The sequence below is a fragment of the Drosophila hydei genome, unplaced genomic scaffold, assembly GCF_003285905.1.
Source record: "Drosophila hydei strain 15085-1641.00,03,60 unplaced genomic scaffold, DhydRS2 tig00008114-arrow-pilon, whole genome shotgun sequence".
In the NCBI taxonomy this organism is placed as follows: Eukaryota; Metazoa; Arthropoda; class Insecta; order Diptera; family Drosophilidae; genus Drosophila; species Drosophila hydei.
Genome location: NW_022045827.1, coordinates 10,546,567 through 10,618,394, shown reverse-complemented (window position 1 = coordinate 10,618,394; position 71,828 = coordinate 10,546,567). Strand labels below are relative to the sequence as shown.

Here is a 71,828-nt window from a genome sequence, read left to right as displayed (position 1 = left end):
GCTTGCCCCAAGATGTTGCCACAGCCCAGTCACAGCCTTTGCGCCGGCCTCTGCCAAAATCAACGCCGACCCAACTCCAGCATATTCCATCAGCTGTCACAAAATATGTCACTGTCAGCCGGAGATGAGATTTGCGCAGAGAGTTCTTTGGAGCTCTTCTTCTTGCTCATCTTAAAAGAGTTCTCTGACTGCGCTGCACTTTATATTTTTTTTTTCGGGCGCGTTTTCGTTCAGATTGACAAGGGAACGCTGCTAATCCAATTTAATTTGAATGTCAGTTCGTCTGGAAGACAAGAGAAACAACAACAACAACAACAACTAACATAAGTACAACAACCAGCAGTCGGCATTTGAAGTTGAGTTCGTGGATCTCCTCAAGGAATTAAGAACTTCTGATTTGCCTCTTTCACTCTTTCGACTATTTTTGTGTCGGCGTTTCAAATTTGTCGGCAAACGCGATTCCGGCTTCAGCTGCCTTCACTACCCTCTCTCTATGCCACGTAGCAGTTCGACTTAATTTGGTTCAGTGCATTTTTGCGTAATTTTGTTTTCGGCGAGCCCTGAATGCAAAACAAATCATTTGATATACCCAAGAGAAAAAACCGTCGAGCAGTCAACAGAAGCTGAAACTAAATTGTATGAAATTCGATATTATTTGCCCAAATTATATCGCCGATCGATCGCCAGCAGCCACAGAGCCAGCACAGTAGTTTGTTTGGATCGTCCAAGCCCGATTTAAGTTGCTGTGATTTCAGTAGCCAATGCACAAAGTTTAACGGCATCGAAATCGAATTAGGATTTACTCTCAAAGATTAGTGGCTTTTGATCTCATTTGGGAAGAATTTAGAAGAAAGAAATTTTTTGGAATAAATTCATTTTTAAGACTTTAAACTTAAATATTAAATTTATAATTTAACTTTGTTATCAAGTAAATAAATTATGTGATAAAATTAGTCTTGAGCAATCTAGGGATTAGAAAACCTTCTTAGATATTGATAAGGTAAATATATTGGAAAAATAGTTCATAAATATTTTGATATACTTAAAATCTTTGTTCAGAATTTCCACAGTAGTTTGACGAGAATAAGTTAATTAATATTAAAAAATTATACATATTTTTTTGCTTAATTATCTTAATTTTATAATATGTTATATATTTTCTTGCTGCATTTGGTACTCTTTTCAGTTAACAGCTCAAAATTGAATACTGTGATTTTTCTATCGGCATTTCATATTCTATTTGCTGAATGCAGAGACCTAGACCTCGAAAATGAAGCAATTCAGGACTAAGAAAATATTGTTATAGATAAATATATAATTACTAATATTTATAATAATAATATACTAAAATTATATTAATTATCGTAGACTAATTCTAATAATATATTCATGAGTTAAGCTCATCTTCTATACAGATTCGATAATTTCAAGCCTTTTGATCACTGCAGATTCTTTAATAGGCTGCTTTCTGCTAATCACATTGTCACATGGCTGCTGGCCAAACTTCAGCAGCTTCGATGGCTGTGAAACGAACTCATTACGCGAAACTGAGAGCCCCAAAACTCTCAGGCACTCCTGAAAAGTGTCGCGATGCTTATCAGCGCTTCCACCAAACTTTGAGACTGATAAAATATTTAAAAAAAGAAACAAAAACCTGGCTCTACACTCTACTTCACGGTTGCTGCTGACAGGCTCCAACCAGCAAAGGAGGCTTGGAGAGCAGCAAAAAAAAAGTTGATGTTGCTGGCGACGCGTTTATTTAAAAATCGATTGCATCAAAACGTCCAGAAAGGAAGGCAGCAGCAGCTGAAGCAACAGAGAGATGGAGGTAGAGTTTCAGGTACCACAACAATGGGACAGACAGAAGAAGCTGCAACGGCGTAGCCAATGCAGCCGAGTGATAGACAGACACAAAACACAAGCCCAAATTCCAGAGCACAGGCTCCAATAAATTTCGTTAAATGCGCACGCGTGCGAGAAACAATCCCAGTGGATGATGACGCTGAGGCTGGAGCGAGCATCGAGCATCGAGCATCGAGCATCGCGCATCCAGCTGAGGACCGAGCCGAACGAAGCCAAGGCAGTCGCAGCTAACTGGAGAAGCTGCTGCAGCTACTAACTCAGTTAGCGGCAGACAATTGCGATGGACATCTCTCTCGCTGGGTCTCAATCGATGCCCCCGATCGGCCCCGCTCTGGCGACTCCTAACAAGCTGATGAGACATGAACGCGCGCGCTTACCAAATTCCAAGATGTCAACGCAAAATCACATTGTGCGCCATTATTTCCTATACGCTGAAGGCATCTGGAGCAGGCCCAGAGTCCAGAACCCAGAGCTCAGAGTCGGGACTCGAGACTTTCGGTTCTGGTAGCTGCAGCTAATGCTATGCAGTGTCGTCGTGTCTCATATGCCATAAACATAAATAAAGGCACCTACTCCGGTCTCCTTCAGGCTGGCCCAAGAAATGGCTCGCCAAAAATGTCACATCGGCTGCAACAACAACAATAATAATCTGAATGCTGCATCGTTCAATATTGAGGCTACAATGATGGAACAATACGCGCTGCTAGAGCTGCCAATGTTGGGGTATATGAATTGGAAGCAATTGATATATAGATAAATCCGACTGAGCGTCTGATGATGGGAAGTCAGATAAGTTGCATGATATCCTATAGAAGCGAGCGCTAAATTTAATTAAAGATTTTAAAGATATTATAGTTGGATGAGTTCCAGGTCTTCTTTATATATAGGTTGTATATATAGCATTCATATTTAAGCAATTGACAATACAATTACTCAATGAACCTTAGTATTGATTAATCCGAGTTATTTTTCGTCTGTGACGGTTGCAACTGATTCAGTTCTGTTTCATCCAGCTCTGAGCTAACGGGCATATCTACAGCAAACGATACTATTTGATCGCCAGGCACCATGACATTCCCATAGGCAATTGGCTCCACATCGCCAGGCACAAATGTGTCACAATTCGCGATTATGAGATTTTTATCGTGATCCGTGCAGCTGAATATACCCACCAACACCAACTTGTTCCTCAATGTGATCCTCACCATTCGGCCAAGCCATTTCTTCAACTTTTCTCGACCAGCAGAAAGAACTTGATCTTCCGGCTGATCGGGTGCATTAGTGAAAATAATTGGCGTAAATTTTGATATATTTTCAGGTATTGTAGACGATTCCGCGACTTCCGTGGTAGACATGTTATATACATAAATTATTTGAACGATTTTTGTTCTTTAAAACTTGCTTTCTGTAGGTAGACTACATTTTCTAAGGCTAACTTGATATAACTAATGTAAAGCTAATTAAAAATATGGAAATGAAAGTAAAAAGTAACGACCATAATAATGACAATGACAATGACAATGACAATGACAATGACAATGACAATGACAATGACAATGACAATGACAATGACAATGACAATGACAATGACAATGACAATGACAATGACAATGACAATGACAATGACAATGACAATGACAATGACAATGACAATGACAATGACAATGACAATGACAATGACAATGACAATGCAATGACAATGACAATGACAATGACAATGACAATGACAATGACAATGACAATGACAATGACAATGACCATGACAATGACAATGACAAAGACAATGATAATGACAATGACAATGACAATGACAATGACAATGACAATGACAATGACAATGACAATGACAATGACAATGACAATGACAATGACAATGACAATGACAAAGACAATGACAATGACAATGACAATGACAATGACAATGAAAAACTTAATCATAATTGAAATTGGTTCAGGAAATAAAAGTAATAACAATGGTAAGACTAATGATAATGATAATGAAAAAATAATTCATATTAATATTAGGCTAATACCTTTTGAGCGCTTTTCCACGAGTAATTCCAACCAACTTCGCATCTTCATGAGTGGCACCTCTGGCCATTGGTTAGTTTGAGTCTGCTTATATGCTAATTCCGTGGCAAGGCCCTGCAATGGAGACCCTAGTCCGGTCTGGTGTGCTGGCGGATTGAGCGTATCGCAGACGTGGATATCGGGGTCGCAAATCTTCGCATTTGCCCAAAAGCTGCACACAATGCGAGGGGGCAAAAAAAGTGTCGCCATCCTTTCGGGCTTGTAAAAGTCGCTCGATCGGCACATGCAACCGTTGCAGTTGCAGCAATGCAACGTGCGCGTCTTCGACAGCCCCAAACAACAACAACACGAATGCTTATACACGTTGTTAGCGTGTCCGTCCAAGTCTGTCCGTCCTTTGATGACCACAACAAACTGAAAGCCGGCACAAGTTTGCAGTCGTCTGCGCAACAGTTCAAAGTTTTGAGGGCCCGCTGCCAATGCCAATCGGATCGCAGCGAATAAGGTAGCCGAGCCACAGCCAAGTAGCCAAGTGAGTGGAACTTGGCCAGTTGCAATTGCTGCTGCCATCGACGGCAACAGCAGCATCCCAGATCTGTGATCTCGAAAAAGTTGCCAGCTCTGCAGCAGCGGCTGCCACATCGAACAAAAGCATTCGGCACAGATCAAATTGGATTTACATTGCCAATTGCCCCGGGTGGCTGCTACGACTAACATATGCAGCTTGTAACGCCTCTCTATCTCTCTTCTTTAACAGGGCTGTTGGCATAGTTGAGTAATATTACAACCAATTCTCTGTTGCAGTGTCTAAAGGTGTCTATGCAATGCAAGCTGAAAGTAATTATAGTTTGAGAGCATAGAACCCAAGATCTTTTCAGTCCTTAAACTTACAACTCATGCTTGAGTTATTCTTCAGCTTTGACCATCACACAATCAGCACAGATTGTTATACTTAAAGGGTATTTGGGCGTCTGCTTAAAATCGATTTCACGTTTCAATTTCGCGCTGCTGCTGCTGAATAAAAATGAAAACACAACAACAGCTCCCGACATTGGCGATCGATCGCATTTGATATATTTGCTCCTCGAGCTGTGTCTGTGGCTATGGCTGTAGCTGTGGCTGTGGATGTGGATGTGGCTGTGGTGGCGATGGCGATGGCGTCGTCTGAAGCTCAGGCCTCAGCGTGCACTTTTCTCCAGTTGCTTTGTTGTCCATCCGCCGTCGTTCGCTGTTGCTGCTGTTGGTAGCTGCTGCAGTTGCAATTGCCGTTGCCGTTGCTGCAGTTGCTACACCTTCGCAGTCGGCCGCTGCCGATGCCAATCCTTGGGCTTAGGCCGTGGCTGGACGTAGTGTTTATGTCGTTTATGTGAAATATCAGCTGCTCATGTTGAGAATGTTTGCTGCCTTGTTGCGTCTGCCACTTTTTGTTGCAGTTGTTGTTGTTGCGATGTTGCTGTTGCTGTTGCTGCCGTGGTTGTCGTTGGCGTTTGCTGCTTTGGCCTGCAGCTCCAGCGATCGTTTTGTTTATGGCACTGGCAGCCATTGGTCAACGTGGCTGCTGCTTGAATTTCAAATCACATGCCGCATGTTTGTTACCCACACGCCAGTTGCCACTCGCCTGTTGCCACTCGTTGCGCGGCAATAAAGTAAATTATTGCAAAACGCTGGCGTTTATTTCTATGCATAGATTTGCACCACATTTCGGGCTTTTGCACTCAATAAAACTTTAAATAAATATCGCAGCAACGCGCCTATCCGATCACACATCGAATTGATTGTGCTCCTTGTTAGGGTCAATCGTTTGCATCGACTATGTGGGCAACGCATGTTGCCCCAGCACACACACACACTCACACACAAGATGATCTGCAGCACTATTTCTATAACTGAGCAACAGAATAGTAACATGATAGGTAAGGCAACTTTTTAGGGGTATTACTTAGAAAAAAGCTAAGGATGCTACAGTTTTACAGGGTATTAATTAGAGCTTATCATGCATGCAGGTTTAAGATTCGTTCCGTTAGATTGTTTTTTTGTTTCTATTGACTCAATTATCATTACATTATTGATCAGAATGTATGACTGCCTCAAGCTCAGAACCCAAAAGCTTGCCTCAAATAATCAATAACCTTTCTCGTTTTAATAAACTCGAATAAAAACTTGATCAGACTTGAGTGTTTAAATTACTTTTATTTTTAATCATAAATTTCTTAATGCATCAAAATTATTGAATTGAACTTGAGGTGGAGCTTACGTTTCTTCTGATTTGATATAGTCGTCCACTACCGACCAGAGCTTTTTATTTGCTCTACTTATTTTTTCTCAAAGAATATGTTGTTTCTTATTAATATATTTTTTTTTAATTATAAAGGACATTGAATATGTTAAGGAAAAAATAGAATATAATTCTTGCTTGATGGAAAACGTTTCATATTGTAATCATATTGTAATATCAAGTATCTTTAAGGCATGGAAGCATTCAAAGCAGTGCTTCCATGCCTTAAAGATTCTTGATATCGAATCCTTAATTTTCTAGCAAAAAAGTCTCTGTCGTCATACCTTACCAGATGCTCCAAATCCACTTAGAGCAATCTTGAAAGCCTTAAGCATGAATAAAATTTTATGTATTTATATATATATTTTTGTATATTTGATGAATTCTTTTGCCGATTCTATTTTATAACAATTTCGTCTCGATTTATGAGTTGTTTTAATACGAACACAAATTGTGTCGTCGCATTTATTTTTGGCGATTATTTATGAGTGCGCGGTCCAGTCTGTCGACTGTCCCGCAGCGGCAATCGGAGCCATTTAACGATGCTCAACTCAGAGAGAGAGAGGTAGATACTTATAGCTGCTATCAGATACATTTGTATACGTACAGCAGAGTGCGAGATGCATTCGCTGCTGGTTTAGCTAAATGTCTTGGGCGTTTAGACGCTAGGAACCAGCCTGGCCTGCTATGGCCTGCCATGGCCTGGCCTTTTGTTCTAATTTTGTAAGACGTCGCATAATGAAATGTTTTTCGCTCAATTTGAAAATGTTGTTCGCTATAAAACAAATATATGACAGGCACTGGCCATAAATATGCTTAGTTTCAGTTTTCCATTCGCTCGGCCCAACGAGCTGATTCAATGATGAAATTGTCGCCGGGCGACAAAACGTCGCGACCGACTGGCAGCCACAAAAAAGCAACCAAAATAAAATATAGATATAGATATATATATATATAAATAGTGGGTGTTTCTATTTCTTCGATTGGCTTGATTGTGATTTACAGCAATTTTTATATTTATTCAAATTTCTTTATAGATATGTGTTCACACACACACGCGAGACGCTGTCCCAAAGTGCTCAACATTTTGGGGGCAGATGTGTTTATATTCGTTTTATTATGTAAAATGCCTTTCACGGCCCATCAGCCCAACTCATCAGCATTAAATTATGCAGCAATCAAACACTGAATACGGATACCAGAAAAACAGTCGAAACGAGCTACCAAATTCAACAAGGTCTCTTATCTACAGACACTACTAATAGATCTTCCTCAGTCTGCGTTCATCTCCTGCAGAGTCTCGCGCAAATAAAGACATTTAGAATGTTTTTTTTTTACTATTGCAAGCAGCAGTAATTTCAATTCACACAAAAAAACAATATTATGTGTTAACACTTGCACAGTGGTATGAGATGCACAATTATCGAATTAAATCGAAAGTTATTTATTTTAGGCAAATGGGTAAATGAACGCAAAGATTTTTAATTGTAAAATTTTAATTATACACAAATTCATTTTATTTAATTATTTATTTTTTTTATTTATTTTAGTTTAAGAAAGAAAATCTTTCTTCATATCTTTCAGATATATTCAATAAAATAAAAAATGTTTATGTAGAAAAAAAAAGATATTAATGTATTGATTAGAATAGAGGAAAAATACATCAATTAATAAAAACTTATGTAGATCCATATATACATATTGCATTTCATTCACTTTTCTATGGTACTCGTTGCACTGTGATCTATCGCTCAACAAGCATTGAACTTGGATGAATGCGGCGTTGCAGCGACTCTACCACGAAGCGGCATTTGTCTTGACTGCTGCTCGCATTGTTCGGGCCTTCCCCTACCCTGCAGAGAGAAAGAGTGAGTGGGGGATCGATGGGGCGTGGAGCAGTGGCATGTATTTGGGGCAGAGATACACGCAAATGCAGCCATCCGTCAGTTTTTAATATTTTCCATTTGTTTTTCACTTGTTATTTATTGGTTGGCTCTGCCTCTGGCTGTGGCTCTGGCGCTGGCTCAGGCAAAGTGTCAACTGGGCGACGGCTACAGTTCCTTCGGCTGCTGCCTCTAGTTGACATCCACTTGTCATTGACTGCGGCAATTTGCATGTGTTGCCGTTGCACTTGCAGCAGTTGCTGGCAATGATGATGCTGATGATGATGCTGCTGCTGATAATGATGCTGCTGATGGCTTCGCCTGCAACTTTATTTGCTGTGAATGCAAATTTTACGCAAAAATTTGTCGCTTGAATGCAATTAATAAAAAGTTGGCGCTGCCCTCACCCCACTGCTGCTGCTGCTGCTGCATCCTTCTCATGTTGTTAATATTTTGTAAATTAATGTTCGATGCAAGAATGCGGACGTGCAACACACAGTGGCAGCATGTTGCCCCCTCTTTCTCTCTCTCTCTCTCTAAGTGAATGCCACGTCTGTGGCAGGGCCAACAGTTTTTATTGAAGTATAACATTAAATTTGGCATTTCTACTTGCGCCTTGCGCCCGTTCCACACATAAAATATCCATATTTTATTTCCCTTCCCATTTGAGCGTAGTTTTTAGTCTTTTCCCAGTTTTATTCCCTGCTCGGCGTCGTCTGCTCGCTTTTGTCTCGTTCCTCTGACTGAACAAATCAGAGTCAATTACATGAGCTCAATAAATGTGCAGACAGCCTTTTGCCCAAGCACAATTTTTGAGTCACATAAAAGTATTTTCCATTTAGTTAAGAAAATATTTATTATTTTAGCGAAAATTGTCACAGTATATTTAGGATTATTCTAAGTAATTGAAGTTATAGCTGCAAGTGCTTGTGGCAGGCTTAAGTAAGCAACTACGAGTTACTATAAGCATTATAATATAATTGATAGTCACTTGTAATTTAGTTTATCACACAGGTTTGTTTATCTTTAAGTATGCCAGAGTAGATAGTAGGTAATTATGGTAGAAGTATGAGTTCAAACAGCAAATATTTAATTTTCCAGCTTTTTAGTTATCAGATTTGTATATTCTGTATTATAACCATTTTTGAAGTTTCAATTGAAATTTAATTAAAGTACAAACTTAATACACGAACGTTAATAGCGTATGTTTAATTAATAAAAATATTTAAATCATTTAAAAATTTTAGTTTTTTTTAAGAGTTAAGAGACTTATCAACATCATCTATCTTATGCCATCTAGAATTATTAGATATATGTTCCCATATAAAAAATAAATTTATTGACAAGCAAAACAAAAACAGTTCAAAATTCAACTTGTGATCTATTATTAAGTTTGTTGAGCCGTTTAAACAAAGTGCTTGAGTGTTAATCCTGTGGATCAGTGCTTTTATTTTCGCAAGAGATCCGATGAAGACTCGAGACACCCAGTGTGCGCCACATTGGCATGTGTCTATTGAGAGTAAAGCACATGTAAACTATGAGGCTGACTGACAGAGAACATGCCGAGCATTTTCCACATACACATGTTCACGTTCTATTTTCATTTAGAGGAAAAGTCGAGGCGCTATATACACAGATAGTAAATAGTCGTATTGTGCCAATTTAACATAATTTTTTTTTTTTTTATTTCTTTATTTTGTTGCAGCTTATTGTCTTAGACTCTATAGCGCATTTAGCTCTAAACCTTAACTAATGGGAGGGCAGATATGCCAATTATTCTGCACTTGTAGCTACTATCTTAATTAGTTCTAATATTGTCTAGAGGATGCGATCTCTTCAGTCTTCGCCTATTGTTGTTTATAGCCAGGTTGCTTGCGAGATGGTTAGGATGCGCTGCAAGTCTGTCCGCGTATCTTGAACTGTGTCGCCCAATGAGTTCAGCAACTGTGGGAATTGCTAAATCCCTATGTAAGACTGAGTTTCTTACAAACCAGCTGGCTCCAGTCCATCTGCGTAGTGCTTTATTCTGCAGGGTCTGAATTTTGTTCCTTGTAGTCTTCGCCGAGGAGCCCCATAGGGAGATACCATATACGAAGGTTGGGACAACTATTGCCTTGTAGATGGCGGCCTTGCTGCTGTAAGACAACTTGCTTGAAGCTCTCAGCATCCAGTCGAGGGTTTTTAGCTTGCTTTTGCATTTTGAGGTTACTTGACTTATGTGCGCTTTAAAAGTCAGCCTTCTGTCAAGAGTGATACCAAGGTACTTTACTTTTGAGGCTTTGGGAATAGTGGGCCCCAATGCAACGCTTGGGCAATCTCCTCTTCTAGTGGCGAAGGTAGTATGTACAGACTTTTGTGCATTAATGGTGATACACCACCGTTTTGCCCAGCGTCCGAAAGAGTCCAGATATTTTTGTAGTGAGTCTGAAGCTTCTTGCGCAGATACGTGACGTGATAAGACGTTTAAACAAAGTGCTTGAGTGTTAATCCTGTGGATCAGTGCTTTTATTTTCGCAAGAGATCCGATGAAGACTCGAGACACCCAGTGTGCGCCACATTGGCATGTGTCTATTGAGAGTAAAGCACATGTAAACTATGAGGCTGACTGACAGAGAACATGCCGAGCATTTTCCACATACACATGTTCACGTTCTATTTTCATTTAGAGGAAAAGTCGAGGCGCTATATACACAGATAGTAAATAGTCGTATTGTGCCAATTTAACATAATGATTTATTAGTTTATTTATTTTGTCAAATATTTTCTATTTGCTAGGCAAACCAAAGAGATCTTTCACAACGCGATTACGATCAGAATGATGATGATGACGGTGACGATGATGATGATCAAGATCAAGATTATTCCCAGTGAGCCACCCACGCGACACAACAAATCCGCAGTGTCAACAGCGAAATGTCTCCGAACTGTTCGATGGGGTCGTGGAGCCACTGACTGCTGCTGCTGCTGCTGCACATTTGTCCAATTTACGAGTGTGAGGACAGAGTTATTGTTGAACATGAAGGGGAACAAGGGGCGGTCGTCCAGAGCGAACTAAGTGCATTTCTTGTCGCCTGACCAAAATGCGGAAATTCAAATGCGTGGGACGGCAGCGACTGACGGCTCTGGGAATTGGGCAAACAGATTGGCTAAGGGAGGCGGGCAGATGCGCAGATGCGTTGAGAGTTATGTTAATTGTTGGCACGTCAATTTGAATCACGACTTACACTTGTCTGGCCGGCACTCGCATGCGGCGATTATTTACGACTCCTCGGGTGAAAATCGCAATTATCATTTTTTATTATGATTTAATGTGAGCGAACCAAAAAGAAACAAACCGAAACTCGAATATGAAACAGTCCCGAAAATGACGCGAAATGCCTGCGATTCATACAGATATACATATATATATATATATACGTATATTTCTTTTCATGATATACATATTTAATTTTTATTAATTTTCACGTATCATCGGCAAATATTTTATGATGATGGAAGCGTTCTTTTCACTCTCGGTAATTGTTGTCGCTAAGAACAACAAGTTAATTAATTTGGCTAAATGATTTCTCTTAATGGCTACAACATGTTAAATGGGATTTTCGGCGCTTTTGTCAAAGACGAACAGTTCTCATTGAACACACTCACACACAGATAGCCACAATAAATGACTAACAGACTACAGGCTTTTGTTAAAGTAGAGAGACAGAGCAGAAGAGACCCTCAATTTCTTAGTGGCCATATAGATCATATAGAATGTATTTATTTATTAAATGGAATACATATTCCTACTTAAGCTGTGAAGCAGTTGGCATGTTAAGTTGGCTGCAGTAGTTAATGTACTGCTTGTTAAGTTGGCTGCGCAGACGACGAGCTGGTTAAGTTGGCTGTGCCAGGCAGTGCATTTGAACCAGTGCTTTGGTGAGTAGTGCAATGTAAAAATGCACTTGAAATTCCAAAATAATAATCCAAACTAAATATAAACATATTTTAAAACTACTCTTTTAAATTTAATTCATGTTAATAATTAACTTAATTCGTGTTTTTAATTCAGAAATATTTTTTAAATTTTTGAAAATATTTTTTACTTTTTCATAAATATTTTATATATTTTATAAATACTGAAAATTGTTATATATTTCTTAAAAATATTCGTGTGTGTGTTGCTAAGAAAATTCTGATATATAAAGACTTTTATGCTAGATCACTTAGCTTACAAATTGCAAGCAATTCAGATTTTCTCAGTGCAGAACCGACGTGCATCAAGTATTGGCATTTAATTGACTGTCTTTTGTATAGATATGATAATATGAAGTCTGATAATATGGATTGTCAAAATTCTCTCACTCTACTCGATTTTCGAGTCGAGCCATAAAACATATGTCCACAGCAGAACTGTCACAGGCGAGTGGGCTTATTCAAATGGCAAGGGTAGACCCTGGTCGCTGCTGTCTGTTGCGCTCCCTCTCTCTCGCTGCCTTTTTTGCCCTCTCACTCTGTAGTCATAGCTCGTTTTTAGCAATTTTGCGCAAAACTGTCAAAATGACAACTGTCAAATATTTTCAGCTGCGAGCAAATGTTGAAACTCATTAAACAAAAACGGCCAAAAACGACAAACAAACAGCAACAACAACAACAACAACAAATACAACAACAGTGACAAAAGTTGGCTCTAATTAGAAATAAATCGAAAATGTTTTGCAGTCCGTTTATGTCAATGGTCACAATTCAGAAAAAGCTTTTCCTTTTCCATATTTCGTTTTCGTTTTCGATTTCGGCTTTTTCCATTTTTCGCTCAACAATTTTCAAAATATCAACTGTCAAATTTTTACAGCTAACGTAACTCACATTTCTATGACATGTGTGTGTGTGTGGGTTGTGGTCTGTGGGTCTGTTTAACAATTTAGATTCAAATTTGCCGCAAAGCACATCGTGCTGACAATTTTTTGACACAGCTGAAAAATTTGCACAAATTCCGTCTCTTTTTCACTCTCGTCTGCTGCTGTTGTTGCCGTCTTTTGTTTTGAAAATAGCAGCAATTCGGGTTTGTCAACTGTTTGTCTACAGGCAAATCAGTGTGTGAGTGTGTGTGTGGGCGTGGCAGTTGTACATAATTATAGCTGGCACTTCATTCCGCCCATCCAAGGCTACTTATGCCGTTCACACGAGGGTTTGTCTGCCCGCTAACAAGGCAAAAAATAAAAAATAAAAAAAAAAACAAAAGCCCATTTGGAACACATGAGCTTGCAGGATTCTCTCACTCACTCACTCGGTCAGTGTTGACAATTCTGACATTTCATCTGTATTCAAAAATGTCTAAAGTCTTGCCAAAATAACTACAGCTGAAAAGGAAAGGGAGGCGCAGTTGTTAGTGTGGGTGTGTTGCTATGTCTATAATGTAATGAAATGTATATGTATTAAGATGTATGTAATTAACTACATTTACACAATAAATGTCTTTCTTTATATGCCACCATCTTGTCTTATATATTATCATTACTCTGTCTGTTGGTATGGGTAGCTGGTATTATCTGATGTAACAAGTTCAAGCAGTGCTCAATCAATTCCAATTGAAGACTACACAAATGGACATATATTGTCATTTTGTTATTGTCGAATATCTTGGCAAATCAGGCGACAATTTAAGACTAACTTCCTCTGCGTATATAGTTTGTAGCTGGCCGCGTTTGTTTAACGCTAGCCACACACGAATCAAACTGCCAATGCCCCAGAGTTGCATTTCGGATGCGATTCGTAAGCAAAAGTCATAAAAATGAATTCTTAATGCCACGCCGGGACATGGCACAGAGAGCGAGAAGAGAGAGAGGGAGGGATCAAGCGTTGCAGGCGTTGCTGAACGATGGATAGATGGAATCGTGTGGGTAGCCAGGTCGACATGGAGATGGAGATGGAGCTGGAGCTGGAGCTGGTTGGATGGACCAAACATCATTTCAAAATATCGTATCGTAAATTTTCAAGTTAACATCAAAATTGTGAAAATTATGTACGATTCCCAGCAACAGCAGCAACGAGGGCACAGCCGAACATTCATAACCAAATTTATTGCAAATAAGAAAAATGTCCGCCACACAGGACGGACACAGTCAACCCAGAAGACACTACAGAGAGAGAGGGAGAGAGAGAGAGAGTGAGAGATAGATAGGACAACAAATGGTGGCAAGGATAAGGCACAGCGCACAGGACATTGGCGAGCTAAGGACATGGACATGGCGACTGGGAGCAGTCACAGTCGCAGTCAAAGTGGAGTCATGTGTTCCACAACAACAACTACAACAACGAGTATGAGTATTTTGTAGCTGCTGCTTCTGCTTCGTGGTCAGCAAAATTGTTTGGAAAAATAGATGAAAAGCAGAGCATAAAAAACATAAATTGAAGCGAAAAAACACCAACAACAAGAGGAAAGCTGGCTAAAAAAATAAAAAAGCAAATGATGAAAGACAAACATGCGCCACAAGGATATTGGACAAGTGGACGGACACAGCACAGGACGAGCTCCATACTTTTGTGGGTGTCGTCGGCACAAACTTTTGCCCAACTAGCAACTAGCTAGAGCGAGAAAGAGAGAGAGGGAGAGAGAGAGAGAGAGACGGAGCAGTTGATTTCCATCAAAACAAACAACGCAACCAACACTTGACGTACGAGACGAGGGGGCGAGAGGAGACGCAGCTGCCTAGGCAAATGATATTCTGGTTGGTTGTGCCCAGCTCCGATTGTGCGTTGAGGAAAGGGTTCAGCCCAAAACAAATAAAAGGGTGTGACCAAGCCAAATCTTGCATAACTCATGAGGCGATGAGGCTTTCATAGAAATGTCACAGAACTTGATTTAAAACATAAATTTATGAAATTTAATAAATATTTATAAAAAATATTAAATAAAATATTCTGGGTGTAGGATATATATATATATATATATATATATATATTGTGTATGAATAAATATATTATTTTACAAAAGAATTAGTCCAAAAACTAGTTTCACTTTTCTTTATAAAAATACCAAAATATTTAATTAATAATAAAAATATTAAAATAAAAAACTGATTTTGAAAGAATTTCCTGTTTAACAGATAAGATCAGAGATTCATTTGCTGTGCTGTTCAATATTATTAAGCCTTAAATATTTTAGACAAATATATATTGCACTAAGTTTGTAGTTTGATTTGATATGTTTCTTATGCAGAAACAGAATCAAACTAGATTCAAGGTCATCTCAAAAATAATTTAACTGCACTTAATGCCATTTAAGCCTTCCCTTCGGCTTTACTTAAGCCAACAACTGCGACTAGACTAAAATCTAAGATTACTTTCCTCATGGGTCAAGTCCTAGAAGCTCTGAAGATATCCAAACATGTTTGGCTCTTTGTTTATGTAATGCCAACGAAATTGACGAAACGTCCTTGTTTTTTATGTGTTGTTGCTTTTGTTGTTGTTGTAGTTGTATTGGCTGCAGTCAATTTTCTTTGTGTTTTCATTTTTGGCTTTGCTGTAATTTGTGTTATTTGGCCATAAAGTTGATGGCTGGCTCGTTTGTTTGACATTCCGCAGGACATGGCTCGAACCCAAATGGACAGGATATACAAGGACGCAGACGAAGCAGAAGAAGAAGACGAAGCAGCAGTGGCGCAGCAGCAGCGGCGGCGGCTGTGGCATATTTTATTTTTCCTAATGATAGCGCACAAAATGTCTCCAAGGGCCAAAGCGAAGGAATAGCCAAAAGAAGAAGAAGTAGAAGAGGAAGCAGTGGAAAAGGCAACAGAAGTGGAAGCCAAAGTGGAAAAGCGCACATAAAATGTCAAATTTATGTTTGGCTTTCCTTTGTTTTTACTCAAATCGTACATAGATTATACAGAATTATGACGAGCGCGTGTCTATCCATCGAGCAGGACAATGGCCAGGATACGTATCGAGGGGTTGGCCCCAAGTCGCGCCGACTGCCGTTGTCCTTATCGCCGTCCGACGTCCTGTGCAAATAGTTTTCATAAATTAATTTTATTTCGTTTGTGGAGCCATCAGGACCGCCATGTTTTCTGGCTCTAGCTCCAGCTCTACCTCTCCGTCTAGCTCCGGCTTTGGGCTGGGGCTGAGTCTGGGGTTGGGGTTTGGGTTCGTCGACCAATTTTCCCCGAACAGTTTCATATTTCTTTCCTAATTGTGCGATATTTTCGTTCGTCTCTTTGGAAATTGACGTAAATTAGAGCACTTTGCGTCGATTTCCGACGATTTGTTCGACAAAAGCGACTATCGGAAATTCATAAATATTTATGTATACGACCAGATGAGTATATGGTTTATGCGCAGTGCATACATGTGTAAAGTACTGTGGGTATCTGTACATAAGCATAGATATATATGCCACATATAGATATATGCTTAAATGAGAGTACTTGGCCAACTGCGAAATACTCTCGAGTAGATTATCATTAGATTTTTTGTGAGACTTCTGAGCTCAGCAGATACTATTATCGTATTCAATGAATGTTTCTTTGTTGAATTTAATTTCATGCTATATTATTAACGACATGAGCTAAGAAGGTTAAGTTCAAGATGTTAGTTAAACTCAACTATTTTAGTGCCTATAAAAACTAACTAAGACAGGGAGTGTTCGACTATAAGATACCCCGACTCCGCACACTTCCACTCTAAATGGAGAGACAATTGCAATTGCCGTGGGTACCACAGAAAAGATACTTAACTTTCTGTAAAGCTATACCCAATGGAAGCATGCTATTAAAACTGACTTAAATCCATGCCAATCTTTTACGGAAATAGTTCAAAATATTGTCTTTTTTCAATTTTCTGTAATTTTTTATACTGTTTTGTATTAAATTATTTCTTAAATTGATTGCAGAGTAAACAGTTTTTTGAGTCTGGCATGCAGGTTGATACCTTGGCTACTCGTGCTGATATGGTAGAGCGGAAAGATACATATGGACTTGATTTATAGAAAAAGACAAATACCTTACCAAAAATGTCTTTACCAGGTAGATATTGATTACTGCCAGTCGATATCTAATGAATAGGGAGTTAGCTTTTGTGGAATGGTCTAAATGTTGTTAAAGAAACTTAAGATTTAGATATAAATTTTGAGTTTTGCTTTCTAAAAATACTCAAACACGCTAAATAACTAAAATATTTATTGAGAAATCATAAAAAATATATTGTGAATTGATTAATTTTTACCAATACTCCAAGTGCTGAGTTTTGTAAGGATTACTTTTTGGCTTGAGTTGGGCATGAGTCGATTCGGCAGTTCCGCATTGGCAACTGTTGCTGTCAGTCTTGATTTGGAGGCAGACGGCAGTGGCAGGCTGGCTGGCTGAGAGGCGTCTACTCGTATGTAGCTCACCCCACCTTGAGGGCAATTGCGCCTTCCTGCAAGTATCCAAAAATATCAGGGCTCTGCACCAATTATGAATAGAACAATTAATCTCTAATTATGGCTGAACATCTGTCATGCGAATTATTAGCGCAAATGAAATGAAATGAAATGCAAATCAACATGAAACGCCATGAAATGCCATGAAATGCCATGAAATGCCTCAGCCCCAACCCAACCCCATCCCTACCCTACCATACCTACGCTCTCTTTGGATGAGAATCGTGCTGACGACCTCACAGATCAGCTGTATGCGCCCCAAGCAGTTGCCAGCTCACGCTGATCGGATTATGACAAGCAGCGACAGCTCCTCCCGATCTGTGCGCATTTGCAGACAATGTTGACGACGCCAACAGATGCAAATAGTGGGGAGATGGGAGATGGGAGATGGGAAGATGGGCGACTGGCGACTGGCGACTAGAGAGTGGCGACTGCCGAGACTCGCTGATTGCCGTCTGATCGTCGCTTGATTTGGATTAAGTGAAAATTCATTAGATCATTTGAGTGGTCGCTCTGTGAGGCGCACAACCGCAGTGTGCACAGCGGCGACTGCTTACCATGGCTAAGTATGCCAATTAGTTTATATTAGCGCCACGTTTCGATTCAGCCAGCAACTCGTCGAGCGCTTAACGTCAGGAAGTCCTCGTCTAATGTGCTTTCCGCTTCCCGTTTCCCTCTTCCAGCCATTCAAATGAAGATCTCATTGTAAGCTCATTAGCCAGTTGACAAGTACATGACAAAAATAATGAGATATGCAGCAATATAACAACATATCCGCATTATCATGAATCGCTATGCCTTTTGGCATTGCAATGGGTCGTTAAGAGCGGGTTCGCTTACTCGTTGCCTATATAATTTTATGAATGAAAATCTTGGCATTGCGATGAATCTGTAAGAGTATTAAAGACGTAATCTAAATTTTATTATGAATTCAGATTCGTTTTGGCATTGCGTTGCATCAGTATGAGCGATAAGTAAACAGCTGTGTTCATAAAAATAGTAGTGCGACTGAGCACTAAATGTTGGAATAATTTAAATAGAATATTAAGATTAACATATTCTGTTATTAATTTAAATGTTTTTAAAGCACTTATAATTTACTATTGTCATTTATTTTTTGCAATTCTATTTCACTACTATTTCTATGAACAACCGACTTGCATCGACAATCGTAAAGTAAAATATTACATAATTATTTAAGACATTAAGTTGCTTTATATTAAAATTAAAAACAGAATTAAGTTTGAATTTAAATCAAAATTTCAATTCAAATTACAGCATCAAGGAACTTTGATGCATTGGCAGTAGAAGAATTTCAACTAAATTGAGCTAAGCAAACTCTGAACAGATAAATCGTTAGCTGGGCAAATGGACATGCAAATGACTCAATGTAAATGCAAGTGTGGATGTCCATGAATGGAAAAAAGCAACTTCTGTGGAAGAGATGAAGAGACGGACTGTGGCAACTGCCAACACGTAGACAAACAAAAGTGCAGAGCCTGGCTGAGCGCTGCTGGCGAGTGATCAAAGCGGACAAGTGAAGTCCTTTAAAACACTAACGTCACGTCAAGGACCAAATGATGAATGTGCCTAAGGCGAAGTGAAAATTCAGCGCCAACTGCAGGCGCAAATCAACCGAAAAAGGAGACAAAGTGGAGCTGACTGATGGAGCTGCTGCTGCTGCTGCTGCTGCTGCTGTGTGTGTCCTGCGATAACTGAGTTGTGCAACGCGGCGTATGTGTAACGTGCTGTAGATGGGTCTGAATACCAATCAGAGAAACAATTGCAAGAGGAGCGAGCGGCGGCAGCAGGATGTGCTGGCAATTTAAGTCAGACAGTCACTCACATGAGCTGCTGCTGGTGCTGGATAAACAGTTTTGCCTGCTGGGCGTGTCAAACGCCTCCAAACGACACTGGCCAATTGCCCTGGACGTGGTGCAAGTGGTGCACGGAAGTGCGACCTCTGCAGCGCTCATGAAGTCATTCACTCAATTTATCGTTTGATGAATGTTCTGGCAGATAGCCGTGCTCATGCATTGGCCAGCAACCACAGCTGGCTGCCTACAGGGTGTTGATGCCATCGCACACACACACACACACACGCACAACACATTTAATGGCCATTTGAGCAGTTGATAAACGTTTCGCTCGTTTGCGTTGATGAAATGTTGTCGTTGTCGTTGTCGTTGTCGTTGTCCTGTTGTCTCCTCTCTCTCTCCCTCGTTGGTCTGTGCTGTCCTTGTTGCATTGCTTATTTATGCCACATGAAGCATATGGAGCACAGTGCCAGTGGCATCCTCTTTTTTGGTCATGCGTTTAGTTTTTGCCGCTTATTTCTAATTGTTTTTGTTTAGCTTTTTGATTTATGACTGCAAATGCCTTGTCCTCCATCTCTCTCTCGCTCTCTGCTTCTGTTGCTGTCTCTGTCTCTTACTCTCTTGATGACAATGACACTATTATGATGTCAGACACTGACAGACGACATAGTCCGTTCCACAGCTCTTGGCTGACATTCGCATTGATGCACTCCCTCGACTCGGTTTGCCCGACTTGATGAATGGGCCAAAGCGCGAATGAAGACAGAAGAATTGCGGACACGAGTTTGTGCCCAAATAGAACTTTGACAGATTGTATAAGGACCTTATTGCAGGTACTATTGATTTTGAAAAATAATAATTATTATAATAAATAATATTTGCTGAGAAATCTTGAATATAAAAAAATATTACTGATTATTTTATACATAAGGATTAATTAATATTATAAAAAGTAAATATATTTTAATATAAAATAATATAATATAAAATATTTTGAGTTTAGTTTAGGAAATTGTTTGATTTTCTAAAAATATTAAATATTGGAAGTTTACTTTTTAATATATATTAATAACATAATAAAATATATTAAATGATTAAACTTTTTTTGCAAAAAATGTTTTTGACTATATTTTTATTTGACTAATTTTTTATTCATGAATGAAAATACATATAGATATAGATAAATAGGTTACTGCAAATATTCATAGAGAGAGCTACATATATATATATATTTATATCTACACGTGAATCTTCGTAACCAACAACAAATGGCATTTCAGGTAAGTGCCAATTAATCAAAGCGCAAAGGCAAAATTTCACAAAAATGGAAAAGCTCCAAAAAAAATTGTAAAACATATAAAAAATATTTTAAAAAAATATAAAAATTGTACAAGTATATATCTTTTTACAACCAACAAATCATAAAATTACGGCAACAAAAACTAAAGTAAACAAATTACAATAAAAATGTAAAACTAAAAAAATTTTGCTGGAAAATTGCATCGCGCTGAAGCAGAGTTAATACACTGCCAGAAAGATAGATATACATTTATAAATATATATAAATATAATTATATAATACATATTAATAAATCAGTGAGATATATATGCAATGAAAAAATATATAATATATATCCAACAAAGTGTAATCAGATCGAGCGAAAAAACTTTCATCTATAAAATATATTTATTATAAAGAAATTCCAACCAGGCGATATCAATTTATATATATTCATATACAGCAACTTCTTATACACGTTTTAGCCTGTCCATACCTCTTATCTGCCGAGTTACAAATTAGTTGACAATTCCATAATACCCTATAAAACAGAGCAGCAGCAAACATATGTGCCGAATAGAGTCGTCTGAAATGCTTTTGGCTTTTTGAATTTGTATTACAAATGCATTTGCAATAAACTAATAAAAGTAAATGGACTACACGAAAATTACACAGTTTGGAGAGCTTTCTGAATACAAATAAAAAATGCAGCTAAATATAAGACAGAGACGGGGAGAGGGAGGGAGAGAGAGAGAGAGAGAGAGAGAGCACAACAATAAGAACTCAACACTAATAATTCGCTTTTATTGAGTGTTTCTGATGCAATAAAAAAACATTTCTCTTTGGTGGGTCATAAAGGAAATACCCTACAAACATAGACTGTTTGAAATGGGGTATATTAACTTAACGAATAAAACGATGGGCATTGAATACATCTAGACAAGGGTTGAGCTTGAGAAGAAACTTGCTTTTGTGAACTGATTGAATGACTGATCGATTGATTGATTGATTGATTGTCAAAGCATATCCCAGAGACTACTGTAGCTGACTAAATGTATATTCCGAGATATACTGCACATACAATTACTTTCATTTGATTAGCAATACTTTTCCAGGGTATATTCAAGTCGAGCATTGAGCTGCTTCCTCGCTTTTTACTCATTTCATTGAGCAGTGCAGTCAGGAAGTTAGAGTTGAGCTTCAGAAGAAAAGAAATGCAACGCAAACGGATTGTGGATTTGATTTCCAGTAGCGGTGGAGCAGTGGTGCGGTGGTGCGGCGAAGCGGCTTGCTGCGGATCTATTAAAGCAACTTAACGAGCCAACAAATTACCACACGTCATAAAGCAAATCACAGAAATATGTTTTAAGAGGCGAACGCTCGGGCCGCGCTGGCGACTGATGACTAAAAATAAATGTGATTCGGAATGGAACTCGATGGATGAACGCCTTGCGCTGTGGCTCCACAAGCAACATGATTTAGGGGGGCAGCTGCGCTGGCAGCTTTACCTGGATTTTCTATGCCAATTTATGCCTGTCGTCAACGATTCGAATGCGAGCGATGCGGTTGGCTAAACATGCAACTCAAAGAGTTCCAAACATTGACACTATCTTTTATTACGATATACGATATACGATATACTATATACGATATACAATGCGCGACCAAAACTATATTTGTTATAAGATAAAAATAATGTACGGTATTTGATAAATGTTGCATGGTATATATATACAATACAATGTACGATATACAATATACGATATACGAAAAATTAGTACGATTTGAGCTAAGCGACAACAACAAAATGCCGTGAATAATGAAAATGATGCGATATGATATCATGTCCCATAAATTATCGTACGATATATATTATATACGATATATGAGCGGTACAATGTATACGATACATGCATACAGCATGAAAAAGGATACACAACAACGGCTTATGGTAAACGATATACGATATTCGAAATATAACATATGATAAACGATATTAGATACGTGTTACACAATAGTACATACTATATACGGCATACGATATACAATATATTTATTATATACGATATCGTGTATAGATGATATCTGCCTAGGGCCTAGATGTATATACGATATATTGTTTAGGAGATTTCCCTGACTGAAATAGGTATGTGCCACAAAGCCAATATACCCTTCTCACGAGTGTAAATCTCAAGTTAAGAAATAACGAAATTATTACAACTTAATTGTGGAGTTTCGGATTAGGATGAGGACTATATATATTTCACATGCAGGAAAACTTTGGATATTAAAATATTTGAAGTGGAGGAACACTCGGAATATAAGGCTGAAGTATGCGAACAATTTGAGTCTTTCAAGAATAGACAATTCGGAAGTCGGAAGTCGGAAGTCGTATTTCGTCTGCTTGAATTCGATAACGAATTCAAGTAGAGACTTACGACTTGCGACTTGCGATGGAGTCTTAGGGATATATTAAGATTTCGAAGAGTTTCTCCTTAAGCTTGATCTCTTTCTGCTCTGCGGCTTACTATCTTCAGAGTCTACGCTGACCAGGGAATGTATGGATCGGGTTTTGCGCGCATCCTTGAGGAGATCTTCGATGGTTTCCCGTCTGTAACGACGCAGGTTCTTGCTATCGACCACATTTCCATTGTCATCCACGCGAAGTTGCTTGGGAGCGCGACGGAGGAACGTCTCCGATTCCTTGGGATTGAAGGGCTTGTGCATCAGCACTGGAATCGGCTCGCCGAAGTACAAGTGTTCTTGTTCCTTCGTTGGTGGCTCTTCAATTGTTTCAGTAGTCTCCCTTGGAAGGCTCGTTCGAGGCGTGCTTAGCCTCGGCTGGTCGTTTTGGATTAAATAAGAGTATTCCCTGGCGACGCCCTTCGACAATTTCTGCAAGCTCTGCCTCTTCGCGTTGCTGGTGCTGGCCGCCTTCAGGTCGAGCTTCTCCAAGCTACTCGCGAAATCTATTTTGATGTTCGACTTATATCTGACAACATCCATCAAGTGCCTCAGCTGTTTGCTAGATGGCGCTGCCACGTCCAGTGCGTTCGCAAAGGGCGCTTGCCGATAGTCCAATGGGTTTGGGTTCTTGATCTGTAACGTCTCGGGGATGTCGAAGCGCCTGTTCAGGCTGTCGAATGATACCAGCTTAAGTCTTTCCTTCAATTTGCTCGATTTGTATTTTTTCTTTTCCATAAAAAACGGAAGTTCGGGGGGGTGAGGCGGTTGATGGTCCTGCAGCAACACCTGCTGCAGCACCGTCAACAGACTGATCAACGCACCCGGGCTGAACGGCGTTCGGACGTTGCCCTCATCGTCGAAGATGCTGGCGTACAGGTTGCAGGTGTCGCTCTTGTAGAACGGCAGGCGGTAGCCGGCAAAGCAGCTGCCGTGCGGATTCAGCATTGCCGAAAAGTTCTGCATGGTCAGCATGTAGAGAAAGTCGGCGAGCTGGTCGACGGGCACGTCGAATGCTCGGCCTAAGCTCTTTATGGTCTCCCGATTCGTGTCGTACCAATAGTCCTTGGGCGAGGCACTGCGACAGTCGCAGTTCCTCTCGTTGGCCAGGTGCACGCGATATCTGCGAAGCCATTGAATCCGCTCCGGCACCGGCTTCTTCGTCCGACAGCCCACGCATGTCTTCGTTCCACCAGTGCCGGAGTAGCCAATGCGGCAGACGCAGGAGTTGCATGCATCGGACAGGTGGAAGCTCTTTCCCAGCGACCCACTGAACGGACTCTTTGCGTAGCAACCGCAGGCGCCCTTCAAGCAGCTCATTTCGCAAATCCTAGTGCAATCGACTATTCGATAAATTTAGCGGCTTTATTAAAGAACGAAATGGTTGGGGTTTTATGGGTTGCTCTATAAAAATAGTAGGGATATTCCCAGGAATAGTCGGTTTTTCAGACATTTAATCTATACAAATCGATACTTTCTATCGATAATCATTATTCTTTTTATCGTATTTTTCAGGTGTTGAAAAAATAGAGGCATTGCCAATTAGATTTTTTGTATTCATATTCTAATTTCATTTTGTTTCTACAATATTAAACTGTCTTTTCAATATATCGATACGTTATCGCTTAGGAACTTTCATCTTGAATATCTAATATAAAATGATTTGAGAAATGAATAAAATATGTGTAGAACAAACTCACAATCGATTACCTTATCGATAACAATGGAAAATTGTCAATTAGTGTAAGGGAACATCTCGAATGACAACTGAAAAATGTCAAAAGGAGGAATGCAAAAAAAAACTAAATAAAAGATGTCAACCTTTTGTGAGTGTACATCTGCGTGTGTGTGTGTTTACAGTAGCTACAACAACAACAATTAACGCACACAGCAAGGCAAAGCAGGGAAGACAGGCAAAAAAAAAACAAAAAACACCAACAGTACAACAAAAAGAATGAACGTAACATGCCAAACAGCTAGCCCAGCTCATTGGGCGCACAAGCGAGATGGCACGAGGCGCTGCTCAGGCAAGTGTGAGCAGCGTGTCAACAGCTAAAGAGGGGAAATCAAAACACAACTAAAACGAAGAGAACGCAGAGAGAGCGCAAATATCTGCTAGCAGGGGTAATGCGCTGGGGAAATGTGAAACGCGCCGGCATTGAAACAGCGCAGCGTCTGCAAGAGGGGAAATAAAGAGCGCGAGAGAGCAAAAACCAATTGGCAATTGCTCGTCGCGCTCTCGTGCTCAACGTAACGCTGCAGTTTGCTCACGACGCGAGAAAGAGAGTTTGTTATTGTTGTCGCTCTGCTGAGCGCTCCAATACAAACAACGCGTACTTATGCATGGACGAGCACGTGTATAGGTGCAGGAGGTCTCTGCATGTGCAAGCTTTTGCCGGCAAACAGCAGAGCAGCGACGCCAGCAACAGCAGCGCCAGCGGCAGCGGCAGCAACTGCGACTGAGACCTCCCCATTACCCTAATCACTGTTTAAATCAAATCCCTTTGACTTACAACCGTTAGAATCACAGATTTCAACAATTGTGACGCAATCTAAAAATACGTTTTTTTGCATATTTTTTATGTTCTTTCTTTCATTAAAAAATAATATATTGTTTAGCTCTGTAACTGTTTTCAATGGGCTGGAAGGGTATATTGGCTTGCTAACAAATTAAATATATATTAATATTTAGATATGAGATATAAATATAAATATTAAATATATATTTGAATATTTTATTTATTTTATTTTATCTTTAGAATAATAAAAGTTATTAATATACTCTGTAATTGTTTTAGATGTGTCTAAACGGAATATTCAATTACATAAAACTTAAGTTAAATATAGAAAAGAAGTCCTAAAAATATATGTCGTATTATATAATTTCGAATCATTCCATAAACCTTGATAAGAAATTATTATGCATATCTAATTTGTCGTTAAATGGACTGAAATCTAAGCAGCTAGGGTATCTCATTAGCCGATCATTGGCCAACATCAAAGCATTCCACATATCGAAGTCTGAACTCGAATTCAAATTCAGAATTCAATTGGCTGAATCGATAATCGTTTAACGCTTCAATCGATAGATCACAGCTAATTATCGAATCGCTCATTGGATTTTATCAGCTAACAAAAGGAAATCGACTTTGATCTGAGTTGAAAATTGGGCTGAAAAATATGATTCACGCATGATTAACACCTAAGACCCGGGAGTCGAGTATCCAACTACATTTACATATACATATATGTATGTATGTGTGTGTGTGTGTATGTATCTGAGTATCTATCGCAATTACTGATCAATCAGTTCGCAGTCGAGTTCGATCGAGTTGCAAGTTCAAAGGCCGCCGCCGTCGCTGCCAAATAAACAAACAAAGAGTCTACATAACTCAATTAGTTAATACCGATTCTAGTTAGAGGGCATCAACAGGTTCGTCAACAACAACAACAACAACATCGCAGACTCCGCCGTTTGAAGTCTCTTTGCACGGATACGCTGAAATGTTGCCGTAGCCGTCGCCGTCGACGTCGCCGTCGCCTTCGCCTTTAATCTTTAATCTTGAATCTTGAAGCTTCTCGGGTGCCTCTTGATGGTCTCTTCAATTGGCTGCTTTGATGGATACTTCCGCTGTCGGCAGCTTTGTTTGGCTGTGTGGGTGGCAACCACTTTGTGGCGCCTGCCCCATGCTACCTGAACAGCGATTCAGCAACATATTTATAACTGTAATTTTTAATATTTTATTGCTCCGATCTCACTTTGAACTTGTTCCATTTCATCCAATTTATAGACAGTCAAAAGTCGATATTCTAAATAGAGCGCAGTTTGTGGAACGGAAAGGGAACGTTTGATCTTGCCGCCGGTTCGATTTGATTTCGATTTTGATTTCGTATTAAAAAAAACACCTTTTAATCATATTTAGCAATGGAGAAATCTAGAACAAGTGTCTGATATTATGAAGCATTTTTTACTTAAAAATAAAGTTGATTTAGGGAATTAGGATTTGGGTATTGGGATATGTAGCTCAGCTGGCCATCTAAAATTTTCTTTTTCTATAGAATATTTATGGTATTATAAGCATCTACAAGTCCAGCTATAGGAGTAAATAAAAGACTCAAATTATATTGTTATTTTTTGTCTTTCCATTCTATCTTCTATGCATTTTAATGCATATTTTCTTTTCTCAATTCCTTTTTTTTCTTTTCTTTCTACTTCTTTTTTTGCGTTTCGCAACTTTCCTTTATTTTTTCTACTTTTTTCTTTTCTTTTCTCTCTATTCGATACTTTTCGTTTCTTCGCCTCTTCTTCTATCTTTGCCTTTCTCTTTCTCGTCTCTCTTTTCTTACATTCTTTCTCTGCTCATTCTTCTTTATTTCTTCCTACTCTTCTCATTTTTCTCTATTCTTTGCTTTCTTCGTTCTTCTCTTATTTCTCGCTCTTCTCTTCTCTCTTCTAACTTCCCTCTTTTCTTTTCCTTTTATCTCTGTTACGACTTCTTTCTGCAGTCTTCCCTTTTCTCAATTCTTCTGCTTACCTCCTCTTCTCTTTCTCCTATCTAAACTCTCTTCTCTCTTTTCTATTGCCTACTCATCTTTTTCCCTTTCTGTCTCTTATCTCATACTATTCTATTTTCTCATCTTTCTACTCCCTTCTATCATCTATAAATTTTCTTTTCTCTGCTTCTCCTCTGTCTCCTCGTCTGTCTTCGCTTTTCTCTCTTTCTTCTGTCGTCTCTCTGCTCCCTCATCCACTGCTCTTTTCTCCACTTCAACTTCAGCTTCTGTCACATTTACTTCCAGCTTTATATGTCAAGGTTCCTTTCATTAAGCACTTTATAAACATTTCATATAGACATTCCTTAAATCTCTCTTAACATATACTCTCCATTATGGCTAATGCAGGTGCGTTTGCAGGGGACATCGAGGGGAATCCCGCTAAGCAGTATTTGCCGCCATTTGTGGCTGTCTACGCGGAGCGTACAGAGATTGAGGTCAAGGCCAAGGCCAAGAAGCGGAAGCTGACATCCATGGCCGTCATCAAAGCTAAGAAGAGGCTGAGCCGTTCGCGCGGGGAGCTGGGACATGAGTCTTGGATAGCCGTGAGCGGGTATCAGCTGGATTGCGCCTCTTTGGTGTATCGGTTCTTTCTCGATATTGGTCAGATTGTGGACAGGAGCTTCACGAGTTGCAGTCTGATGTATCTGAGGTACGACTGCATGCAGGACTGCGAGTTGGCGCTCAGCTACGATGGCCAAAAGGTCGGCTACGGTGCTGATATGCTCGTTCGCGTTAGGCAAGAGCATCCTCTGCTCGAGATGCGCTGCGAGTCGACTCAACTTGCTGTCGTCGCAGACCATGAGGTTAGCCAACCGATAACATGTGACATCGATATGGCAGCTATCGATAAACGAGCCGCGTCGCAGCTGCCAGCCGTTGCAGAGCCGCAATCGAAGCGCCGCAAGTTCAGCCTGCTCCAATGGCTGAAGCATCAAATATCGTATCTATTTTATTTGAACGAAGCAGATTGAGTTTTTGTTCAATCATTAAATAATAACAATTCGGAGTGGCCAGCTTAGATATTTGCATATGCACGATTATAGAATTCTTAATTACAATAAATCAATTTAAATATGTAATTTTTCAGTTTTATCAAATTGTCATTATGCGTAATTAATTCCTATGCACAAATGCATTTCGCTCTGGCTGCGCCCACTTCGGCCGATTGTCGCTGCGATTACGCCGTGGTGTATGGGGGGCGTGGCAGGGGCGTACATTTGTTTTGTCAGAAATAATGCTCTGCTTAATTATTATATTTGTAATTTATTTGCGCCAGCGCTTTATCAGATCCAAATGCTAAAAACTACGCATTGCCGCTTTAATCCCACATTAATCCCGCACAAAACAGCAGCAGCAGCGTCAGCAGCAGCAGCAGCAGCAGCAGAAAAAGCACAAAATTGAAATGACAGTAACAAACAACAAAAGCAATTCAGATGCAGCGCATAGAATGCATAATTAATTTTTATTTTGATGACAACGTCAACGCAACTGCACTTGTCTCTCCCTCCCTCTTTCTCACCTCTCTCTCTCTACTGCAGCTATTTGCGCATTGCCCAACACTGGCATTGGCTGTGTGGAGTACGGCATAGCAGCTGCTTGTTGAGCTTCATTTTCGATGAGTTCTTTCTGCATTTTTTGATTGAGCAAACATTCTTTTATATATTGATTTTACTCTGATTGATTGATTGATCGATGCATATTTATTGTGTGTTAGGCAACACTGAAAAAGGTCAAATAAGTAAGCTCTATTTCTGTTAGTTCTTTATGGCTTTTTTGTTTCTATGAAATAGTGTCTTATGACTGATTGATGTTCATTGCATAACCTATAAACCCATATTTTACACCCTGTAAGATGAGGCAAGATCATCCCAAAAAATATAAAATATTTAGTTTATAGAAGAGTTAGTTATGAATTCTTTAAAAATGTTTTTTTTTTACTTTGGAATTTTAAGTTTTTCAAAATGTTTAAGGTCGAAATATAAAAAAAAAATTTTACTATGAATTTCATAAATAAAATGATTTTATTTTAAATTATTATTTATAAAGAACTCTTTTCTTCAAAGCGCTGCATTTACCAACACTAATCTATATATATCATGCCTTATGGAGTATCCTTTGTTCATCAGCTGAAAGTCTATTTGAGTTGTGCTGCCAAGGGCAAAGGCAGCTTTGAATAGCAGCAGCTAGTAATAACGTTAGCCTACACTGTGCTGCTGTATATGTATTTACCAACACTAATTGTATGCAACTAGAAAAGACTGTTCATCTATGTAAAGGTAACTAGATAAGTGATATATATATATACATATGATATGTGTGTATTTCTATGTATGTTTGGACGTTTTGCATAGAACTTGGATTGGTTTTGGTTAGGTGCTAACACACACTCGCACACAGACACAGTCGCTCACACACACCCACACACAAATTAACCTCATTGTCGGTAAAAATGTTGAAATGGTCAATTTGTTAAATAAATTGTGCGATTTTTATGAAAGCATTAAATATTTGTTGTTTGGGCCATTTGTGCTGTGCTGCAGTGATCCTGCTCCTGCTGCTGCTGCGAATGGGATATTTGCAATGGGTAAATAACATAAAATTAAAATTCTTTTGTTTGTTATTTCAAAGTTTTGTTTTTGTTTTTGTTTTTTAATGCTTTGGGGGCTGGGCAATAGCAGGGGAGAACAGATACAAATCCGTTTTATTTGTTTTTCGCATTTAGTTTTTGTTGTTTTTTATTTATATTTATTTTTTTATGGCCAGCATATTTGGGCTTCTCGCTTCCACAATTATCCGGCTGTCACCAATTACCGAACGGCCCGAAAAAGTCGCCCGCTGATGATTGTGCAGCTGGGAAATCCTCTGGAAATTATTGCATTCATTAAATTTTAAACAAAGGTGATTAGATTTTATAATTCTCTCGCACCTCTCGCACGCCTGCTCGGCGTACAGTTGTGCTCATTATTTATTTAGAACAATTGCAATAAAAGTATTTAGTATTTAGTATTTAGAATTTGGTGTTTGGCATTGTGTTTAGTTTTTAGCTGTTCCCTTATTTATTAGTTGGCTGCGTTTTATTTGGCATATCGTAGCGCGGGATCAACAATTTGCTCTTTTGTTGCTTGTCGTTTGTTTGTTGTTACAAATTAATTTATTTTTCCAAAAATTCTATTTCCATTCTTTTTATTTGTCAATTTTAATTAATTTTCACCTGCCGCCAGATACATATATCTCAACTCTATTTGGTTACAATTATTATCAAGCAGAAATTGCTGCAGCGCACCTTTGTCAGTTTTGTTTTTCAATTATTGTTTAATTATTCAATGCCAGCATAAAATATTTTAATTACATTCAATTAAATCAATTCATAATTTTTCCCTTTTCGAAAACTATGAAAACCCAAAATTGTAATGATGTGAAAAATATAATAAAAAAAAATAAATAAATAATATAATATAGGTATAAATATTAATGTATGAGTTGTTCTAAGTTTTTTAATTATAATTACATTTTTCTGACTTTTTACTATTTGCTTCGATTTATTTTAGACTTTTTTCCCTTTTTCAGTGGGTTCAGGGTATAGAAACATACAAAATGAAGACATAAACATAGAATTTGTAATTTAAATATTTTTTAAAGTGAAAATGAATATGTTTTTATGAATATTTTTGATTCTATATTTCTAAAATATATACAATTTTTGTTTATTAATATTTATATTTAAAAATGCATTCATTCATTTTAAAAATATTAAATATCCCAATAAAAAGAGTAGAATATTCATGTGCAAAATGAAAAAAATTCTTAATACATATTTTAATAAAAATAAATTTAAATTACAATTAATTTAAGCTGACTTTAAACTGTGTGTCTATTTATTATTTTCGTCCACATTTGCTTATAAAATGTATAAAGTTGTTATTTATTCGAATATATAAGAGATAAAAGCAGACCCAAGTCTAAATAAACTGAGCTGATGTAGGCATGTATCGCTCTATCTATTTATTCGTCTAATGTTCTTTGAGCTGGCGTGCAGTAAGAGCTCTTCACAGCCTTGAAAAGTTAATCATATTTTAAAAGATGACACATTTTCGAAGTATTTCATAGTCACAACACGAAAACTACATAAAGACTACACTAAATTAGGTTTAGAAGTTATGATAGATACATTGGAGGCCAAAATTTCTGCGCTGAAGCAGATACTCATATATCATTAAAAAAAGATTATAGATTATGTGAAGAAGGATATCAAAGGATAACTTTCAGCTGGTCGGTAGCTCGTTTGTAAAGTATGTTTAGTAAATTGCATTAGGATATCCCCAGTCTCTCCTTCGGCGTCTGCAGCAATCTGACCTGCTGACAATCTATAAGTGCTCGCTAAAATGGACTTTGACCAGCTCGAGTGGTTCAATAGGACTAACCATACGTCGTCCCACCAAAAGAGGCATATAGGTTTCGCGCATCCGGTGAAGCCGGTAAGTCATTGTCCAAATGAGATCGAATGTGGCTCTAATGAGAGATTCGCTGCATGTTCGCAGGATAGCTGTGAACGAATCACCTTCTTAGATAAAGACGAACGTTGTAAATACGCTCATAATAATCCGTCGTGCAGAGACCAAGTGTTCATAATCAACTACAATGCATTCTTCTATTGCACGTGCGACAACGATGATCTGCTAAGCCTGGCCTGCATCATATTGCTGCTCGTCGAGTGCGTGCTACTGTTTTGGGCCATCTACTTCACCACGATTCGATAGTGGGTATTGCAGCTGCAAGAAGCAGGGAAGGATTTCTAATCGTCCATCGAATTTCCTTTTTAGCTTTGTGCCAGCTCTAACGCTCATAGCGCGTATGCTTAATATGAATGAATATGTTGCCGGCGAGACCATAATTACCTTGGGCAACAATGCTCCGGGCATTTTTGGCAGCGTGCTTGGTCTGACAAATAAATCGCGTCACGCTTACTCAGATACGATGTCGGTCAGTCTATTTATGGGCGTCTTCACATCTTCGATAATTATGTGGGTGAAGCCCTTTGCCATCGATGCCGTTTACTTTGTGCGTTGTGTCGGCTTCGTCGTGCTCTACGTGACCTTTGTGGATTTTTCAGTTTTCTTGACCAAGGGCTTCCTGACAATTGGCTGGGCCGTGTCCATGACACTCATATTTCCCATTTATCTCACACTTATACTCTGCGATCAGTATATGCAAAATCGCAAGGACAGGGGTGAGCCATTCGCTAAAAGACTTCCCATGTGAACAATCTTCGTTGCAGAGCACGCGAGTAATCTGAGGAATGCTGAAAGTTCCGCTGTACCCGTCACCGGAGAACCTGCGAATATCAGATCGGAAATGGCTTCACGTTCGCCCAATGACAAGTTATTTAGACAGTTCTTTCGCATCTTCAACACTTTGGACAAAAATCGCTTCAACAGCGCTTGGACGTTCTGCAAAATGTGGGCCTTGTTTAAGGTGCTGCCGATGATTGTCTTGCGCGTACTGATACCAGAAATCTACTTGAATCAATCGTCTGAATCATATTCAAAGCTGCTTTGCTGCATTCAGATCACCTTAACGCCCACATTTATCGTCGTCTTATTCGGTCAGTAGCTGCACTGGAATCGTCTGTTTCGCCATGATCTCATCGGGCTGCCCTCTTTTTCTTTACTTAGTCGATAAATTTGAGAGTCTGCGCGGTTGGAAGCTAACTGTGATTATTATGTGTCTGGTCATTCTACTGCCATTCTCGTTTATGGCGTTTTCATTTTCGCGCACCGATACGGTGCCGAAATGGTACAAATTCACGGAGGCCCTGAATATCCTGGGCTGCTTTACGGTTCTCTTTACGATGACCATCGAACTGAACGCCTTGCTTGAAGCCGTGGGCATTGTACTAAGTCGCAGTCACACCTTCATTGGCTGCACACTCTACACCTGGGGCTCTGGATGGTCGGATCTTCTGATTAATTTGAACATGGCTCGGAACGGCTTACCTCGCATGGCCTACGCTGCTTGCTTTGGCTCCATTATAATCTGTAAGATTATCGAAACTTTCGATTAATCTGTGTGCTACATGCATTCTGTTGTCGTCTTTCAGCTATCTTCTCGTCAGTTTGCATACCTTATCTGTACTCCACCATAACATCTCCTCGCAAAGGTGTCGTTTGTTATGTAAGTATTTTACGATATCTGGTTAAGTTGTCGATAATTTTAAGTCAAAAGCAATCGATATGCTTTACACAGACCAGAGTTTAGTAGCCGAGAGTCGCATTATGCTTTTAAGAAAGCTTGAGATGCCTTGGATATTCTCCAATCCGACCTAATATCGAATATTCGATAAATGTATATCGATCCCATTCGTTATTCGTATTATTCTAATGTACTTCTTTTTAAATCTAGGTCACTGAGGGCACTCTTGGCTCCACGGCCTCCTGTTTTCTTGTCACAGCTCTAATTATTAAAATTCTGTATGCTACTACAACTAACTTTATGTTGCGTCGAACTGGAGCATTGCTGGGCGTCGTCTTTTATTCGCTATTTCTCATATTTTGTTTCTTCAGCGAGTTTGAAATAGTCCACGCATATGGCACGGATCATACTCTGGACCACACCCATTTCGATGAGAGCTATAGCAACTGAGCTGAAACAAGTTACCAGGCAATCGTCAATCAGTCGAAATTAAATCTGAATAAATTTGTTGAGCAGCTTAGCTTCATTTACCACTTGTGCTTATGTAGACTTGCAAACTATCATAATGTAATAAACTATTTTTACGGAATATGTCCTAGGGAAATATTTGGGCACATGTGCAAAAATATGATATAAAAATTATAATTAAGAGTAGCGATTCTATGTTCTATATTCTATATTTCTATATTCCTATGACACACCTTGCAAGTAACTTAACTATATCACAAGGGAGTAAGTAAAATAAAATGCTCTTAAATAATATTAATTTTACTAAATATAGTGAGTTTAGTAATTAACAATTTCAAACAGAACAAAGCAGTGTATTTGAATCGTAACCTAAATAGCATTACGAAAATGATCATTAAAAATCATATTTGTAATGATCGTTATCGTTATCGACTATAAATATCACGTGGCAAAGGACTATTTGAAAGAGCTATAAGATTCAAGTACAATTCAGTGTCCTACAGCAGAGCTCTAAGACGTATCAACATCTAGGGGAATCAATCCTTTTGTGTGCCTCATTTTCACATAAAAGAATGTTTGGCTATTGACTCTGACAGATTCGTCTTTAGCTTGGGCAAAATTTGTGTTAATCTTTCTCTGAGAAAAAAGCAGATGCATCGCGTATTCGGCTATGCTAATACGCCCCTATACAGATTGATCCACACTGAAGCCGAAAAGCTCATAAGCACTGCTGATAAAGGCAATTACAATAAAGCATTTGTTAGTTATCGCCCGGTCGAGTTTGTGCCAGACAGTCGACCCCCGTTCCATGCACGAGCTAGACCCATTTTCATTTCCATTTCCATTTTCAGTTTCAGTTTCAGTTTCTACTTTGGTTTCCGTGATTGTGCCTTAGCGAGACGAGCTCTGCGTTAGCTCAATTTGACGAACTGATAAATGTCAAATGGTTTATGACACTTTGCTTTCAATTCTGACTTCATCGAGCTGTGGCTTTTTTATATACCCTAAACTTATTGAATTTGGGCAAGGGTATCATTGCTTTTTTCAAAACGTATGTGACAGACAGAAAGTGTGAATCATCCGTGTAGTAACTGAACCGAATTGGGCATTTCCTGTTGGAACTGATCAGAGTTGGCTATAATTATTGAAAATCTTTTACTTTAGCATACATAAGTTACAGTACTTGTAACATATAAAGCATTATTTCGAATTGTTATAATTGTCTGTATCCTAATGGAAATTTTAGAATCCAAAATCTAGACTTGAGGCTCGAAAAGTGGCTAATATAAATTATAGTCTATTAGACTGTCATGATTCTTTGATCACGCTCAAGTCGAGGTGCCCTTAAATCTCACATTACTAGTCTATACAAAATATTCTGACAACCTTTACTTTTTCTGCTCTAAATCAATAAAAATAAATACAATAGTTGCAACTTATTATCAATAAAAATTTCTCAAAACAGAAACAGAGCAACACACAGCTGATAATGTTATAGAGGATGAAAATAGACAAACTATAGAGTATTCGGCTCTTCCACTGCCCGATGATATCAGATACTACAAAGTATCTTGTCTACGAACAACATTCGATTTGTATTGTGAGTGTTGTCATAGACATTGCTTGGCGTTATGCTGGCTCGCTTTATGAGCTTTTTTATATTTATTGTCATCGCATGTATTTTGTTGATGCTTTTTGATTGCATTTGAATTTATGATTTTGGCTTTCGTCTCTTTGATTATTATATAGGTTATAATTTCCGATTGTGAACCATAAATATTACTGTTCGCTTCGGATTGTCCAATACCGGATTGCAGCGCAGTAAAAGTGTTACAGACCTCTGCGGTTATTAATGGATTCGACTTAGGATCAAGTAACAAAAAACCTTTTTGTTCAACTTAGTAAATACCAGAGAAAACGAAAGTTTTTAATTACTTTTTGTTGAATAATATCATCATTTTAGTTTAAATATACGACGTTATTATTTTGCCTTATCAAGTAAAAATACTTTTTTAAGAAAATGCAAAAAAAGATGCCATTATAAAAATTAATCTTTTAAGGGTTTCTTTTATTTCAAATAATTAGAAATAAATTAGAACTTAATTTAAAATATGTATTTTGTTATAAAAACTTCATAACAGATTCGACAATAATTATTGTTTCAATAATAAAAAATAAGAGAAATACGAAATAAATAAATAAAAAGCGTAAAAATCCTTTACATGAATCAACAATAGCTGCTGGCATTGGGATTGCCCGCAGCGGATAATTTGCGTCAAAATGTCAGTTTATTTGAAGAGCGAGTGCCCCAAGTCGGCAGCGATGAGAGACGTGCAATTGAATTAAAATTAAAATATATAGCGCAAAGGCTGACATGAAACAAAAAAAATAAAATGGAAATAAAAATAAAAATTGCATTCGTTATAATTTCCAATTTATTTGCGAGTTGCGCGTATGTGTGAGTGGTGTGTGGGTGTGTGGTGGTGGGTGGGTATTCAGTGTTGCAACAAAAATTATAAATTTAAAAAAATAATTAAAAACCATTTGGCTGGTGCACCGCGGATGCCAATGCCAAATGCCGGGATTCAGTTTGTCCACAGCACACAACTCGCTTTCAATTAATGCAAAATGTCCTAAAATGAACGCATTTCTCACTGATTGTTGGCGATTGTCAAGCGGCTCGCAACGCACAAATTGGAATGCGTCGCGAAACGTGATCCCCGGGTGAGCCGCACGGTGCCAATTGCGATTGTCAGTCGAGAGCCCACAGTGCATAACTCTGCGTTTATTCTTTTTGTTTCGTTAAATAATGGGATAAAAGTATATGAAATTAAGCAATGGACTGTCCCAGCTGCCAGCTGCCAACTGCCAACTGCCAGTTGCCAGTCAGTTCTTTCAAGTTTTTCAAATTGTCAGATGAGGTTTTAATACATTAAGCGAGCATCGAGACTCTCGCATAGGAAATAAAGAACTTTTCAACACACAACTTTACATTCAACAAATATATGAATTATAAACACGAAGTCAATCTCCAAATGTGATAAGAAATTCTAATATATTATAATTACGTGAACAAATATATTTTCAATATTAATGAAACGAGCTTAATTGAATAGAAATATTTATGGCATTAACGTTGGACGAATAAAACATTTATTTTGATATAAAATTTCAACAGTTTGCTAGCTTTATTATTAATTATAATATGACAAGCCAAAATCAACTTAAAGCAACTATCAACTATTAAATGGGTTATCAAGTAGTGGAATGTGGCTAAATTAAAGTTGCATGCCTCTAAGAAAACCAACCTTTATAATATTTATATTTAGTATTTGCCTCTAAAGCCTATTGAAATTATTTAAATATTTGTCAAGTCATCATGGCAGAAGACTTTTCATACAATTATTAGTTGATAAAAATAGAGTATGCCAATATATATTGAATATATATTTAACTGGCCTGCAGACTTGTAGGTCTTATCGTCTAGTCGAAATCGTGTAGTGTTTCGAAGTGCTCTGGATTGTAAATTTCAATGTCTAGCGGCAACAACGTCAATGTCCAAGTATAAATCTCAAATTGGGCAAATAAGTAATCACTCAAATCGCCCTGATTTGGTTCAGATTGTTAGTGCCATAAATAGTTGTCAATGAGCCGTCCGACGGCTGGGCTCATAAATTAATTCAATCAATGTCAAAAAGAAATAGTTATTTCACATCTGAGTGCGGTCATAAATTGCCAGCCGTGTCGATCTTATCGCTAATCGATGTGCATGTCGAGCGGGTGGGTCGAGATGTGATGGGGTTGCAATCAGCATTGTTTCGCTCCAACCAGCAAATCTCTCCCATGGGGAAGGCGCACATGCTTGGACTACGACTACGACTATTCGTGCCCCATAAATTAAGACTAAACTAATTTCTCGTATATATTTTATGAGCGCTTCTAATTGACGCAGCGATAAGCAGATGCAATGCAATATATCCAAGTTCTCAGAAATATATAGTGAATGTATTCATTGCCTTTCTACGAGTACTTAGACTTGGCATGCTCGTAGGCGACTCGGCTGATGTATTCATTGGCAAGTGAAGTCAATCAAAGACTCATCTGTCAGTTGACAAATGATTTTAAAATCCCTTTCGCAAAGCTGCATCACTTAGCCCGGAGCCCAGGAGTCAAGCTACTACTACAAGTACTGACATCGAAGAATGAATGAAAGCAGAAAAATACAGAAAAAAAACAACATACACACAAACATTCCATAGATATCGGATGCGGGAAACAGACACTTTAAACGCTTGCGATATTGTCAATCAAAATTCAATCGAAGCCATGAATCATGACAGCCAGAGGATGGTTATGCTGATGATGGCTTCAAGAGCGACTCTCATTCAACACTGATGGATAGATGGATGGCTGCCTGCCTGCCTGCCTGGGTGACTGGCTGCAGCTCGAAAAAATTGAAATCGCTCAAACAGTGAATGCGTGTTGAGTGTTGTTGTTGCCTTCGCTTTCTGCTCCCCCACCCCAGCATCCATGTGGCAGGCACTTGTCGTTTGAGTAGCACTGGCAAAAAGCATTTAGCATTGGCATCCTGTAGCCAGCCGCATGCCGCATGCCGCATGCCACACGAGATCCTCATGCGAGTGTCGGGTACATTGCGCTACTCCTCATCGTCAACATCAGCAACATCATCATCTCGAACGTCTCCATCGTCATCAGTCAATGTCATTGAGATAGTTTTGACATTTTTATGAGCAAATGATAAGACCCACTCGCTCTGCTGGGCGCTCGTCTGATGGCCAATGTTTGACACTTGCCAGCCCCATTCACAATTCGCATTCCAAACCACCGCCCCGCCCCACCCCACTCCACCACAACCTCCCTGCGCCACATGAGTTGTAGACAGTTTTTTCGCTTTGCGCTTATTGTGTGCATTTGAAATTTATGACTTCAAATGCCTGATTATCTACGTATACGTTATTTTTTGTTTTAAATTTAACGCTGACAGAGTACAACCCTATCTTCCAGTATTGCCACAGCTATCTATCATGATGGACGGCTACAGGCGTTGCCTTTAATGACATCAGTAAACATGACTAACTTTAAATGGCAAATTAGGTTCCCCCAAAGATTTCAATGGCTGATAGTTTGCATTTGTTGATAACATGAATTTTATACGTAATAAATTTATACTATATATTTGTATTATGTTAGTTGTTTATATTTATAATTTCTACTATCTAATATCGATTTGAGTTACTCTTTCTTGATTATTGTCTTAAATAAAGCAAATAGGAATGTGTATGTCGATTTGTCTTGTACAAGACGAATATACATATATTCCAAATTCCAAGTTTTTAGCATCCATAGCGATGGACAGATGGACGGCCACCAGAAGTAACATTACACTAAGCCAATATACTCTTTTCACTTGGTAAACAAGCATAAAAATACCTGTGACTTCACTCTAAGGGACAGCCTAAATTATTAGCTAAGCTGCTTAAACTATGATAAATATAATTAAATGAAGTTTACACAAAAATTTCAATGACATTTTTCAATCACCACAGAAATTGTTAAAAAAAAACATTAAATTGATTTCAATAAATAAATTTGTTTGCCCAATTGGCAGCATCAAAACATTCAACAAAATTGTATCTAAATATCCTGGTTGACCTATGCCATTGGGTAATAAATTGTGTAAATAATTTCCTGGTATTATAAAAATTTCTAAAAAAAAAGTGGAATTTTGGAAAGGCAGCATTAATAATTGCAGCGCATTGTTGTTGCGCTGGCCAATGGCGAAAATTCAGCTTTGCCTACTAATGTTGACTTCCGTTTCCGCCTGAGAGTTCAAAGGATGTTTCCGCTTGCTCTTTTTATGCTCGCTCTCGCTCGCCCTCGTTCTCGTCGCCTTGGTCGCCTCTCGCTGTCTCGCACTTTCCATCACAACTAGCTGTGAAATTTGTTATCGCTGCATTTGTAAACAACACCAAAAGTAAATTTAAAATTTGCGTAAAATATTACAGCTGCAGTAAAAAAATATGTGTATATAATGAAAAAAAACGTACAAATCAGACAAATAAATTTGCAAATAACTACCCATGCGCGAAATATTTGACATTTATTAATTAAAAATGGGCGCAAAATTTATATTAATTTTATTCAAATTGTCAACGGCAACAAAGGAAGCTAATTTCAATTTATTTTATTTGTCTCTCTCAGGTTTGTCAGACGCCCACCCATCTACCCGTTCGCTCCATACTTTTAACTGCCACAAAAAGCGGATAGATAAAATTGACATTTCTAAAAATATATAGAAATACATAAATTTCAGGAATTGTTTTTATCTGCTGCAGAATAAATCACAAGTATTAACAGAATAACAGTTCTTTATCGAAATGCAAACATTTAGTTAAATATTAAGTTTTATTTGTTTTCTAATTTTACAAAAACAGCATTTGACCCTTGGAGATGGGAGCTTGACGTCTGCTGACTGAATACAAAAAATACTTTAGCTTTGATACATTTTATAATCTAAACAAATACGTAAGTGGATACCCTTACTTCTGCTACATACTAGATCATCTTATGCTTCGACAAATTAAGTAAATATATTTCATAATTAGAAGCTTTAGGTAAAGGAGGAAGGTTATGAGCTGCAGAGCCAATGCCAACCAGCTGAGTAGCTTGGACAGCCAGTGAACACCATGGAAAGTATCGTAGACAATACCCTCACATCCGCGAGTGACTAAGACACCTTTACGATAGCACACGTCAGGCACCTGGCGCAAATAGTCCATGTAAGTTTGAGGACCTTGCAAGCCGCAGCATTCCAACTGCGAAAAGAAGTCTTTAAAGAAGAAATCGAATTCCATTTGGACAGTCCACTTACCTCTGCCTGCAAGTCCAGCCATTTGGGATCGTCGTTCTCAAAGTTATCTTGGAAGTATTGTAAAAGCAAACTATTCGCATCTGCGGCACTGATAAGTGTTGGAAAATGCACAACGCATAACACATATGTGCGATGCATGCCATAAATAAGCAGAGGCAGGTACTAAGATGGGTTAATGTAGCAACTAGAGCAGCTCAAGTGGATATATATTTACCAACACAGATAGCCAATCTGCTATCATATACATCATACTAACACTCAGATATATCAATAGCATTTCAAGCACAATTACGGCCGTCAAAGATACATACACCTTGATCACATTGAATTTCATTTGTTGGAACCAAATCTGTCCATCAAATGCCCATATGCACGGCAGAGTAATCCGCATTGTTATCACAATGATGCACTTTAAGAGGAACCAACGATTAGAGCCTTTAGTTTGTCAAACCTTAAATATGATGCAATATATAAATGTTCTTACTCCGAGCACAATTATTAAGGAATAGCTTATAACAGATGTGATCATGGCTTTCTTTTATTTAAATAATTAAAACTGCAGCTATTTTGACATGTATTGCTAGGCCTATTATGCTGAATGATTTAAATAAATAAATAATATTTTTAAAAAAATTCAAAAATACTCTAAACTTATTAGACACACCTCGTATATATTCAGCGTACTATCATCAGTCTATTTTTAGCTTAAAGAAACCCTAATGCCATAATAAACAGTGGATTCTCAGTAAAGTGCCTAAGAGTTTCAGAGCTTATGTGATGCTACCCATCTAATTCACATATGTATTTCATTATAAATCAATCAATAATGTGACTATAACTGTTTTGCTTGTTTAACACTGCTAGCAAAGCTAAGTAAAATCTGTACAAGTAAATGTAAATTGTTTTTTATGCCCATACGATTATTTATTATAAATGTAGGGCTGCTTTTTAATTTTATTTATTTATTTTCTTTTTTTTTTTTACTTTTTTGTTTGTGAACAAATTTGCATTGTTGATTTATGGGATTTGTTATATTTGACAGTTGCTATTGTTGTTGTTGTTGTTGCTGTGGCAATGGCATTTTATTAGAGTCGCATTGTGTGTCTGTGTCGCGTGTTTTTGTGGGTCCCTATTCTATAATCGGCTTTCTATATTAATTTAAATTTTATTTTTGGCATTTTATTATAATTACTCTTGATAAATGTAAATAGTCATCGTTAGCAACAGCATTGTTATTTGTTATATTTGCACACATATTAACCGGCTTTGCACGGTCAACTGAGCTGCTCTATATATATTTATGCATTGCTTTTTGGGTCGAGATATTTCATGGGTTTTTGATTGCTAAAACAAAAAATTGTGATTTAGATCTTTTCAGTAAAAATATATTAAGATATATGATTCAGATTACTTCAGCATGAATTTTTTTTATACTTAAATCTGATTTTATATTTTTGTTATGCGAACTGTTTCAGTTGAATAATTTTCATCTTTCATCAACTGTTTCTCTCTATTCAGCCAATACTCGAACATCTCGTTAGAGAATTGCAGATTCTGCTTTCCGTGCTTTTTGTTTAGGTAATTTATATAGCCTAACCCACAAATCCCGCGTTGCGCCCACACTCAGTCCTACATAAAATACCAAAAATATTTTGCGGTTTTGAATGTTTTTAATTGTATTATTAGTAATTGCTGTCGTTGTTGTTGTCTATGCAAAAAATGAACATTCTATGCTCTTTGTAGTAAGCGCCCATGAAATGAGGACAATCCACATTTGCAATAAAAGAGACAGAGAAAAAAAGAAAGGGTTTAATATTTTGCACAAACATTTATTATACTTTTTGGATATACTTTATATTTATAATATTTTAATGCTAATTTCAACAAATCCAAAAGCATTTGTGGCTCTCTCCCTAAACACAATTTATGCATGCACTTTTGTATCTGCTGGTGATATTTTAATTTTACTGTCACATTTGATCATAAATTTGCCGATTAATAAATAATTCGTCGCGCGATTTTCGTTTTGCAAATTTGTTAGCCCTAAACACGCCTAAAGCTGGTTTTATCCAGCCAAAAGGTTTTGTGTAAGCCAGCTAGATTGTCGACTGCAAAGGAACTTAAGAATATTCAGTTTTTTAAATATAAAGAAAGCATCTTGGACAGAGTTTAGAGACTCTAAAGAAAGCATCTTTAACTGTGCTTAGAGAATCTAAAGAAAGTATCTTAGGCATTTCTAAGCTTTAAATAGATTGAATCATATAAAAGTGTTTGCCTTGACTGACTATGAGATTTTTAACTGAGGCGTAGTTTTAAAGGAAAAAACAGGAAGTTCTGAAATTGATTATTAGAGAAGCTTTATGTAGTTGTGAGAGGGAATCTTTTCAGAGGAAACATACTTGTTGTTACTATTATCTCAACTGGTGTTGGCCTTGGACACCCTCCCATCTATACTCAGAGATTCACTGAGCTCTAGCTCTCTTCAAGACTTTTATTATATTGTCTAACCTTGTCTCTTGTAAGGCAATATGAGACAACATAAGGTAAATGGACTTCCTCTTGCTTATTTTCATCTCTTGTCCCGTATTTAAAATTTGACAAAGTATAACATTTATTTTTAATTTGTAATTTTAGATATAACGTATATAATAATTCAAAAGAGGAGTAATAAAGCATTTTCCATAGATACTTTATGACCCCCCTGTATCGAGTTCGAATACTGCATAGTAAAATCTGTCACGTTGCATCAATTAGTAACTTTTACACAAAATTCATACAAATATATACAAATATATTAATATACATTACATACATTAAGTACCTTTCACTAAGCAACTGTAAAGATGAAGAACGAAGAGCGTCGCAATAGCTATGATGTGGTCTCCATACCGTCGTATGAATCTGTGCCGACGCAGTCGGAGTCTTCGGAGCAATCGCACAATGAGGATGTAGTTTCAAGTGCTATGGTTCACAATTTAAGTTGTGATATAGTTAAATATAAAGATGAATCGAAATGGGTCGAACAGAGAATGAATGCACCAACACCACCTGTTTCGATAGCCGGAGACCTGTCGAGCTTTGGCAGTCTGACAGTCTGTTCCCATGAAACCTTCATTTATGATACAAGCGTTCTGAGGATTGAGGAAATATTCAATGCACAACTCATGGTTGTCTATGAGCAGGGCGACATCCACAGTGCTCTCCACTTTCTACTCGAGTCGCTTCACAATCCGTTCACACCCCGAGCGGTGACCACAGTATTCGTTGAGAAGTGCATTCGAGCTGAGTTTTTGGCGCGCATACACGATCAAATGAAGCCACTCAGTTTGAAAATATCATCGCATCTCAATTATCGGAAGACATTGAAGGTGATCAACAGTATGAAGCTGGAGGTTCTTATGATCCCAAACGACAAAATGCTGTCAGTACATTCCTCGCCCATTGTGGTCTGCGATTGCGACAGCAGTGTGTTGGGTAGCCCGCCCACTGGTGTCATCTGCTTGCGCACATTCTCTGACGCTCATGAGATCATTGAATTTTGCAAAAAGGACAATTTGCTTTTCGAGAGCGTCACCATTTGGAACGAGTGTGTGGAGGGTCTCTATCAGCTGGTCGTCTCCCTAGACTGCAGTATCTTCTTCTTCAACAGCTGCAATGTGAATTTGGTACCGATCTATTCACATCTGATCAGCGGCAAGGTCCATGTCTGCATTACTGATGGTTTTCACTATGAAACGCTGCAGGTTTTAGAGAAAATTAAAGTCGTAATATTTCCAATTACTTCACATATCTGGACGAAAAGTGAGGAGCCCACTAAAGCTGGGCCAGCTCCCATTTCATTTCTAAACAGCTGATCTGCCCGATCCTAAAGTCTCTTCCTCGTCAGCAGCTGCTTTCGGGAGTTTCCGATAAAAAATAAAGTCGTTCAATTGTCACCAAAAATACAAGCTTCCATCAATATTTCGCAGTTATTTTGGGATCAATGATAACGCATTTTATGCTAATTGACTTTGATGATCATGATGACGATGATGATGGTGCTTTCGAATATGATGGCAGCTGTCAGCGGCCGTAATACGCGTAATATATGAATATCTTTTGTTTTTCTCTGCTCAGGGTTCGCTTAATGAGTCCGTCTTATGTAAATATGAGCACTTACCAGAAACGGGTTAGCCACATGACTAATTCAGCTTCCTCAATCGACCGCATCTGGCCCCCACAAATAGCCGATTGTACTTAACTATGGGCCAGGCTCTTATTAAGGCAATATATGGTGTCAATGCTAATAAATCACATTTGCTATGCTCAGGAGTGTGTGTGGCCAAAGACTCTGCAAAGTTTGGGCGAGATGTAGACAAACTGTTTTGCGATACGCTTTAGGCAAAGGAATTGTTTTCAATTTTCTAGATATCTTTCATGAAGGAAGCGAGAGAAAATGTTAAATTTAATAAACATATATTAATAAAATAGTATTTAAATCATATGCCATAGTCATTAATAATCAATAAGGCAGCGCATTTGATAGTCTGCTAATGCCGACTTGATCAAGCCCACTTGCTTTGCGAGGCTTCAATTCAAGTTTACGATCGACATTTAAGAGCGAATTCAGCTGGCCAATAAAATCATCAGTTTACGACTCTGGCGAGGATGATGCGTGAGTGACGGAGTCATCGACGTCGCCGACATGGACGCACCTCCCAGCACTTAAGAGCGCCAAAAATAAGCCTGGCTCATCTTGGCGATTATCAGTATTGAATTTATACAGCATAAATCTCTTGGCAAGTGACAGGGCGACACAGACCCCGGATCAAATGGACATGCCTGCAAATATATGTATGTGTGTGTGTGTGTGTGTGTGTCTGTGTGTTCATCACAGACTCCACATGGCGCAGGTGACGCTGCAGCTGCAGCTGGAGCTGGAGTTGGAGCTCAGTCTGGCTCTCTAACTGTGGGCCATGCGTTGAATTCATTATAAATTGCGGTTTCAATTATTTGTCAAAATGTCCGTCTAGCTGGTGGGCCTCAATGGATGTGACATTGATGTTGACATTCACGTACAGCCAGGCAAAGCCCCCCGTAACCCTCCAGCCAGCTACAATTGCGACAATACAAATTAAATTGTTAATGGGCAATGAGTCATGTAGTCAGTCAGTCAGTCAGTTTGTCTGTCAGTCTGTCAGTCATGTCATCAACTAGACATGCGACAAGTCAGTGCGTTTTAGCCTTTATTTAATATGGCATTCATTGTTATATTCGCATTGATATTATGCAAATGACGCATTAGCCTGAGTAATTGCTGCACTGCAGCTTCCATTATGCCGGCCCAATTTACTGATCTCTTTATATTTGTTGCCGTGCATAAAATGTAAGCGCAATCTGCTCTGTTAGACACCTTTATGCGATTTAACTTAACTTACAAAAGACTTAGCTGCAGACTAAGCCGGCCGCATTTAATTGCCAACTTAACGATCCAATATGCATAAGCAAATACACACTTAAAAGACGCTTAAGCAAATACATGCACATGTTTAACGACAAAATTGTGGTGTTAATATTAGAAGTGATTTAATGGGAATAATTGAATATAATCAAATATATTTAGGAATTTTGTAGCTTGCATAGCAGAACAGCTTTCCATACAAAATCTTTGTTATATACTCAGCACACAATATAAATAATATAAAATGACCCATGTTAATTTTATATATAACAAATATTATATATATATATATCATATTATATGTGAAATAGAAGGTAAATCTCAGATAAAAATATTTGTAAATATTTTATTGATATCGAACACGTTTAAATTAACCAGAGAGGGTATCTGATAGTCAAGCATTCTCGTACAGAGCATTCTAAGCTAACAGATCTCACACTCATTCGTAGCAGAGTTTCTGAAGTTTCATAAAGTCAAATAAATAATAAAGGCGTCTGCATGCGTGAAAGTCAATTAGACTCGATCGAATTATTAAAGATATATGAGTATTTAAAAGTCTGATAGTGCAAGTCGAGTCGAGCACTGCGGGGGGTCAGGCGAGGCGTACAAGTACAAGTAGACGAAATAAAGTGCAGCAAGGACTTAGGACTGCCCCTCAGCTATAGCTAAAGCTAAAGCAGAAGCCGAAGCTGAAGCTCAAGCTGAAGGAATAGGAGAGTGCATGGCAGTACGTAGCTGTCAGTTTCAATCGTGTCTGCAGAACTTGTCACTCATTCAATAGTTTGAAAATTGCAAATGTCACTTACAACTCACACAAACACACACACACACACATGTGTGTGTGTATCTACAGCTGTGTGTAAACATTCTAGCCAAGGATGCGACTGAGACAATGTTGCTGGAGACGTTGCCAAAGGACAACAAAGTCTACCAAGAATGCCAGAGGATGACGCGCCAGCAGACGACGCTGTGAATTAAAACAAGGCCAGGAATAAAATAATAAAAGGACAAAAGACAAAAGCATAAGAAAACTTGTGCAATGTATGTGTATGTGGGTGGGACTGGATGGATATGTGTGTGGGTGTGGGTGTGCGTGTGTGGCTGTGGCTGTGAACGTGGATATTGACCCATTTAGTAGTTTGAGTAAGCTCGCTGAGCCAGTGCAATATTTTGTGGGCCACACGCTCAACCACCCAACCACACACAAACACACACACCCCTCACTCCCCCCCCCCACACACACACACACACACACGCATACATACCGAGTACAGCATGTACGCATCAAAATCAGACTTGTAATCCAAGTGCAAGTTGCGAATCCAAAAATCCATCCATCGGTTGCAGCAGCAGCAGCATCTTCTGGCAGCATCCTTCGCCTTGGCCAGGCGACATCCTTCGAGCTTGAGCTTGCAAGCCGTTGCGCAAGGAGCAAAACTCGCTGGGCTGATGTCACGTAGATAGACAGAGACATGCAACTGACAGACAGATGGAGAGACACTGTGACACGACACATTGACTGACAGCTGCAGGGGCCGAGCAGAGCTGAGTTGAGTCGAGGCGGACGGTGGGGACCAGGGGCCATAGGGCGGGGGCGTGGCAACTGGCAAGTGCAAAGGATTGCTGCAAGAAACGGCGTGTGCAAACAAACCGAAAGACAAAAGCAAATGACGAACGTTTTGTTGGTAATACCAAAGGACTGACAAGCCCAGAGCATAGCCAAGAAAGAGAGTGAGAAGGAGAAATCAGTAGAGAGAAAGAGAGCGCTGCCTGCACTTAGATGCATATTGAGAGCATCAGAGTGAGAACCAACTGGCGTTTGTGGAACTGCCTCCAAAGCAGAACAAAGTCGGCCAGGCAAGGCAGACTCTCAGGGCTAAACACACTAGAAGTCGATTAACTTCAAAGATTCATGGCAATATATTTAAAATTCTATATTAATTTGGTAATGTAATGAATGAGAGAGGCCTTTAAACTGTTTTAAAAATGTAGGTCGGCTTTAACTATAATAAAAGAAATCGTTGAGCTCATAAAAATTATTTTTTAAATCAAATTTTAATTCTCTCGAAGAGCGACATTTCTGAGATCAGTAGATCAGAATAATTTTAAAATATGAGCAGGGCATTAGTTCAAGGAAAGTTTGGTAAGGTAAGCATATGGCAACAAATTTTCAATTGAATTAGGTTTATTAATATCTTTAATTTAAGTTAAAAGATTATTTTCTGAGATAGACCAAAAGGCCAAATCTTCTAGATTTAGACTTCAAATACATAAAAATATTTTGAAATATGAAACCACTTTTATGTTTTCCTAAATATTCTTCTTCGTCTCGGGCTTGATATCATTTATAAATCGAGACTGACATTAATATGTCTGTTAACTTTAATTATTGCCAACAAAGTATTGTAAAGCTTTCCACGAACTGAAAAAGCGAAGTAAAAACATTAAAAAATTAATCGCAAGCGCAAATTGTTCGTTTTTTTTCTTTCATTTTTCTGTTTTATCTAGGGTAAAAAACAAATAAAGGACACTCATTACCGCACTTCCCTAGAAAAGCTGAACGCCGAACGGGGAGGTCAAGTGTGCCGTGTTGTCCTGGCGCTGATTTGTCCTTTTGACGAAACATTAGGCGGACAGGCGAACATGAGACACGACGAAGCAGCAGCAGCAGCAGCAACCAGCACAAAGTGTTTTTAATTTAATTTTTTTCACATTTAATTTTTTGCGTTCACAATTTTTTGAATGAAGTTGAAAATCATAAAACACACAACACAGCAGACGCCGGGCTGCTCCAGCTCCAGCTCCAGCTGCAGGCGGACGAGACGTGGCCGAGGCAACTGAAAAATAAATAAGAGTAATTAAATTTCGTAACAAACATGACGAGATAATGGACCGAAGCCATTAACAGTGCCCGGACCGTCAGTCAGGCCAAAGTCTGACCGCTGCAAGATGACGAGAAGAAGCTGTTGACGCCGTTGCTAGCTGCCGGGCGGCAGGACAACGGGACAACAGGACGACAGGACAACAGGATGAGCAGCTGACGCCAGTTACTGCACAACCCGTTCATATATCATGCCTCAGCGCTCGCCAGAAGCAGCTGCTTTAATGTCCTCGGCATTTTTCACATAACCTATGCCAAGATTCTCAGTTGTCCTTTGACAATCCCCTAGCAGAGGCAAATTTTTCTTGATTCAGCTGCTTCTTAGCGTCCATTCGCCATCTCGAGTTTCATAGAATTATTGAAGAATTGTGAGCTTGGGGGCTTGGCTAAAGGTTTTGGTTCGGTTTCGAGATTGATTGAAAGCTTGGCACTCGCGGGGTCAGGGGTCATAAACTGACAGATTGTAGATTGAGTATATATTATTATCGAAGTTATGATAACAGCAGATCCAAGTTTTGCTGGATGTTACAGCTAGACATGATCAAAGAACGTATGATAAGTCTTAATATGTTAAATAATTCAAGCTCTTTTCAGCTATGTCTTGAAGTCTGTCTGCGTTGAGTTGATTGTCCAATGGCGACTACAAGTGCGCAGAATGTGCTGCTCCATCAATTTTGACATGCAAGCTCGAACTTGTGGAGGATTTGTGAAGCAGAGCTGCCCGTCTATCCATCCATCGATAGCCAAGAGACAGCTGCACAAAATTGGCCAGCGGACCGGAGGGATGGGGCAGTGTAGAACCAATGAATGGGAATGCAATGCGCGGCATATGCAGCGACAGCTACAGCGACTTGGCCGTTGCCAGCGCCAAGGACATGGAGCAAGGCGCTCGACGATGGATTACGCTGCTTCCGTTGACCGAGCATTGAGTGGGGCAGAGCGTGTTTGAAGTTTGGAATTGGTAACTTGGGAACTTGGGGCTTGGGGCCTATACAGCGTCAGCGGCAGCGTCATCAAACTGACGTTGTCTGTGCGAGCTGTTTACTTGCGTTATCCTTTTGGCACTGACCGCTTTTGTTGTTTTGTTATTTTTCATGTCAGTCAAGAATTGGCAAGCAACGAGCAAAACAGGACATGGCCGATGAAATATGTTTCATATATATATAAAGAGAAAGAGACAGGGAGAGGGAGAGAGTCTAGCATCAGCCTGAACACCCAGTTGGAACACATTGCATCAATATTGAAACGTCAACATCAACTCGCCAGCGGCGAAATGGCGCTCAATGCATAGACAAAGGCCAGGATGGCGGGGATGGAGGATACAGAGGTGAGGACAAGGACAAGGACGACGACGACCCAAAAAGCTGATGAAGAGTTCAAATTTTTCTTTGTGTGATTTGACGAATGAGCTGTCATCTTGCATTGGAAATGCTCTCTTGGCCCACACACACATGGACACAGACGTATGCACAGCTGATGGCTTTCTTGTTTGTTCTTTTTCTCTATAAAAAGTTGCTGACCATTTCTTTTGATGGTTAGTTAAGGAGCATGTTGAAAAGCAGCAAAGGAACCTGCATTCATGGGCAGATAGATAGTTAGTTAGATGGTTGCTTTTTGTTTGCCTTTGGCGAACTTTGAAATTGCCAAAAACAGACGAGTTTAACGAGCCTAATGGAAAATCTTAAGAAATATTTAGTGTATATAAGGCCAAATATATAAATAAAATAGAAAAACATAAGTACATACATTCATATATAAATACATAGATTAACAGAGTCATACAAACATACATGCATATCATCATAAGCGCATGCTTCTAACTTGCCTAACCTGAGACCCTATGCTACATAGGACATAAAAATCTATAAGCATTTGAAATATATTTTATATACGAATAATATTTTCGATATTTACGATGTATATTGACTTTTATGGTAAATTAACTATAGGACTGATAATTAATTTCATAAACTAATATACTCTCTTTAAGAAATAAACAGTTGAAGCCTTAACGTTACCCAAAATTGGGTTTCGTACAATACACAAATATCTCCCAATTGCTTTGGGTAACCACACTTTAAGTTTAACATATTCATTTTATAAGTACGTCAGCTAGTCAAATCTAGCTCAAAACTGGAAGCTCAACCGAGTGCATCCTCTGTGTGAGCCCCCAACTGCAAGTGGAGCTGGCCAAAAACACATGGTAGAACGGTCAACGGCAACGGCAAGGGCAATGGCAACGCCAACGCCATTCATCGAAGCGTGGCTGGCCATCACTTGGCTCGTTTGCTCATCGTCAAGACAAATGGAGAATAAATAAATTACTTTCGGCCTTTTTGCAATTCCAAAACGTCACTGCATATTCTGGTCAAGCAGTCAGTCCAGTCCAGTCCAGTCCAGTCCAGTCGAGTCGAGTCGAGTTGAGGCCAGACCAATGGCCAGTTGCAGTTGCTTTTCTTGTGGCCTTGTTGTTGTCTACATGTGATTGCTGTTGCAGGCGACGCCTCCTCTGCTAAACTTTTAAAACGTCAATCAATTGTCCAAAGTTGTCGGAGTTGTCTGACATGTTTTAAATTAACTGACGAAGACGAGCCAACCTAAGCGATTTATGGCCCATACTCAAGATGGCGTCTCAACCAACCAAACTCCAGCTGAGCGTAGTCCATGTGTCAGGCCAGGCCATGAAAATGGCCAACACTTGATATAAATTGTCGTTGTACGAGTTTTCGAAATGTTCATCAAGCTTTTCACAATAAACTAAACAGTTTTAGCTGTTAATTTGTGAGGCTGACTTAACTGGGTAAAAGTGTCTTCAGGGCTACCCGAGGGTATTTTTGATGTCTTATAAGTTAACCTCAATATGGTTGACAGATAAAATTTATTATACATTTTTTTAATATAAAAATAATATAATATACATATATATTATAAAGTGTAACTAAAATAGACCAAGTTTCCTAATTTTTAGACCTCGTTTCTATTTACGTTTCCACCATTGTTTGCTTATTTGTTTCTTTTTTTTTTTGTTTAGCCCCATCACTTAATGGATAGCTGTTATCGTTGTGTCAAGCATTATCAAAATCGGTCTGCAATTGGACCAGCAATCGTTTGCATTGTCAATATAGAGACAAGCAACAACGACAGGATGTGTTTTTGCATATCGAGCGAATAATTTGCGGGGCTCTTGTGTGTGTGTGCGTGTGTATCTGTGCTTCAAAACAATGCATATATAAATTATAATATAATAATAATTACTGTCAAACAATAGAAAATTAATTGCGAAACAATCAACGTTTCATTAAAACAAAATGGATTTGACATAATTCAAATGCAGAAGTGCATAAGTGCTGTCCACCTTTCCACTTTGTCCCCTCTCTTTACTCCCCGTATCCCACCTGGCTCTGGCTGTGGCTGTTGCTCTGGGATTCCGGATTGACCTGCCGACGCGTTGGCCATCCAATTGTTACGTTGAATCATTCATTTGGAAAATATTTAATTAATTTTTGCCAATAATGGGCTGGGCGGCGCGACAAAAAAAATAACCACGCTCGATCCACACACACAGAGAACCGCAATTACGACATCCCAATGAAACTCCCTGCTCGGCCGTGGCTGACTTTTGGCCATGTGATATATTAATGCCAGTCTAATGATGCCGTCCAACTTGTCACTCATTTAACGGTCCCAGATTAATATACAAATACATTTTACTCCTCGAGCCAATTTGCTTATTTATGTTTTTAATAAAGTTATTTTTATATTATAGATTCTATACATATAAAGAATATGTACTTTTATGATTAGCTACTTTCATATTTATTTATATAAAATTATTTAAAAATTTTTATATTCGAAAATGTGCTTTTATATGGATCTCTAAGCGGGTTCCCTTGTCTCTTTCCTTTCACTTTAGTCTATTTAGTGGCCTTACAGTCATGTTTGATTAAATGACTCTACTGGCTGGCTCTGACTGACCTAGTTAAGTCATTATTAAAACTTGTTCAGTATATTTCCATTCTTAATGACCTCTATTCACATATTTTGGTCTCATTTCACTTTTAATGTACTAGCATAGACTAGTTGGTATCGCATGCTGCTTTCACTTAAAATATATTTACTGCAACTTAAACTGAAGGATATACGAAATAAATTCCATTGGTGTAAACGAAAGCTGAAGGACAACATCAAGCGGACTTCTGACCGATGAGCACTCAGTTCAGTTCAGTTCAGGACGTTCTGTTGGAGTTGCTGGACGCCCAAGTGCAGCTGTATTATCCCCGCTGAGCAGTGTAAATGACTGCAAAATGTGAAAATAATAAAGGACTAAACACTAAAATTTACAACTAAAGACAGAGACAGAGACGATAGAGAAGAGCCAAGACACCCACACACAGACACACAACGAATGCAGCAGCAAAGGACATTCTCCGGACAGAGTAGAGTAGGAGTTGGCCATCCGGGTGAGCTGACTGCTGCAATTAGATGGCCAGTTGAATAGACAGTTTGGACAGTTGGCAGCGTTTGTGCCAGATGGATAGATAGATGGATGGATGGATGACCGTTTGGATGGATGGGTTGATAGCTAGACAAGTAATTGCAATGTACGAAAACAGTTTGATTTGCTCGAGACATACCTAAGTTGCTGTCTGATTGACAGTGAGTCAGTGAAAGAATACAAAGCAAGCCAAAATCGCTTTGCTATTGCAAATCTGAGCAGCTCAAGCAGACAGTGTAGCTCTCTTATTCTTGTTTAATTGTCAGCCAAACAGCAGTCAATACCTATAAGTGAAATACACCAAGAGAACTTCAGACAGCCTGAGCAGATGGAGAGACAAATGGACCAACCCAATCCAATCCAATTAAATGCATTTGCATGCCTGTCGGTGTCATCAGGCGTACTAAAAATCTAAAATAATACTCAAAATGTCAACTATTTTGTGAAGTAAAAAGATTTCTACACATTTTGGAGGAACTACATGGAGTACCTAGCATTGAGTACGACGAGTTGTGTTCACTTGAGAATCACAAATGAAATAAAATATTTTATGTACATGACAAAAAAGTTTGTTAGTTGTCAACCGCCAGACGTTTTTTGCTCATTTCACTTGCCTCCCATTGATGAACATCCTATGTCCTAACACAAAATGAACTTCCTTTACATCAGTATCTGCTGCTGCTGCTGCTGCTGCTCCTCTACTCTCTCTTGGCTCAAAGGCGAAATGAAAATCTAAAGTCTTCTATATGCCGGTTCATCATTTGCTTGTCTTACCCTGTCGCCGTGTGGGTGGTGCGTGCTGGAGAGCGACGAAGGACGAAGGACGAAGTATGAAGAATGAGACCGAGGATGAGACGAGATGAGGCTGTGTCTGCTGTCATTTGTCCAAACTGCATCCGCCAACGGGTTGACGGCATGCGAGCGGGCTGAGGCTCTTCCACATGTACGTTGAGGATGCTTCGAGTTTTGTTATTGGCAGTTTTTGTAGCTAAAAATCTCGAAATACTTTTGACATACAAGTATGTACGTGTTTGTTTAGTTAGCACTGAGTCTGTGAGTGCATGTGTCTATAGCCAGTATTGCCATCTTAGTGTTGTGAGTATTTGTGAAAACTGAACATTGTCGGCTGTCTTGCCGACTGTCACTCAGTCGAAGTCTTTCTGCAAATGTTCATTTGTGCAAGTGTCTCTCAGGCTCAGTCACAAGTCCGATCGTAAAATGTCAGTGGCCTTTTTCCAATAACACATACACTTGGAAAATAAATGTTTATAGACTAATATATATATATATAAAAGAAGAGAACCATATCCATTAAATGAATTGTTCTTATTCTGATAAAACTCAGCAGCGAAGTCACTTTACGATATTCAATGCAATGCCACTTTAAAGGCAATGCTGAGATGATGTGATGGAGCACAGACTGAAGAAGTATGAGAGAGAAACAGAAAAGGATAGACAGATATATTTGTAGAAAGAGGGAGGGGGAGAGTGAGATCGATAGAGGCAGACTGAGATAGATGGAGATCAACGTTGACGGGCAGGGAGCGAAAATAAGTAAAAAAGATATAGGGATTGAGACGGAGGGAGAGATAGAAAGGGAGGAGTAGATGTTGAGCAAGAGAGACAGTGATAGAGAGAGCGAGAAAGAGAGATTTACATAGAGAGAGCGAGAAAGAGAGACTTACATAGACCGACAGGGAGAGGATGCGAGATCGACAGACAGGGACCGATAGAGTGAGACACACACAGAGAGAAAGAGACTGAGATCGAGTAGGAGATATATATAAATAGACACATATATAAATAGATAATAATAGTAAATATATAGAGGATTAGTAAAAAGTATAGATAAAGAGGTTAGAAACGGATACACTCCATACTCATTTACTTATATATAAGATAAAGACATATTTACTTTCCAAATATGGAAAAAACTTACAGAACAAAATAAAACTGTTCGATTCCCATTTTGGACATTTTATTTCTCTTAAGTGTCAGCGTAGGTTTTTAAGATTATAATAACATTATATATATTATACTCCAGCATAATGAATAATATCATAATTATTATGTGAGCGCTCGTAAAGCCGCCTGAGAGATTTGTGACACTCAGCGTCAGCAGATGACAGTTGGCAAGCCACCAAAAAATGGGATTTGATGTGTCACTCCTGCTCAGTCTCTCACCCACTCTCTCTGTCTCACTTTATTTCTCTCTCTCTATCTCTCTTACTCTCCCCTCTCCACTCATCAGTTTTCCTCATCCAGCGTGCCGTGACACTGTCGTCCTCATCTACGTTAACGTATTCTTTTGGTCAGTTGGCAAATGACGTTGACATGCCGTGTGATTTTGATGTGCAAAGTTTCGCGCTGGCTGACCGCCAGGGGGCGCTGTTGTTCAGCACGGCGAGTTCTTGAGGCCAGACAGGACGAACCTTTCGAACAGACGCGCGTATGACATTTTTCACTTAAGCTGACAGTTATGTACAGCAAACACCCAATGGCTCCCCCTACCTAAGTGGGGTCGCTCGCTCAACTGTCATGCATGGCATGCCGTTTACCGTTTACCGTTTACCGTTATTAAAAAATTACATACTTACGGCAAAAGAAAGGAAAAAATGAAAAGCGAAAGAAAAATAAATTCAAAAGTTTCACATGCAGCCGAGTTGTCCTTGATGAGGGAAGGGCGTCGGGCTGGAGCTAGAGTTTGAGCCATTTGGGGAATGTTGTGACGCTTGACACGTCACAAGTTTATAGTGGCTTTTGACAGCTCGGACACACTTCGCCGTACTGAAAGTTCAGTGTGCTTCCCCCTCAGAATTGATGGACACTTTTTACAGCTTGGCGCATATTCCACAGATCTAGCAACTAGACTCGGACCCAGCGGCCATCTCCTGTCTTGGGAGCTTTTTTCTACATATTTCAGCTTGAGTTTTTTTTTATGTTTTTGTTATTTTTTACATGCTTTTCCTCTTCTCAGCTCGTCAATTGAGTCATCGGGCATTTTTATACAAAATTTCTCTAGTTTAGAAAACTTCACTGCGAACAGCTTCCGTTCAGACAGACGTCAAACTTCGTTGCAGCCAGCTCGATGCCCACAAGTCTGCCCCTCCGTTCTATCGGCCGAGTGCTCTCTCCCTCTCTCTCTGTCTCTCTCTTTTCTGACCATCATCGTCTCTGCTTTGGTCGTAACACTTTTGGCCTTTTTGTGCTGATGATGATTTTGTGGTCACTCCTGTTAATCCTTAGAGACGTGTGTCGAACATGAATTTCGTTCGCAGCGCATATAAATAATAATTTCTGGCACATGGCCGACGTAGGTGTATGTGTGTGTTGGTGTGTGGGCTGGTGTGTGCTTCGGACCCTGTCCAGCCATATTGCCGCAGACAGCTTGTCGATCTTTATAATGTTGTAATTGAAAACTTTTCCACCGAAAACATTTCTTTTAAAATATTTCATACTTTTGATATGTCAACCTGCTTGAAAGCCCACACCGAACCCCCAAAACACCCCAACAGCAGCCCCATCTAGCCAGGCGAGTGGACATGTCTTAAATTGGTGCGGGCCAAATTTAGTCATAAAGTTTGTTATGCAGGCAGGCAACACAAAAGAATTGAGATAGATAGAAAAAGCAGAAAAAGAGCAAGATAGAGACACAGAGAGTGAGAGGGAAAGGTAATTGAGCTGAGCTACAAGAGTTTGATTGAAAACACTTCATATTTGCTAATATTAATTGCTTTCTATATTGTTATTAGAATGTATGTATAGAAGATCAACTATTTTAGACATAACATCATAATTATAAAAAAACAAAAGAAATTATATTTTCAAACAGTATTTAATATATTTAATATTTAATAAATATTTAATATATATTTATTTACTCTGAAATAATTTTGGGGCTCACTGTTTCTGTCTATCTCTCCACCACTAACATTTTAAATAATTTCTGTAATTAACTTAATTTTGATGTTCACTTTAAGTTTTCACTTTAGTTATTGTATCTTAAATATTTTTTAACTTCTTACATTATCTCTTCTTTGCTGCAGTGAATAAAGAATGATAATTGAAAAAAAAAAAAACAGTAAAAGAAAATAACATCAGCATCAAAGTGTTAAGAGCGGGACACAGCATTCAAATATTCTAGCAGCAGCATCGCTGTCGGAGTTCAGGCGTTTTGGGGCCTTGGGCTTGGATCGTGGTCAGCAGCCGTAGTCCCTCTTGTGGGCAGTAGTTGCCTCGTCTGTCTGTGCTAAATAATGATGGAAACTTAAACGCCGCATGAATGAAGCGAGGGCAAGTGTCCAGCTGACAGGGCAACTTTAAGTGAATGTCCTGCATTTTATTTTTTTTGTCCTTGGAGAATATGTGAAAGTTGAAATGTTGCTGGAATTAAACTTACAAAAAACTGAAAAAAAAAAACAAAAATAAAATATATAGAAAACACACACACACACGGCTAGCAAGCAGCAAAAATAAATATAAGTTAAATAGTTCTTAAGTTTTTTGACGTTCTGTTCGTTGAACCTGTCAATTTGCTGCCTTCACGAGTTGCCCCATGTGAGTGGGGCCAGTGTGTATGTGTGTACGTGTGTGTGGCAACACTGGACAACCTTCACATGGTGGAGACTGACTGTCCTTAGAAACAATTTCAACTGAGGAACACAAGTGAAATTTGAAATTTTTAATAATGTTACAAAGATTCAAATTTCGCATATTATGAAATTATGTTTCAATTATGTTTATGTTTTATAAAAAATATATACCTTGAATTTATATATATTAATATATATCTATAACGTTATTATATTTAATTATTATAAATTTTTCTCATATACTAAAATTTTTTCGAAATTGTCCTGCAATACATATATATACATATATATATTTCTGACTTTTTTGAATCAAGTTTTTTAGTCTACCTATATACTCTATAATATATCGTTTCGTAAATTGTATTCATATTACAGTATTCCATACTCTCTTCATTATCCCATTCAGTCACGATATTTCTTGTTTTGGCTCTTACGATCACGTCAGTTGGTGCAGCTCTGTTTTGCTATTTTCTATATGTTGGGCTTGCGTGTTTTGGTTTAAATCAACCCGCTCGTTGGCCTCTGCACGTGCCACCGCATTGTGCTGCGGGCGTCTGTCCAGTTGTCCTGATGGCAGCGCTGGCGCTGCTGTTGCTTGTCCAATGTCCTTATTAAAGTCCTGACGGTCCTGCCTCAACTTGTGCTCGTCGTCGTGCTTCTTGTTGTTGTTGTTGGCAATGTCACTCCTGCTGTTGATGCTGCTGCCGACGTACTCGTTGCTGTTGTTGTTGCTGCTGCTGTAGCCCACTTATCATCCCCGGTGACACTTTATAATTTCTTTACTTTTAGTGATGTCACTATTTATTTCATTTTTCCATCAAAACTTTTAAGTTTTACAATAAATTTTCAGAGGAAATACAAATAGAGTGTCCAGCACACACACACATAGAGAGAGAGAGAGAGATAGAGAGAGAGAGAAGCATACGTGAAGGGGGGCCATGTCTGAGGGACACTTTGAGAGCAATGCAGCTGCTGGGCATTGGGCAGTGAGCGGTGCGCGGTGCGCGGTGGGCGTTGGTTGGAGGTAGATGGTCATTGGACTTCCACTTTTGTAAGTGACGTCCATGTCACTGTCAGAGAGAGCTGCCTCATTCTCACGGACAACCCTTTATCCAATTTTTTTCGCTTTTTTTCATTTCAGCTTGCAGCAACTTGACATGAAATAATTCTCTGTATATTACGTTTTTTTTTCTACTTTCGGTTGCGCTTGAACAGATGTATTTAAAAGTTATTGTATTAGCTTTTGTTTATCATATTGAAGACTGGGAAAAAAGTTAAATATTCTTTATGCTAGTTAATATTTGTAGTATGAAATAATTATTGTTAAAGAAATATAAATAAAATATTGAATTCTTAAATAAATTCTTCTTATTCTTAAAAGACTTAAGATTCTTTATTGAGATTTTATAAGGTTGAATGCTTGTATGATGGCACATGAGTATTAATGAATTAATCCATTAATTGTTATCAGAATCAAAAAACCGTAGCCTTAACACTTAACAAATTAAAGTAGATAAACTCGATCATTAATATGTCTTAGAAAGCAGACTTCCTTGCTCTCTGTCTGTAGCTCCTTGCAGATAAAACGAAACTAAAAAGAACCATTAAAACACAACTGCAAAAACATGTTTTGGTATTTAAAATTTTTGTTAATGTTTTCCTTTTGATAAATGACCCAGTTTGGCACTGTAAAGTGTTAATATGCCAGGCTCAATAGGGCAACGGGTAACAGATCCCCTGCAGCTGATTGCATAAATTTTGCATTTACCTCAACTTGCAGTGTCCAGATGTGGCAGAAATGTGAACTCAGCTGGTACTTTGGCTCATCTCATTATTACTTTAATATGCAATATATGCAGCTGGGGCTGGGAAGATGAGCTAGAAGCGAGCAGGAGTCTATGAGTGGGGCCATGTGCATATAAAACTTTTAAAGAACTCACATTATGTGCCCGATACCAAAACATTTTGCACTTGATGGTTGCCTCGCTGCCTGGATGTCTGATGGCTGCTGGCACAGCTCCCTCTTCTGTGCTCCTCGTGCTGTCCAGGATGCCGTTGCTGCTGCTGCTGCTCAGTGTCCACATGACTTTGTTTGAAGTAACTTTTGCTGGCATCAAGTAAACAATTTACGACAACGCTGATGATGACGTCGACTGGGCGCTGATGATGATGCCAAAGTATGGGGCAGCAACAGCAACAGCAGCAGCAGCAGCCTGCGCCAAGACTCAGCTGAGCTTTGCTGTGTCCGCTGCACTTAACGCCGGCAACTGGCAAACACTTTCCATGCTCGGTCGGTCAACGCTTTTGTCTGTTGCATTGGAAACTATTTGAGATCCTGCGGCGCTTTGTGCAAAAGCGGATTCGTTTCAACGCCCTCGCCAGTCCCCGTGGGCGTTCAGTAAGCATAAAAGTCAAATGCACTCTGCGACTCCTGCTCCCACTGCTGTTGATGCTGAGGGAATCATTTTTCAACACTTCATGCATTGCCGACATAATGAAGTGGCCGCCATTCCCCAGTCCCCCATCCAGTCTGCATTTAGCCAGAATATCCCTTTACGCGCATTTGTTTTTCTCATCATTTGCTCTTCTGTTTCTTTGTCGTCTTTTATTATTTCACTTGGCGTTTGCTTTTTATTTTCCGCTGTATTTTTATTCCTCCGTCATCCGTTCGCTGCGTTGGCGGCCGTCAGAGGCGATGGATCATTGCGGTCGGCCGAGCAGCCGCCTCTGCTGGCCGGGTTATGTCCTGCTCCATTTGTCCGGAGTAATGAAGAGTCAGAGTCCTAACCCTGGCAGCAAACAGCTGAAGCTGAAGCTGAAGTTGAAACTACACCAGCAGCAGCAGCAGGAGCAGCTCATTGAAAATGGCATTTGCTCTCGGGCTTTTCAAGCTGTTTCTTCTCAGTCTCTGTCTCTGCCTCTGTCCTTTTCTCTTTCTCTGCTTCTGTTTTTTGGCTGCTGGCACAATTTTTACATCTGTTTTGTATTTATTTAGGTTAATCCTTTGGTTTTGCATCCTTTTCTGGCCAGCAAATCCTTCTTTATTTCAATATTTGTGCGCCGTCTTTGTGCACTTTTATGAGTGGACTTTGCTGTTGAAGTCCTTGAGCCTTTGTGCAATGCATAACTCATAGCTTGAATCCATTACATTAGTACACATTACCCAATCATATCAGAGCCAAAACCCCTCAAGCTCCCGCCCCAGCCCAACTAACTTATGAATACGCACAAAAAGCTAAGCGATTTTTTCTTAAAAGAATATTATCTTGGCCATGAAATGGACTTTGGCCATAAATAGATAAGAATACATGATTCTTATATCAATAAGAAAAGTCCAAGAATCCTGACACTTTTACAATAATTAAGTAGATCTCCTTTGTCTTTAGTCTATTGTTCTTCAGTAAAGAGGCCGTGGGTTCTGTTTCAAAATTCATGGATTATCAATTATTCTGAATGTGAGCAACAAATTGTCTCTGTTCACATGTTGGAGCTATAGCTTATCTAAAGCACAACATTCAATTGTTAGGTATGAGTCGAATGTTAATATTAATTGTACATTGGTTTCAGAAAGGAAAAGCTCATCTAAAGGCCTGTAAGTGTCGTAAATTAACTATCAAATGGCACACAGAATGCCTGAGGCAATATACTTGAGCAGTTGTTGTTGGCGGCACAACAAGGAGGCGCCACAAGAGCCACGAAACCCATTGGCAGTTATCTGCCAGGCAATGCGAAATAAATGGCTACATGGATGCAGTTACAGATCCATTGCACAAGATTGAAGAGACACTCACACAAACACAAACACACACACACACAGCCGTCGAGCAGTCGAGCAGTCGCGCAGTCGAGGTGCGGCAACGTGTCGCGAATTATGAGTGCCCCACACACTCGCACACAGCCGACTCGTTTATCGCCCATTCGCGCATAGTTGGCAACACTTAATAATTGAAAAGGAAGCAACGATCCGCCAGTTCGCATCGCTGCTTCCAGGCCGCGACGCGTCGCTTCGTCTCTTTGGTGTCGCCTCCGCTTGTTGCGCGTTGCGCACAGTTTGTCTAGTCGACGCCGCCGCCAGTCGCCTGTCCAAATGTTTGTCGATAAATTTTGCGGACAATCGCGATCAGTCGTTCGACCTGTAAAGACGTGAATTCGAACAGCCTTCGCTTAAGCTCTACTGCTGCAGAGTTCTAAAAATAGAACTTTGCGGTGCATTCTTCAACGCAACAGCAACAAAAACCGCACACGCAGCGTTTTCTTATCGCTTGCTTCCGCGTAACTCAATTGCTTTAATTGTAATTTACGAAATTTCGTCGCTTGGCGCGAGTGCGCCTGCACTCAAAAGCACAATCCGCGATGACATCTAATGTCAATGACCGCGCTACAGCTGTAAAGGTAAATGCAGAAATGCAAGCCCAGCTTAACGTTGTGATGGCAAATAGGCAAGCCTCCATCATGCCAATAAACTCAAAAATAGATATCGCCTCCGTGCAAGGCATCACTAACAACAAAAACACGAAACGTAAACAGCCAAATTCACCAAAAACCATCAAGAAAAGGCTCATCTTCGACGAACCAAGCACCAGCAATGCAGCATTAATATCAGAAAATCGATTTTCACTGCTCGTAGAAGAAGATGAAGACTACAGCGAATCACCTGTAGCTCCAGAAGCCCCAGTATTGACCGACCAGCAAACTACACCGAAACCTCGTCCGCCCCCCATATGGTGTCCAAACATCAAGTCTGTGGCCCTACTTCAACAGATAATAGATAAAGTAATTGATGCTAAATCATACGTAATTAAGCCAAAGAAGAATAACATAGGTGTATTAACCCAATGCAGTGAGGACTATCGCAGAGTTATAGACCACTTTACTAAGCTGGAATTGGAGTTCCACTGCTACCAGCTTAAGGAGGACAAACCATATAGAGTCGTGTTCAAAGGGCTTCACTCCAGCACTGATACAACACTAATTAAAAAGGAATTGGAAACCAAAGGCCACACAATTACAAATGTGCACAACCCACTGAGCCGTATGGACAAAACACCGCTAAATATATTTTTTGTTGACGTGGCTCAGGCCCCCAACAACAAAGAAATTTTGGACATTCGAGTTGTCTGCAGGCAACGCTGCACAGTGGAACTGCCAAGAAGATACAACGACCTGACACAATGCCATCGCTGTCAAGAATTTGGACACACACAACGCTACTGCCACAAAGCTCCCAGGTGTGTGCGTTGCGCCGGGAAACACGCATCCAAAGACTGCACCCGCGAAAAGGACCAGGCACCAACTTGTGTGCACTGTGAGTTACAGCACCCAGCCAACTATAAGGGCTGCCAAGTATACAAGCGGTTGCGCAAATTGCAATCCCCAGCACAAAAAAGGAGTCCCACACAAACACCGTCTACGGGTCCGAGTACTGCTTCCGAAATTACAAGGCCCCGGAGCATTACCCAAGCCACGAGCTTTGCAACGCCTATTAGTGGTGTTTCTTACGCACAGGCCGCTAGAGGTGGACCGTCAAATAAGAATACCACAAGTGACACTTTGTTCACTGAAATGCTTCAGCAACAACAACGTCAGTTTGACGCAATTAATGCCGAGCTCAAAGCGATGCGAGAAGTACAATCCCAACAAGCAACCATGCTAAACAGTTTAATGGCCATCATAACCAAGCTTGCCTACAAATAATGGCTTTACGTGTGGGTATCTGGAACGCCAATGGCCTGAGAAACAAGACTCAGGAACTGGCTGCGTTTCTCTCACAAGAAAACATAGATATAATGTTAATAACAGAAACTCATGAGTGCCCCACTACACAAATTTTCGGATACGAACACTATCAGGCTCATGGTGAAGGAGCAAACTGCTTTGGTGGATCCTCAATCCTCATACGAGCAACAATACCGCATACACCTTTACTGTCAATTTGCAACGCAACAATGCAGGTCTCAGCCATCACCCTGCCTACGTCTATTGGAGCGATCGAAGTTGCGTCAATTTATCTTCCGCCAAACACTGGTCTGTGTGATCATCACATGGAACAGGTTCTAGGCCAAAGGTTGAATAAGACCCTCATCGGCGGCGACTGGAATGGATGGCACCCATTTTGGGGAAGCAATAGTGCGAATCGTCGCGGAGAAGTCATATTTGAGGCGATTCAAAACTTACAATTCAGCATATTGGCGACTGGAGCCCCCACCCGTTACCCAATTAATGGACACAGGCCCTCGGCAATCGACTTCGCTGTCTACAAAGGCATCTGTGACCGGCAATTGACCATTGAAGAATCCTTGGACCTATCCTCTGACCACCTGCCACTAATAGTCACAATCCACGCGCAGCCACAGCCCTTGCCCATTAGGAAACAACTACTGCCAGCAGGATCAGATTTAGGAGTCTTTAGGCGCGAGCTCCATTACTCTTTGCACATAGAAATGGAACTTAACACTCCTGAAGACGTGGACTACGCAGCAAACAAACTGCAGGAAGAAATAGTCAAAGCTGCGCACCAAGCCGCCCCACCATCTTGCCAAACAAGACAACAGTCTCCGTACAACATCCCCCTCACCTTGGAGGCCCAACACCTACTAATACACAAAAGATGGGCCAGGAGACGCTGGTTAAGATTACGCACGCCTGATGCCAAATCCACGTACAACGAAGCCACGAGGCATCTTAAAGCTGCTCTCGCCCTGCTTCAAAAGAGGTGTATCAGCGATGCGCTGGTACGAGCTGAATCGCCCACTGACGCAGAGTTTCAATTATGGAAATTTACAAGAAAGCTCAAACGGCAGCCAATACGTCGACATCCCATTCGGAGCATTTCTGGTTCCTGGCACATTGGTGACGAAGCTCAAGCTGAGGCTTTTGCAAACCACCTTCAAGACCAATTCACGCCGGTGATTACCGCAGAGGCCTCAGAAATCGAAGCAACAGAAGACATCGTTCTCTCGCCCCTCCCAGCTGAAGACCAGATAACTGGATGTACAAAAGAAGAGGTTCTTGAACACATCAGAAGAGTGAAGGCAAAAAAATCCCCTGGATATGATCTAATAAACGGCAGAGTCCTTAGAGCACTGCCTGACTCCACCATAGACTACATAACTATGGTGTACAACGCCATGCTCCGCATCCGGCACTTTCCAGCCTGCTGGAAGCGCGCCGTGATTGTGATGATTCCTAAGCCTGGCAAACCCGTGGGAGAAATTGAGTCGTACAGACCAATTAGCCTGTTGCCAGTACTCTCCAAAATATTCGAAAGAATATTTCTGGAACGAGTACTGACACATCTGGGACGCCAGGAGGCCATTCCAAACCATCAGTTTGGCTTCAGGAGACAGCATGGAACACCGGAACAGGTTCACAGAGTTGTGCACCATATCCTTGGAGCCTTTGAAGAAAAGATGTACTGCTCTGCCGTCTTTTTAGACATCAAACAGGCGTTTGATCGAGTTTGGCACCTGGGACTGCTGCAGAAAGTGAGGACCACCCTTCCAGCCCCATTTTTCGCGTTGCTATCCTCATACCTTATTGGAAGAACCTTCCAAGTGTCAAGGGGGCAAGCAGTATCCTTGACTAGACCAATTATGGCTGGAGTACCACAGGGTAGTGTTCTAGGCCCAACACTTTATACTTTATTCACAGGAGATATGCCAACTCCCGAGCCAAATATAGGAAGTACAGATGCAGTACTCATAGCGACCTATGCAGATGACACCGCCATCTTATCACGTCACGTATCTGCGCAAGAAGCTTCAGACTCACTACAAAAATATCTGGACTCTTTCGGACGCTGGGCAAAACGGTGGTGTATCACCATTAATGCACAAAAGTCTGTACATACTACCTTCGCCACTAGAAGAGGAGATTGCCCAAGCGTTGCATTGGGGCCCACTATTCCCAAAGCCTCAAAAGTAAAGTACCTTGGTATCACTCTTGACAGAAGGCTGACTTTTAAAGCGCACATAAGTCAAGTAACCTCAAAATGCAAAAGCAAGCTAAAAACCCTCGACTGGATGCTGAGAGCTTCAAGCAAGTTGTCTTACAGCAGCAAGGCCGCCATCTACAAGGCAATAGTTGTCCCAACCTTCGTATATGGTATCTCTCTATGGGGCTCCTCGGCGAAGACTACAAGGAACAAAATTCAGACCCTGCAGAATAAAGCACTACGCAGATGGACTGGAGCCAGCTGGTTTGTAAGAAACTCAGTCTTACATAGGGATTTAGCAATTCCCACAGTTGCTGAACTCATTGGGCGACACAGTTCAAGATACGCGGACAGACTTGCAGCGCATCCTAACCATCTCGCAAGCAACCTGGCTATAAACAACAATAGGCGAAGACTGAAGAGATTGCATCCTCTAGACAATATAAGAACTAATTAAGATAGTAGCTACAAGTGCAGAATAATTGGCATATCTGCCCTCCCATTAGTTAAGGTTTAGAGCTAAATGCGCTATAGAGTCTAAGACAATAAGCTGCAACAAAATAAAGAAAAAAAAAAAAAAAAAAAAAAAAAAAAAAAAAAAAAAAAAAAAAAAAAAAAAAAAAAAAGAAAAAATTTTGCGGATGTGCGAGTATCTTGTGCGAGTCGCTAGACGCGCATCTCGCGAATCTCGCTATTCGCTTGGCGGATGCCATCATTCGCGCAGCACCAGTTCCCAAATGCTTCGCCCGTCTCCTGCACTGAATTGTAACGTCATTCGCCATTCACATACAAACTGAATGCATATGCAGCCCAGCTCGTTTGGGAAATTTGAATTTGATTTTGGAACGGGCCTCGCTGGCTGGCTGGCTGGCTGGCTGCTCGGCAATCTGCGGCGCGTAAAAGTTATTGACAATGGGATGTATCTGTCGGGTAGTGTCATTAATGGCGAATGCTTTATGATCGCATTGCTGCGCAATTTTCAACACATTTCGCGCTCGCCTCTGCCTCTGCCTCTGCCTCTGCCTCAGCATCTGCCTCTGCCGCTGGGCGTCGCTGATTTTCATGTTTATTGAAGTGTAGATATTTTTATCTATTTTAGAGGCACAAGTGTTTATTTCGACTGATTACGTGCTCTGTTACGGGCTGTGACTGCAACTGCAACTGCCCCCAAATAATATACAGACATAAACAGACATATATATTCCTCTCCGCTCTTTGAACTAGTTGATAAAATTATGACTCAAATGTTATTCCATGTGCGGTTCCCATGTCATAAATACGCCTTTGTACTGCAACATTCGCTGAAATTATTGCCCGCAGTTGAAAGGTTTAAGTGCCTTACACTCCGCTTGCACTGCGATTCTAAATACGCCAAGGTTACGCCTGCGTGGGTGGCTTATTATGACTATGATTATGATGATGATGATGATGATGGTGATGATGATGAGATCCAATAACTGCATTCAAGGCAGCCCAGCCACTTACACCCAATAATTGAAACAATAAACGCCACGGTGTTTACACTCAAGTTTTGTTGCCAAATTTTCGGTATGAAAACATCCATATTAAAAGCTGTTCACGGTCAGTGATAAAATGTCTTAAATATTATCTATGTTGTATACCAGGTAACAAATTTATTTATTGTTTTTATCATATTTATGGCGCATATATTTAAGATTGAAATGTCGAAGTGAGTAAGAAATAGACTGTCTCAAAATTGCTAAATTTGATTCCAACAACATCTCCAACATCGCCTACACAACGCGCATCAACTCCAACAAATAAATAATTCTTGCAAGGCATTAAATATAGTTATAAATATATATTATATATAGGCATATAGTAAATATGGGCATAAGTATTAAGATATTAATTTTTAAGCATTTTTTTTTTTGCTAATTTTTTATCGCTAATGAACATTACGACGAACTTCATTATTACAATAACAATTTGTATTTATTTATAATAATTAAAAGTTAAAAATTATATTAACAAGAAAAACTTAAATATATACTTAAATATTTATTAAACCAAAAATCTTTAACTTATTAAAGAAATACAAATTATTTAAACTTAAACAATTTAACAAAAAAAAAACTAAGTATTTCACCATTTGCACTGCACAGCGACTGACCTAGTCCAGGTCAGGAACTTGACTGATCGCCCACAGCCGCTGCTGCGCCCTCAATACCCAAGAGTCACTCAATAGTCAACTCCAACAGAGCTCTTGAGACCTTTTTGAGTGAGAATTAAGTTAGAAGAAAATGCGAGTAGATAGAGCTAGCTATATACACACAACTTATTCTGATCGGGAATATATAAGCAATACATGTATATATGAATCAGATGTGTTTATTTCTTTCTGTTGTTGACAGAAGGGCAGGGCTCAAACGATTCGGCTTGTCGTTATGATCAAGAATATATATATATATTATGTTTTTCCAGGTTGAGTTTTTCAAGCAAAGATCGAACTAAGTAACGGTTTGGCCTAGTCTATAGGTTGAAACTGCAATCATTCATTAAGTTTCATTAAGCTCAAATAAATTTATATCGGAAAAGAAATTCTGGAGTTCAACATATACTTTTAGCATAAAACCAAGCAAACTTTTGGCAGCAATGCGAGCCAGGAACTTCGTTTCTTAATTTAAATATTACTGAAGTTTCTTAAAAACAATATTTAATGCTGACCTTCTCTATTATCTAACTATAATACCTTTCAATGGATTGTCTGTCTACATTTTTTTGTAAAGTCGAGTAAGCTAAGAGAAAGAAAAACTATCTGATGGATAACAAATTGCAGCTGACTAGAAATCACAAGCCACCAGCTAAGGGCAAGGAAGTCGCCACTGGAGCTGCGGCAGGGGCAGATTCGAAGTTAGCTTTGACACATTTGGATGTTTTGCTCTGAGGGTTCGTGGTATGCAGAAATCTGGACGAGTTGGCAATAACTGGCGACTGATAAATGATGTTGGGTCCGTGGCGCGAAGTCAACTATAGAATTTCTCTATTTCGGTCAATCGACACTGATGCTGCTGCTGATGTGATGTGTCGGGCGGGAGGGGCTCCATTGAAATGAATGTGCGGGCATTCCTTCGGCTGACAGTATTGTGTCCTCATTCGCCGTCGCTCGACAAGCAAAATATGTGGCCAAGATGTCACTCGTAGGAGGTGGAGGGGGCAGCAGTTTCAGTCGTTGTCTCGCTGCGATATGTGGGGCTCATGTTCCCTAATGTTGTGCTCGACCCAGCCGCCCCCCGCCCTCAACCCTTTTGGCCCAGCTGTCCAAGCGATATTTTGCATATTGTCGTGTTAGTTTCGTTTCATCCTCGCTTCTGATGTCCTCGCTTTGACAGCGCAACCGCTGCGGCTCCTCCTCGCCCTGCTCCTCGCATTGTCTTATTGTTTGGCGTTTCTAGTTCATTCGCTTTTCCCTTCCCTTCCGTTCGTTTAGGCCCCCCTCTCGGCTCGTTTGGTTTATTTTTTACTCTCGTTACGCTTGACATTCGTAAGATGAAGCGACAGTCCGCGCGTTGCGACAATCGCCACACATTTGAATTTTATTGGCTCGCCTGTCAATGTTCCATTTCGACACACACACACACACACCCACACACACATCAAATAACAAAGCAGATCCACAAAAAGCCAAAGACACTTCCAAACGAAGATGAAAAAACAAAGCTCTTGCAGCACGTTTTTCTTTTTCTTCTTTTTTCTTTCTTTGCTGCTCGATTAGTTTTCTTTTTTGGCATCGTTCAATTCGGCATAAACTTCCATTTGGAATTTGTAGTTATTTGAGCCAGTTAAAAGAAAAGTTATGCATTTTCGTAGCCATTTGCTAACTAATTTATGCGATTTGCTGGTCTGTCCTGTTCATATTTATCGCTCAATTGACTTTTGTTAAATATGTGCATATCAGAATTAATATGCATCAATATTTAAAGGCGGCATTAAGAGTGGATTCAGTCGTTGCCTTCTTTGTCTGTCAGCTCATAAAAGAGCAAATTATATTTGCTAGCCTCGACCTTAGCTACGTTCTTTGAAATAGTAGTATATCAGCACTGGAGAGAAGTTGGTCGGGTAACACATTGGCTGTGAGCACAGTAAAGTCTACCAACGAAAAGTCTTTGAAGTTGATCTGTATTGATGGTTGAGCCAAAATATTTATGTTTCCACTATCTAACTCAAAGTAAACTGGGCTTAAAGCTTGAGGTCTTAGTGAAATTTTGTAAACATTGTAGCTTGTATATATTATAAAATAAATAAATAAAATAAAAAATATTTTTAAGAGTCTCATCAAATTGTTATATATATATGAATAAGCAATATATATATATTCGTCTCGAAACATTTTTAAATTGTTTTACAAATTATACTCTCACTTCTATCAAAGCAAAATTAACAAACTATTCTTTTATGTTTGCTTAGGTAAATATCCTTCATAAAGCTTACATCAAGCCCTAATATTCCAGTAATCGTTTGCTACTTCTTGCAGCTTATGTTTGTTGCACGCGAGTTCTCTGCCATTTCTCTTCTAATAAAGATATCTATCTCGTTGTGTTGGCTGTTTTCTCTCTACCAACAGCGACAGCTTCCCAAAATTTGTTAACAATTTTTCAAAACAAGCGACGAATTTGCTGCTGTCGAGTGTCGACTGCGGCAAGTCGTTGTTGTTGTTGTTGGTGTTGCTGTTATGGTTGTTGTTTTTGTAATGCAACGCCTACGTCCTGTGCCGGCCGCTGTGCAGATCTCAGCAATTTGTTGCGCCACTTGGCAGCAAAATGCGGGTGACAAAAGTTACTGCTGCAGCTGATGTTGTTGCTGCAACAGAAGACTTGCAACAGGCAGTGGCAGAAGCCGTCACACGGCAGCTGGCAAGAAAATAAAACCATTTCGAAGATCCCTCAATGCGATTAGGTAACAGTTACGAAGTGCTGAGACTGCGGCGTGGGAGACTTTTTGCCAACTGCAGCGAAAGGCAGCTCGAAAACACCTTTTTAATTGAGTTCACAGCAATTCGCTGGGCAACAAATGAAATCCCCAAATGATTGAGCTGGCCCGCCACTTAAAAAGGCTTTCATGTAATAAGCAGAGCCAGTCCGTCGACTCACAAAGCGCCAGGATGCTTGGGGGCAAGTCGCATGGAAACGTCGCGTCATTGTCATTGTCATTGTCATTGTCATCACAGACTCAGATCTGTGGACGTGGCGGTAGCTGTAGCTGCTGCTGGCCGTACCCATCAAAGTGTTGTCACTGTCAGTGCAAATGTCACAGACACATCAGGGATTAGCGCAAGGAGTTGGCGTTGTTGGGTGCATGGGCTCGGCTTTAAGGGTTTATGCGCGGCTAACAAATGTTCGTACTAAAAAGACGTAG

The 71,828-nt window shown here is 39.5% G+C and overlaps 6 protein-coding genes and 1 long non-coding RNA gene across 8 annotated transcripts; 4 read left to right on the top strand and 3 right to left on the bottom strand.

Annotated features, from left to right (window-relative positions):
- Positions 1-2,816: 2,816 nt before the first annotated feature.
- LOC111603911 (N-alpha-acetyltransferase 38, NatC auxiliary subunit-like) lies at positions 2,817-3,218 on the bottom strand. The gene has a single exon (XM_023321738.2). The coding sequence runs from the start codon at positions 3,216-3,218 to the stop codon at positions 2,817-2,819; it is 402 nt and encodes a 133-aa protein (XP_023177506.2).
- Positions 3,219-22,976: 19,758 nt separating this feature from the next.
- LOC111603921 lies at positions 22,977-24,325 on the bottom strand. The gene is made up of 2 exons (XM_023321750.2): positions 23,071-24,325; positions 22,977-23,002 (listed from the first exon to the last, which is right to left on the bottom strand). The coding sequence occupies exons 1-2, from the start codon at positions 24,323-24,325 to the stop codon at positions 22,977-22,979; spliced, it is 1,281 nt and encodes a 426-aa protein (XP_023177518.2).
- Positions 24,326-27,812: 3,487 nt separating this feature from the next.
- Positions 27,813-28,593, top strand: LOC111603803. The gene has a single exon (XM_023321558.2). It carries the CDS (start codon positions 27,895-27,897, stop codon positions 28,531-28,533), a length of 639 nt encoding a protein of 212 aa, XP_023177326.1. The 5' UTR covers positions 27,813-27,894; the 3' UTR covers positions 28,534-28,593.
- A 1,520-nt stretch (positions 28,594-30,113) lies between these two features.
- LOC111603898 lies at positions 30,114-30,888 on the top strand. Its single transcript, XR_002751709.2, has 3 exons — positions 30,114-30,146; positions 30,326-30,460; positions 30,784-30,888. It is a non-coding gene; the product is annotated as an uncharacterized LOC111603898 (long non-coding RNA).
- Positions 30,889-31,652: 764 nt separating this feature from the next.
- On the top strand, positions 31,653-34,357 carry LOC111603875 (mitochondrial sodium/calcium exchanger protein-like). 2 transcript variants are annotated; one of them, XM_023321695.2, is made up of 8 exons: positions 31,653-31,831; positions 31,886-32,037; positions 32,101-32,318; positions 32,383-32,789; positions 32,838-33,164; positions 33,235-33,597; positions 33,660-33,733; positions 33,962-34,357. In XM_023321695.2, exons 2-8 carry the CDS (start codon positions 31,945-31,947, stop codon positions 34,199-34,201), a joined length of 1,722 nt encoding a protein of 573 aa, XP_023177463.1. In that variant the 5' UTR covers positions 31,653-31,831; positions 31,886-31,944; the 3' UTR covers positions 34,202-34,357. The 2 variants fall into 2 exon arrangements, with proteins under 2 accessions (XP_023177463.1, XP_023177454.1); XM_023321686.2 differs by having other exon boundaries at positions 31,653-32,037.
- Positions 34,358-40,681: 6,324 nt separating this feature from the next.
- Positions 40,682-41,677, bottom strand: LOC111603887. Its single transcript, XM_023321708.2, has 4 exons — positions 41,596-41,677; positions 41,326-41,520; positions 41,112-41,273; positions 40,682-41,055 (listed from the first exon to the last, which is right to left on the bottom strand). The coding sequence occupies exons 1-4, from the start codon at positions 41,638-41,640 to the stop codon at positions 40,801-40,803; spliced, it is 657 nt and encodes a 218-aa protein (XP_023177476.2). The 5' UTR covers positions 41,641-41,677; the 3' UTR covers positions 40,682-40,800.
- A 2,178-nt stretch (positions 41,678-43,855) lies between these two features.
- On the top strand, positions 43,856-45,053 carry LOC111603713. Its single transcript, XM_023321419.2, has one exon. It carries the CDS (start codon positions 43,955-43,957, stop codon positions 44,963-44,965), a length of 1,011 nt encoding a protein of 336 aa, XP_023177187.1. The 5' UTR covers positions 43,856-43,954; the 3' UTR covers positions 44,966-45,053.
- The last annotated feature ends 26,775 nt before the right edge of the window (positions 45,054-71,828 follow it).

Coding starts and splice junctions, on each gene's coding strand:
- LOC111603911 (XM_023321738.2), bottom strand. CDS start 3,218: ATGTCTACCACGGAAGTCGCGGAATCGTCTACAATACCTGAAAATATA.
- LOC111603921 (XM_023321750.2), bottom strand. CDS start 24,325: ATGAGCTGCTTGAAGGGCGCCTGCGGTTGCTACGCAAAGAGTCCGTTC. Junction 23,003..23,070: donor CAGCGTAGACTCTGAAGATA/GTAAGCCGCAGA, acceptor TATATCCCTAAG/ACTCCATCGCAAGTCGCAAG.
- LOC111603803 (XM_023321558.2), top strand. CDS start 27,895: ATGGCTAATGCAGGTGCGTTTGCAGGGGACATCGAGGGGAATCCCGCT.
- LOC111603875 (XM_023321695.2), top strand. CDS start 31,945: ATGGACTTTGACCAGCTCGAGTGGTTCAATAGGACTAACCATACGTCG. Junction 32,319..32,382: donor TACTTCACCACGATTCGATA/GTGGGTATTGCA, acceptor TTTCCTTTTTAG/CTTTGTGCCAGCTCTAACGC. Junction 33,598..33,659: donor CTTTGGCTCCATTATAATCT/GTAAGATTATCG, acceptor GTCGTCTTTCAG/CTATCTTCTCGTCAGTTTGC.
- LOC111603887 (XM_023321708.2), bottom strand. CDS start 41,640: ATGATCACATCTGTTATAAGCTATTCCTTAATAATTGTGCTCGGA. Junction 41,521..41,595: donor CCTTAATAATTGTGCTCGGA/GTAAGAACATTT, acceptor TTCCTCTTAAAG/TGCATCATTGTGATAACAAT. Junction 41,056..41,111: donor GGCTGGACTTGCAGGCAGAG/GTAAGTGGACTG, acceptor TTCTTTTCGCAG/TTGGAATGCTGCGGCTTGCA.
- LOC111603713 (XM_023321419.2), top strand. CDS start 43,955: ATGAAGAACGAAGAGCGTCGCAATAGCTATGATGTGGTCTCCATACCG.